The sequence below is a fragment of the Vicia villosa genome, linkage group LG3, assembly GCF_029867415.1.
Source record: "Vicia villosa cultivar HV-30 ecotype Madison, WI linkage group LG3, Vvil1.0, whole genome shotgun sequence".
Taxonomy (NCBI): domain Eukaryota; kingdom Viridiplantae; phylum Streptophyta; class Magnoliopsida; order Fabales; family Fabaceae; genus Vicia; species Vicia villosa.
In genome coordinates this window covers 197,545,066-197,617,154 of record NC_081182.1, presented here as the reverse complement: position 1 = coordinate 197,617,154, position 72,089 = coordinate 197,545,066, and the positions used below count along the sequence as shown (strand labels likewise).

General features: G+C 36.2%; 1 protein-coding gene across 1 annotated transcript; it reads right to left on the bottom strand.

The window, feature by feature from the left end:
- Positions 1-34,531: 34,531 nt before the first annotated feature.
- On the bottom strand, positions 34,532-51,650 carry LOC131659678 (uncharacterized; the record flags this gene model as incomplete). The annotated part of the gene is made up of 4 exons (XM_058928834.1): positions 51,558-51,650; positions 50,200-50,343; positions 50,051-50,122; positions 34,532-35,443 (listed from the first exon to the last, which is right to left on the bottom strand). Coding segments are annotated over exons 1-4 (1,221 nt in total), but the record flags the coding sequence as incomplete, so codon positions are not given.
- Between the last annotated feature and the right edge of the window lie 20,439 nt (positions 51,651-72,089).

Genomic DNA, 72,089 nt, shown 5'->3' with positions numbered 1-72,089 from the left:
AGAACCACACTCAGACGAGTTTTTCTTGAGAATATTGCTGGCTCATGAGTTTAATTGTGGAAAGCCGGTAATATCCGAAAGAAAAATGTAGACTCTGACGTATCAGTAGAACATGTTTTACAGGTGATTAACTAGAACTATCCCATATTTGGTTCTCTGACCTCATGCTCGTGACGCTGGACCTTTGAACCTGTGTGTACCATGTTTGTGTTACCATGTTTGTGTTGCCGTGTTTACAGTACCATGTTTGCGTTACCATGTTCGCTTTACCATGTTTGAATATGTGGCATCCATGCATCCATGCATTCATACATCCATAAAACATAAAAAAAATCTTTTTCCATAAAAACATGATTTTTTCCAAACAATTAGAGAATTTTCTTTGCAAACATTATAGGATTAGGTTATGGAGTGGGTAAAAAGGCATACCAAGAGGTACGGTTTCAAACAGCCTAATGTGGAAAGACTGAAAGAGTTAGCATCTTTTGTACAAGATCCTTCTGATTTTAGGAAAAGCCATGGAAAGCTTTTGCCTATCTTGAACACTCATGTTGATGAAGGACTTCTCAAAACTCTGGTTCAGTTTTATGATCCCGTCTACCGGTGTTTTACCTTTCCAGACTATCAGTTGGTACCAACCTTGGAAGAATATGCCAATCTTTTGGGTATTCCTGTGTCTGACAAAATACCTTTCAATGGTTTGGAAGCCATTCCTAAGTCACCAGTCATTGCAACAAGTACCCACTTGAAGAAATCTGAAATAGAGAGTAATTGGACTACCAAAGGAAACCTTCCAGGTTTGCCTTCACAGTTTCTAATAAAGAGAGCCTTTGATTTCATCGAGACTGGTAGCATGATAGCTTTTGAAGCTGTACTAGCCTTGCTCATCTATGGGTTGGTTCTGTTTCCCAATATCGACGACTTTGTTGATATCAATGCCATAAAGGTCTTCTTGAATGGAAATCCCGTTCCGACTCTGCTTGGTGACATGTATTTCTCTGTCCATCATAGGAATCACCAAGGTGGTGGAATTATTGTATGTTGTGCACCTCTGTTATTTAAATGGACTGTTTCACACTTACCTAAGTCTCCCATTTTCACGGAAAACCGGGAAGGTTTACGTTGGTCTCAAAGACTTATGTCTCTTACTAATAATGATATTCAGTGGTATACCTTGGCTCGCTGCGGTACAGAAACCATTGAAAGTTGTGGAGAATTCGCCAACGTACCCCTCATTGGTACACAAGGAGGAATTAACTACAATCCGGTCCTAGCCCGACGACAACTCGGGTATGCAAATTCAACTAAACCCATTGGCCCTACAGTGGAAAGCTACTTCTATCAGGAAGGAAATGATCCCCAAGGGTTGAAAACAAAAATGGTGAAAGCCTGGTACGACATCCGATGGAAAGAAAAAGGTGAGATAAAGAACTTTATTGCTACGAACGCCTATACCTGCTGGGTGAAGAAAAGAGCAAGGGAGTTTCAAATGCCTTATGATTATGAAAAACCCATGTTCGCTGTGGTACCTCAACGACCCAACATTCCCGCTATGGAGGAATACCAAGACACTTTGACCAAGATGAGGATAGAAAAAGACGCTTGGAAAGAAAAATTTCGAAAAACTGATGTGGAAAACAGAAAGTTGAAGAAACAAGTGAAAGAACATGAAGAAACTCTCTATTATCAGGATGGATGGCTCATGAACAAAGATGAGAAGATCCGTCGGAAAGATGCCGCAATCAGAAGATACATCAAAGAAAGCAAGAAAAAGCTTGAAGGCTCAACAAGCAACGCTCCAACTCCTGACAATTGGAAGAATGTGGTTGACAAGCTGAGAGCTGAAAAGGCCGAGTTGAAAGCTTACTATGGGAAAGAAATCATGAAGCTCAAGCTGCACAATGCATTTGGTTCCTCGTCTGATGAGGATGCTTAGGATTGTTTAGCTTTTTATTTATCATTTGCTTTTGTAAGGAGCTACGCTCCAATGTTGTAACATTTTCCCATTATTTCAATAAAAGAATTGTTTGTGTTCAAATGTTTGCAAGGAAATAATCTTTAAAATGTTTGGAAAAATCATAGAATTTCTCTTTGCATACATCATTCTGCATATCGAGTCTGTTGTATAGAGTCTCATCTTTTGGATCTTTCTCCAATAGATCGTCAAGCTGTCGCGTCTCAAAGTTTCTCGACCACGCTCGCAATCAGATCACAGATACAATACTCGTTCAAGCAGAAGAAGAGTAATGGAACACTCTGAACAAGAGAATATTGAGCTCCGTGGTACAGTGACCACTCTTCAGGAAAAGTTGGAAAGTCTCACTACTCTGGTTGACTCCTTAATGGCCGCACAGAATCAGCCGCCGCCACCCAACAGTCAAGCAACAGTAACATCTGAAGTCACTACTCCAGTTTCTACGGTTGCATTCAACATTCCATCTTTCTCCATGCCAGAAGGTTGGGGCCCGCCTTTCAGCTTTGGTACAGGATTCCGCCATAATTTCTCTGGGGTTCAAACAGCTACAACTGAAGCGCCTGCTGCACAAGGTTCGGCTTTTATTCCACATTCAGGGGTAACTTTTTCCCAAGTCACTATGGCACTTTCTCAACCCACTATGACAGTTCCGACCCCTACGGTTCACACTGTTCCTTATGATGGCAATGAGATCTATCATGATCAAGGTGATAGCACAAATCAGCGTAATCTTGTGGGAGATCTCCAAGAGCAGTTTAACAAGATTCAGCTGGAAGTTAAGGCTATTCGTGGCAAAGATCTGTTTGGAAAGAATGCCCAGGAGCTATGCTTGGTTCCCAGTGTACAAATACCAGCTAAATTCAAGGTCCCTGACTTTGAAAAATACAAAGGTAGTTCTTGTCCACAAAGCCATCTTGTGATGTATGCCAGAAAGATGTCTACTTATGCAGATAATCATCAGTTGCTTATCCATTACTTTCAAGACAGTTTGACTGGTGCCGCACTGAAGTGGTACACAGGCTTGGATAGCACTAATATTCGGACTTTCAATGACCTAGGCGAGGCCTTTGTCCGACAATACAAATACAACTCGGATATGGCTCCAGACAGAGATCAGCTTCGGTCCATGGCTCAGAAAGATCATGAAGCTTTCAAAGAGTATGCCCAACGATGGAGAGAAACTGCTGCTCAGATTAATCCACCGTTAAAAGAGAAAGAGATGACAAAGATCTTCTTGAATACTCTCAGTCCGTTTTATTATGAACGCATGATTGCTAGTGCTCCAAGTGATTTCACCGAAATGGTAAACATGGGGATGCGTCTAGAAGAAGGAGTCCGAACCGGACGTCTGACTAAAGAAGGTGGATCTTCAAGCGGAACCAAAAAGTTCGGAAGTGGTTTCCAAAAGAAGAAAGAACAAAGTGTTGACATGGTGTCCCAAGGGAAGCCAAGAGGAAACGTCAATCGTCAACGACAGGTTGCTGCTATCACACCAGTCGTTAATACAGCACCGAATCCGGGGTTTACTCCACAGTTTCAACAACAACAGCCTCGACAACAGGCTCAACAACTTAACAACAATCAGAATCGTGTGCAAAGAGCTCCACAGTTCGATCCGATTCCGATGACCTACACAGAATTGTACCCTGCACTGGTTGAAAAAGGTCTTGTTCAAACTAGAGCACCACCACCAGTACCTGAGAGACTCCCATGGTGGTACAAAGCTGAGGTCTCATGCCCTTATCACCAAGGAGCACCTGGCCATGATCTTGAGCATTGCATAGCTTTGAAATATGAAGTTCAGAGGTTGGTTAGATCTAATCTCCTCTCTTTCAGAAATTTGAATCCTAATGTGCAAGCAAATCCGCTGCCCAATCATGGAGGGCATGTTGTAAACATGGTGTATGGATGTCCTGGCCAATACCGAGTCTATAATATCAACTTCTCAAGAACAGATTTGGTACAAATGCACGCTACTCTTTGTCGGGGGCCGAATTTTCGCCAGCATCAATACGGTTCCTGTAGAATATGTTGTGTGGATCCTCACGGGTGTTCGATTGTGAGAAGAGATCTCCAAGTTTTGCTAGATAATGGTACTATTGAGATCTACAGAAATAGGGATGAAAATGAAGTTAACATGATAGGATGTTATCCGCATGAGCTTTTAGTCTCAGATATCAACTCGGAAATGCCTACAGTTAACGTCATCGTTCCTCATTTCAACATGCCTGAGCGCATGGAAGTTACCTACAACAAGCCGAAGGTTCCTGTTGCTCCTTTGATCATTTGTCTACCTGGACCTGTTCCTTATGACTCTGACAAGGCAGTTCCATACAACTACAATGCAACAATGATAAAGGATGGACAAGAAGTTCCTTTACCAACTCTTTCATCTGTCGAAAACATCGCTGATGTGAGTCGAGTAACAAGAAGTGGACGTGTGTATACTCCACTACCTTCAAAGCAGCCTAGTACTCCTGTAACTGGGCAAAATCCTGTTAATACACCAGTGGGGAATCCTGTGGAAACTCCTGTCAGTAATACAAACACTGATGTTGGTCAATCCAGTGGAACCAATGTCAATCCAGATTTTGACGAAATTTTGAAGCTTATCAAAAGAAGTGAATATAAAATTGTGGATCAGCTTATGCAGACTCCTTCAAAGATCTCAATACTTTCATTACTTTTAAACTCTGAAGCCCACAGGGAAGCCCTGATGAGAGCATTAGATCAAGCTTTTGTGGATCATGATGTGACTGTTGATCACTTTGATGGGATAATAGCTAACATAACAGCTTGCAACAATTTAAGCTTCTGTGATGAAGAACTCCCCGAGGAGGGTAAAAATCACAATCTTGCTTTGCACATTTCTATGAACTGTCAGTCAGACTCTTTGTCCAATGTATTGGTAGACACCGGATCTTCCTTGAATGTGATGCCAAAGACGACTCTTGCTCGCTTGTCTTACCAAGGAATGCCTATGAAGTTCAGTGGTGTAGTTGTCAAAGCATTTGATGGATCGCGAAAATCTGTTATCGGCGAAGTCAACCTTCCCATGACAATTGGTCCACATACATTTCAAATCACTTTCCAGGTCATGGACATTCAAGCTGCTTATAGCTGTCTGTTAGGACGACCATGGATCCATGAAGCAGGGGCAGTGACTTCTACGCTCCATCAAAAGTTAAAATTTGTAACAAATGGAAAATTGGTAACGATAAGTGGAGAACAAGCCTTGATGGTGAGCCATTTGTCCAATTTCTCTTTCATTAGTGCCGATGATGTGGAAGGAACTCAGTTCCAAGGTCTCTCTTTAGAAGACGAATCTTCCAAAAAGAAAGCATCAATCTCTTCTTACAAAGAGGCAGTAAAAGTAGTGAAAGATGGAACTACCACTGGCTGGGGGCAAGTTGTGATCCCGACCAAGAATAAAACTAGAGCAGGACTCGGATGTTCACCAACATTCTCAAACTGCACCAAGAAGGATGAAACCCTTCGACCGATCAAAGAAACATTCATCAGTGGAGGATTCCTTAACCCAATTCCTCAAGAGGTTAATGTCCTTATCGAAGAATGCATCGAAGAAGGTTTACCCGATCCTGAAGAAGAATGGAAATGTTATCTCAATGACTCGGGATATATATCTCAGGAAGAACCATATCCTCCTTCAGAAGAATCCAATGGCAAAGAAACTGAGCCTGTTCCTGCAGAAATCTGGGACACCTTGGGACAACCAAGTGGAAAATTTGATTACATGGTAAAATATACTGCACCTGAAAGTTCAAAGATTGCGATTGAAGACATCCAACCAACTGGATGGGGAGATTCCTTTGAATATGATAGCCAACCAGAAGAGGCTTATCAGCCCTGTCAATTTCCTCAGCAGCCTGAAACTACTGAAGATTTCGGATTCAATGCATCTGCCAAGATTCATAATCCTGAAGATGGTTATTATCACATAAATGCCATTTTTGAAGATGAAGGGGAAGATGGTCCCGCAACTGACTCGGAAAGTGTCGCTGACAATGAGTCTCTTCATCTTGAAGACTGGGAAATACATCCTAAAAATTCTGAAGATTGTGACTCGTCTTATGCTCTTCAAGAAGTAGAAAAAGACCGTTTCAACTCTACAAAGAACAAGGTTGACAAACCAGGACCTTCAAATCCTGCTCGACCAGCGGTCAATGTCAATACTGGAGATAATTCTGAGGAGAATTTTCCTGAATACATAATACACAGAGGAGTTCGTTGCTACTGGAAAGCTGTCGACGTTCCAAATGTTGTTCGCCGCTCAAAGTAATCACCTCGCTGTTATTTTGACCTCCTGCCTTGCCCAAAGCAGAGAGATGTTTTATAGGGCTTTGCTTTTAAATGTTCCGCCCAAATAACTTTGTGTATAGGGCTTTGTTTTAAAAGTTTCCCTCTTTGTCCTGCCCAAGACAAATGAGTTTGTGTTTAGGGCTTTGTTTCAAAAATGAATCATAAATAAAGCGTCATTTTGAATTCCCTACATTATGTGTTTTATTTTTTGCTTTTTTCTGGAAATGGTAATCCTAAAAAACCAAAATAAAAAAAACCTTTTCAAAAAAAATCTGCATACACTCTTGCATTCATAAATTTTCTGAAATAAATATAAATCACATGTGCAGATTAACTATTGATAAACCCATTGAATGCAATAACCTTATGCCCTCTCCCAACTTTGAGTTTCCTGTGTTCGAAGCCGAAGAAGAGGAAGAAGAGGAGATCCCGGACGAGATCTCTCGATTACTTAAGCACGAGGAAAGAGCCATTCTGCCTCACAAAGAGCCTTTAGAAAAGATCAACTTGGGTTCTGAAGAAGACAAAAAAGAAGTGACCATTGGATCGCTGCTTGGTGCTGATGTCAAGAGTAAGTTGATAGACCTTCTCAAAGAATATGTTGACGTGTTTGCCTGGTCCTACCAAGACATGCCTGGGTTGGATACCAATATTGTTCAGCATTACTTGCCATTGAAGCCAGAATGTCCGCCGGTTAAGCAGAAATTACGAAGGACTCACCCTGATATGGCTAACAAGATCAATGTAGAAGTTCAAAAACAGCTCGACGCTGTCATACCCCAATTTTTGACCCTAAGATCACACATCATTTGCATACCAATCATCAATCAAGAAATTTAAACCTAGATCTCTGCTTGCAATGTTGTGCTCAATTCATCTGCAAAGGAATCATCGAGCACCCATGTTTTAGTTTGTGTATATTGTTTTACTAACCAAAATACCAAAAATATTGCCTTGTGCTCTTGTATGTTTGTGTTTTGTAGGTACCAAGTCAAAATACCCATCAAAGGAGCATTTTTCAACATTTTCACTGTGCAAATCGATTTGCATAAGGTGTAAATCGATTTACACAACTGTTTCTGCACCAGATTTGCTTCTGCCATCAGTGCAAATCGATTTGCATAAGACAGCAATCGATTTGCATAACTGTTTTTGCCCCAGATTTTGCCTTTTTTCAGCCATGTAAATAGATTTGCATAATGTGCAAATCGATTGCACCAGCACGAATTTGGAAAAATGAAGGCAAATTTCAGCTTTTTGAAGTGTTGACATCATTTGCAAGCATGGGAAGCATGACTTGGTTCTTACATTTGATTTCCTACATCATCTAATCATGTACCCTCATGTGATTGCATCAAAACCATTGGATCTCATTTTTGGCTCCAAATCAATTTTCCAAGCCTAATTCTATTTTCCAATCCTAACTCCAAGCCACAAAATTTCCCAAGCCTAAGTGCTATAAATTGAGGCACTCCCCTCTTCATTTTTCAAGCTTTGATAGCCAAGAAACTTATTGCAAATTCTCTCCTCACCTCTTCCAAACCCATCACTCAAAGCTCTTTTTCTTCCACACAAATTAGTGAGTCACATCTTGAACCTCACTAATTTAGAGCTAAACCTCAACATAAACACTACTTTTCTTCATCAATTGTGATAGATCAAGGCTTGTGGTTGTGTGTTCTTGAAGAAGATTCAAAGTTTGTGAAAGATTTGGTAAAATTCTAGATCCAATCCATAATTCAAGATGTGATCCATTGTTGTTTATGCTTGATGCACCTTTGGTGCTACATTGATGAGATTTGCTTGCTTAATTGATACATTTTCGTGCACAAATTGATCCAAGATCACAAGGTGTTTGGTTTTATGTTTAAACAAGTTTTCTTCTCTTTATTTGCTGTTTTTTTGAAAACTGTGTTGTGCAAATCGATTTACATCTTGTGCAAATCGATTTACATAACTGAAAACTGCGCAGATTTTGAAAACAGAGTTATGCAAATCGATTTACACTCTGTGCAAATCGATTTACATCTGGGCAGAATGCTTATTTTTGTGGTTTTTGACTTGTTTTTGGTTCTAACTCATCTTCTACTCCATTCTTTTGATATTTTCTTTGAATCACAAGTTAGAGGCCTAATTTCTCTCTAATTTCAATGGACTTAGGGCGTTGATAGGATGAGAATCCAAATCCGCAATATTAAGTGATTGAAATTATGGATGAAAGGAGCTTTTAATGTGGTTCCATCTTTTACTTCTTTTTATTTTGGTCGATGAAAGTCTTAATGCCTTGAGAATTCTTATGGATTCTTGGTAAAGACTAGATCACTCACCTATTTTCTTTTCGTGCGGTATTGCTTTCGGAAGGCGATCTACATATCGTTCTTCTCGCATGCATTAGCACATAAAGTTTTGACCGGCCTCGTTGTAGGGTGATTTCTATATAAATCACTTGGCGATCTGCTTAACATAGCGCAATATTTCGTGTCCCGAATAAAAAAGATCAAATATGGAAGAGAATTGTATGCGGTTGATTTAAGACTTGTGGAGGTTTTTATCGTGTAGTCGCTATGATTTTATCAAGCTTCTGATAAGCCCCATTGACTTTAAATCCGAGTACATCATTCACTCACCATTGATCTCCTACTAACTTTGATAACATACTTGACAAGCTTCAAGATGGTTATCTTTAACATTTAACAACTAACTTTAATTTCTGCACCTTTACTATATCGTTCTTTATATTACCGCTCTTTATATTACCGCTCTTTATATTTCTCGCTTTATCGCTTTATTTTATCATTTCATCATATTTACTTTCCGTCATTTTCTCTTTGTCCATTTGGACGTTTATAATTCCGCTATTTTCTCTTTGTCCACTTGGACATATGTTTATGTTTCCGTTATTTTTCTTTTGTCCACTTGGACCATACTTTATCTTTTCTTGCTAAAACACTAATAAATAATCAAAAATCTAAAAAATACATAAGGTTCTCTTTGGACTATCAGTTACTATCCCTAGCAATTTGGAGATTCGGACTTATGGACCTAGTACCTTTGGACTCATTCTATTACTATCCTGTGATTGTTCTGTCTGTCTGGCATTGTTCTGTTGTATGTTTATGTGTGCAGGTATTTCCTTGAAAGCCCTTGATGGTTAATTCCAAGGCATTGAGATAAGGATTTTACCCAAAAACAGCCGTTACTCTGCCCAATTTTTGTCAGAATCTTAATGTGCTTAATGAAAAAATGGTGCTAAGATAAGAAGTTCATCTGGATCCCCAAGTGTTAATGTGTTGGTATTGATAAATCCAAAGGATGGGAAAATTACCTTGGCTCTTAATGTCAAGTGTTGGCTTCTTATTCGGTTAGACCGTTTCTTTCCTTAGCTTTTATTTTATGCATTAGGTTAGCCTCTTCATCTCCTCCCATTCTTAAATTTTCAAAATCTTCTCCCTTTTTCCAAAATATTCTTATGTTTGCAAATCTTTTCAAAACCTTTTTCTTAAAAATATCTTTCGCCCTTAGTGGCTTTTCTTCAAAAGTTTAGACACCGTTAATTGTCGAAACGAGTGGTTATACCCCACGATTTTGAAATTGATTGATAATAACGAGATCTTTTCCGCGTGAGAGAGCTAGTGGCATACTCGTTGATTTTATCCGAGTTGGCGCCCTTCTTTCATTTGCGATGCAAAGAACTTGTTTGTTCTCATGCTCAAGATCAATGGCTGAGTATTTCTCTCTAACGACACCAAAGTGTTTATTCGTTTTTAAAACGTTTTTCCCAAAAGCGGAACTACATTAGCTCTGACTTCTCCATTGCACCGAGGAGGTATGTAGGCCCAAAGCTTAACGCTTTGCCGAGCTTATTTTAAAAATAAAACAAACCGTTTTTTAGCACACACACGACACAGATTTTCAAAAAGGTTCCTGTGGAGTACCACAGATATGAGGGGTGCTTTAAACCTTCCCCTCATATAATCAACACCCGTACCTGAGATCTCTTTCTTGTTTTAAAAACAAAACTTTGGGTTTTACGTTCTTTTCCCTTTTCCTTTGAAAAAATAAAGCGCGGTGGCGATTTCAAAACGGAATATTGATTCGAGTCAATCCCATGGCTTCGATATCAGATTTTCCCCGCTACAGAAAAATGGCGACTCTGCTGGGGAACCAGTTTTAAGTGTGTTAAGCCTATTTTTGTTTATCTGTGTGTTTTGTATTTGTATATATTATTGTGTGCTTTGTTTGTTTATTTTCTTTTTTTTCTTTCTTTTTGGTGCTCGATGGTTCCTTTGTGATGAGATAAAGTTCTAACCGGACTTTGGTGAGTAACTTGAGATAGGAGGTGGTAAGACCAATAGTCGCATGTCAGGAGCAATCCTTACCATGAGCGTCATATGGTGGAACCCCAATCAGTGGAGGCCTCATGGAAGGTAGTAGAGGTTGTTACGAACCATCGTGATAACGCTATTACTTTCAATAGTGAGTGTCCGTAGAAGCTGAATGGCCTAGAACCCTTTTTAACCAATCTAAGCCTTTTTAGGATGTAGTGCAGAAACAAGATCAAGTACCAATTTGAGCTTGTTGTCATGCGATACTACGCTCAGACGAGGTCTTTTTAGGCATATTATTGGCGCCCATGAGCAATTGTGCGTGCCGGTAATATCCGATAGAAGATTGAAAACTCTGGGAACCTTTGTAGAACCCGATTGGCAGGTACAAACTTCCCTAGATCACTCCTTGTGGGATGGGTAGACCCATGGCTCCATGCTCGTGACGTCGAACCTTTGAACCTGGACTGTATGATTTTGTGTGATTTGATGTGATCTTGTGTGCTCTTGATTGTGATTGGTGCATAAACCATGCATTCATGCATTCATAAAAAATAACATTCACAAATGGTTTTCAAGGAACTTAGAGACATTTTTTGTAAACATAACAGGTACCATGGATCAAAAGAGAAGCATCAAGAAGTACACTTTCAGAAATTCAAGTGCAAAGGAATTGAAAGAGCTAGCAACTTTGGTTCCTAATCTTGACAACTTCAAAAGTCGTTATGGGAAATTGATTTCTATTTTGAAGACTAAAGTGGAAAAAGGGATTCTTGAGACTCTTGTGCAGTTTTATGACCCGGTTTATCATTGTTTCACCTTTCCTGATTATCAGCTTATGCCCACTTTGGAGGAGTATTCTTATTGGATTGGTTTACCGGTTACGGATGACATACCGTTTAGTGGTTTGGAGAAAGAGCCTCAGGTTGATGAGATAGCAGAACTCCTTCATTTAAAAATATCAGATGTAAAAGCAAACATGACCAAAAAAGGAGGAATTTGGGGGTTGACTTCTAAGTTCTTGATTGGAAAGGCTTCTATGTTGGCTAGTAAAGGAAGTATGATTGCTTTTGAGACATTTCTGGCCTTGCTCATCTATGGTTTGATACTCTTTCCCAACATTGACCATTTTGTCGATGTTAATGCTATTCGGATTTTCATGATTGGGAATCCTGTGCCTACTTTGCTTGGGGATACTTATCATTCCATTCACCATAGGAATGATAAGAAAGGTGGACTTATCAATTGTTGCACTCCTTTGCTCTATAAGTGGTTTATTTCTCACTTACCTCAAGCTAAGAGTTTCCTGAACAATCCTGATGGTCTCTCATGGTCTCAGAAAATCATGCCTCTTACTAATGGGAATATCCATTGGTACAATCCTGCTTATGACATTGGTGAGATTATTGATAGTTGTGGAGAATTCCCTAATGTACCTCTTCTTGGTATACAAGGAGGAATTACCTACAACCCCATTCTTGCAAGACGTCAATTTTGTTACCCCATGAAGGAGCGACCTGCTAGCATCCTTGTGTCAGGAATCTTCTATCTTAATCAAGATGGAAATTCGGATATGAGAAATCGGTTTGTGCGTGCTTGGCACCATGTTGATAGGAAGAGACATTTGGGAACGAAACAATGTGTTGCTCTCAAAGACTACACTGATTGGGTTCAAGCTAGAGCTCATACTTTTCAGATGCCTTATTTACTCGAAGAGCCTTCTCTACCCATTGCTCCACCATTGTCTCTCACTACTCCTGTTGAAAGTAGTGAAGAACATCTAGAGCTCGTGGCTAAGTTGAGAGCGGAAAGAGATGCTTTGGAGTCTGAGAACAAAGAGTTGAAGATACACTTGAAAGAAAAAGATGAAATGCTTGATATCCAAGATGGTTGGTTGATGGAAAAGGAAGATCAGATTCGTCATCAAGAAGAGTTGCTTCAACAACATGGTGAAAAGCGAAAGAGACCACAAGAAGATTCAGTTGCATGGAAAGAAGTTGCTGATAAGCTGCTGGTCGAGAATGCTCATTTGAAAGCCTTTTATGAAGATGAATTGGAGAAGCTCCGTAGGAAGCTGCAGAGAGGAGTTGGATCTTCGTCAGAAGTGTTCCCTTCTAGTTTTTAGCTTTTTCCTTTGTTTTGTAATTTTGGATCTCTGAATCCTTTTGTATGCTTTTCCATGATTAATGAAAGAATATTGTTATGTTTTATGATGTTTTTTACTAATGTTTACAATTAATGTCTTAAAAGTTCCTGGAAAACCAAAATAAAGATCATTTGCATTGCATTTCATGCATCATTCTGCATTTTGGTCCTGCTTCCGAAAGTATTCCCGAGGTCTTATTCAGTGTTCTTCATACAGAATCAAGCTGTTTCACCGGTATAATACTCGAGCTAACTGCAAGAAGAAGATGGAAGGTCTTGAACAAGAGAATCGTGAGCTACGTGAAGAGGTTGTTACTTTGAGATCTGGTGTGGATCGTCTCACTGCTCTGGTTGAGACATTGATGGCTGCTCAGAATCAAACTCAGAATCAGAATCAGGTTCCTCCTCCCAATGCCCAAGCTCAGGGTCAGACCACTGTGATTTCTGAAATTGCTGCTACAACCATTCCTGCTATTCCTGTTGGTGCTACTCAGCAACGAATGCCTAATGGATATCCCTGGGGCATGCCTGAAGGTTATTTGTCTGTTCCTGAGATGACTCGCCCGTTGACTCCTGTTATGGTCAACACCTCTCCTATTGTTCATACTGGTCCTTTTGTCCCAGAGCCCATTTATGATGCTGCTCCAAGTGAAATTCATGATAGAATGGATGGTTTCCAAGATCAGTTTGAAGAACTGCAAAAAGAGATGAAAGCCTTGCGTGGGAAAGAACTGTTTGGAAAGAATGTGCATGATCTTTGCCTTGTTCCTAATGTGAAAGTACCTGCTAAGTTCAAGCTTCCTGAATTTGAGAAGTACAAAGGAAACTCCTGTCCTCAGGCGCACCTGGTGATGTATATAAGGAAGATGTCCACTCATACTGATGATCAACGTCTGTTGATCCATTATTTCCAAGACAGTTTGATTGGAGCTGCTTCTAAGTGGTATATGGGCCTTGATAGCACCCATATTCGCACTTTCAATGACTTGGCTGAAGCGTTTGTGAAGCAATACAAATATAATGTGGACATGGCTCCTGATAGGGATCAATTGCGAGCTATGATGCAGAAAGAGAAAGAATCCTTCAAGGAATATGCTCAGAGATGGCGTGAGGTTGCCGCCCAAGTGATTCCTCCGATGGAAGAAAAAGAGATGACTAAGATTTTTCTGAAGACTCTTGGTCCGTTTTATTATGAGAAGATGATTGCTAGTGCTCCTGTAGACTTCACCGAAATGGTGGGTATGGGTGTCAGATTAGAAGAAGCTGTGCGAGAAGGTCGTTTGGTTCGAAATGACAATTCATCTGGTGGTGCGAAGAAGTACGGTTCTTCATTCCAAAAGAAGAAAGAGTCAGATGCCAATGCTGTTTCTCATGGGAGGAATAGTCGAGTCAGGAATCAATCTCAACAAGTGGCGTCAGTAACTCCTGTTGTGAATTCAGTGCCTGTAGCTCCTGTTAATCAACAACCAGCAAGGCGGAATCCGTATCCTCGAGTTAATGTTGATCCTATTCCTATGACATACACTGAACTGTATCCTGCTCTAATTCATAAGAAGCTGGTTCAACCAAGGTCACCACTTCCTGTTCCAGAGAAACTCCCTTGGTGGTACAAGGCTGATGCCACTTGTGCTTTTCATCAGAATGCTCCTGGGCATGATTTGGAAAACTGTTGGCCCCTGAAGAATGAAGTTCAGAGATTGGTCCGTTCTGGAATGCTTTCTTTCCGTGATATTGGTCCAAATGTGAAGAACAATCCATTGCCAACTCATGAAGCGTCTGCCGTGAACATGGTGTATGGATGTCTTGGGAAGACTCCTCCAGAAGTGAACGCTATTGTTGAAAACGAATCAGAGCCAGAAGTGCCAAACTTTGTGACCCATGGAAAGATGATTAAGAACTGGATCATCATTGACATTCCTGAGTGTACTCATGTCTCAAAGTAATTTGCTTTTATGTTTTTCAAAATCCTTTCATTCTGCCCAAGATGAAAGTGAAGTTGTTGGGGCTGTTTTCTGTTTGTTTTAAACATTAAAATCATCAATAAAAGTCATTTTGTTTCTGCATATAAATGCTTTTTATCTTTTTGCTTTTTCTGGAAAGTGGTAACACAAAAAACCTTAAAAAATGTTTTCATTCTCCATAATCTGCACGATTACATGTTGCACATATCTTTCCTTTTCCTGAAATAATAATCATTTGTGCAGATTAATCAATAAAACCGTTGAAAGTAATGACCCTGCGCCCTCTCCTAACTTCGAGTGTCCTGTGTATGAGGCGGAAGAAGAGAGTGATGAATGTATTCCTGATGAGATTTCCCGACTGCTTGAGCACGAGGAAGACACCATTCAGCCGTATAAAGAGCCATTGGAAGTCATCAACTTGGGTTCTGAAAAGGATAAAAAGGAAGTCAAGATTGGGGCGCTGCTTGGTCAAGATGTTAAGAAGAGGATGGTAGAGCTTCTTAAAGAGTATGTTGACATTTTTGCGTGGTCCTACCAAGATATGCCTGGGTTGGACACCGATATTGTGGAGCATCGTTTGCCGTTGAAACCAGAATGTCCTCCTGTCAAGCAAAAGTTAAGAAGGAGTCATCCTGATATGGCAGAAAAGATTAAGAAAGAGGTCTTGAAACAGATAGATGCAGGTTTCCTTGTCACTTCTGTATATCCTCAATGGATTGCCAATATTGTGCCTGTTCCGAAGAAAGACGGAAAAGTTCGCATGTGTGTGGATTACAGAGATTTGAATAAAGCCAGTCCGAAAGATGATTTTCCTCTACCTCACATTGATATGTTGGTAGATAGCACTGCAAAGTTTGAAGTTTTCTCCTTTATGGATGGTTTTTCAGGATATAACCAGATTAAGATGGCACCTGAAGACATGGAAAAAACAACTTTTATCACGCCATGGGGGACATTCTGTTACAAAGTGATGCCTTTTGGGTTGAAGAATGCTGGTGCGACATATCAGAGGGCCATGACTACTCTTTTTCATGATATGATGCACAAAGAAATTGAGGTTTATGTGGATGACATGATTGCCAAGTCCCAATCAGAGAAGGGGCACATGGAGGATCTTTTAAAGTTGTTTCAGCGTTTGAGAAAGTATCGTCTCCGCTTAAATCCAAACAAATGCACTTTTGGTGTCCGTTCTGGAAAGTTATTGGGTTTTGTTGTCAGTCAGAGAGGAATTGAAGTAGATCCTGATAAAGTCAAAGCAATTCAGGAAATGCCAGCACCAAAGACTGAAAAACAAGTGAGAGGTTTCCTCGGACGTCTGAATTATATCTCCAGGTTCATTTCCAATATGACTGCTACCTGTGAGCCGATCTTCAAGCTTTTAAAGAAAAATCAGGGATGTGTGTGGAATGAAGATTGTCAGAAAGCTTTTGACAACATCAAAGAATATCTGCTTGAACCTCCCATTTTGCTCCCTCCAGTTGAGGGAAGACCTCTAATAATGTACCTCACAGTGCTTGAAAACTCAATGGGATGTGTGTTGGGTCAGCATGACGAGTCTGGTCGAAAAGAGTATGCAATATACTACCTTAGCAAAAAGTTTACCGAGTGCGAAACAAGATACTCGCTGCTTGAGAAAACTTGCTGTGCTTTGGTGTGGGCTGCTCGCCGACTAAGACAGTATATGTTGAACCACACCACCCTATTGATCTCCAAAATGGATCCAATTAAGTATGTATTTGAGAAACCTGCATTAACTGGAAGGATTGCTCGCTGGCAAATGTTGCTATCAGAATATGATATTGAATACCGAGCTCAAAAAGCTGTGAAAGGAAGTGTGTTAGCAGAGTACCTCGCTCACCAACCAATTGATGAGCCTCAGTCTATCAAGATGGACTTCCCAGATGAAGATATAATGTATTTGAGATCTCAAGATTGGGATGAACCATTGCCAGAAGAAGGGCCGGATCCTGAATCCAAATGGGGTTTGATTTTTGATGGAGCTTCTAATATTCATGGCCATGGAATTGGCGCCATTATCATCACTCCACATGGATCACATGTTCCTTTTACTGCAAGGATATGTTTTGACTGTACAAACAATATTGCTGAGTATGAAGCTTGCATCATGGGACTTGAAGAGGCCATTAATCTGAGAATTAAGATTCTTGATGTTTATGGAGACTCTGCGCTTGTGATTAATCAGATTAAAGGAGAATGGGAAACTCGTCATCCTGGTTTAATTCCTTACAAAGATTACGCCAGAAGGCTATTGACATTCTTCAACAAAGTTGAATTCCACCACATCCCTCGAGATGAGAATCAGATGGCTGATGCATTAGCCACATTGTCTTCCATGTACAAAGTGAATTTCCATAATGAGGAACCTCAGATTACAATCAGGCGTCTTGATAGACCTGCTCATGTATTTGTAGTTGAGGAAGCAACAGATGAAAAGCCTTGGTATTTCGATATTAAGCACTTCCTTCAGACTCAAGAGTACCCACTTGGGGCATCAAATAAAGACAAGAAAACTTTGAGGAGATTGGCTGGCAGTTTCTTCATCAATGCTGATGTTTTGTATAAAAGAAATTATGACATGGTTTTGCTCAGATGCGTGGATAGACACGAAGCAGACATGTTGATGCATGAAATTCATGAAGGTTCTTTTGGTACCCATGCCAATGGACATTCGATGGCTAAAAAGATGCTTAGAGCAGGTTACTATTGGTTGACAATGGAATCTGATTGCTACAAATTTGTAAAGAAGTGTCACAAGTGTCAAGTGTATGCTGACAAGATTCATGTGCCTCCGACACTTCTCAATGTTATTTCCTCTCCATGGCCTTTCTCTATGTGGGGTATTGATATGATTGGCATGATTGAACCCAAGGCTTCGAATGGACATCGATTCATCCTGGTAGCAATCGATTACTTTACCAAGTGGGTAGAAGCTGCTTCATATGCTAATGTAACAAAGCAAGTTGTGGTCAGATTTATCAAAAACAACATCATCTGCAGATATGGTGTACCGAGCAAGATCATTACTGATAATGGCTCGAATCTGAACAATAGCATGATGAGAGAACTGTGTGAAAGTTTCAAGATTGAACATCACAACTCTTCGCCTTATAGGCCAAAGATGAATGGAGCTGTTGAAGCAGCAAATAAGAACATTAAGAAAATAGTGCAAAAGATGGTTGTCACGTACAAGGACTGGCATGAGATGCTCCCATTTGCTTTGCATGGGTACCGTACATCTGTCCGTACTTCAACAGGGGCAACTCCCTTTTCTTTGGTTTATGGTATGGAAGCAGTGCTCCCTGTAGAGGTTGAGATTCCATCGTTGAGAATTTTAATGGAAACCAAGTTATCTGAGGCTGAATGGTGTCAGAGCAGGTTTGATCAATTGAATTTGATAGAAGAAAAGAGAATGACGGCTTTATGCCATGGTCAGTTATACCAGAAAAGAATGAAGAAAGCATTTGATAAGAAGGTTCGACCTCGTGTATTCAGAGAAGGCGACCTCGTGCTCAAAAGGATCTTGTCTTTCACCTCCGATTCAAGGGGCAAGTGGACTCCTAATTTTGAAGGACCATATGTTGTTAAGAAAGCCTTCTCTGGCGGTGCATTAATTCTTGCAACTATGGATGGAGAAGAGCTCCCACGTCCCGTGAATGCTGATGTAGTCAAGAAATACTTCGCCTAAATAATAAAAGAACAGCTCGCTAAGTTGAAAACCCGAAAGGGCGGCTTAGGCAAAAAAGAGCGTCTCGGTGGATTGAAAACCCGAAAGGGCGGTCCAGGCAAAAATTAGAGACATAAACAGAATAAAATACCCGGTGGACTGAAAACCCGAAAGGGCGGTCCAGGCAAAAGTTAGGGATTCATGGCAAGTAACTACATCAGACAAGACTTGATCATCAGCAGTCATCTGTTTATCATGAAGAAGTCCAACACTTTTCAACGGAAGCCTTTGCTCAGGAATTCCCAGTTGAGAGAGAGGATGGGGTCATTACATTTCAATGTACCTTTTCCATAAAATTACCACTTTCCAAACTTTGTATTAATCCATGGGGTCTTGCCTTTTGCAGGCTACCATTCTATTAAGAAAGTTTGAGCCTTTACCTTTTCATTTGGCAATCTTATTTCTTCCATATCTCTCAAAATGTCATTTATTGTTGATAGTAATTTTTGAAACAAAGAGAAAATTGATTTCAACAAAATCCTTTTGAAAATTATAAAAGAATTTTTACTTTGATTCATGAGTGCATTACAAGGAATGGATATGTTGATGTATTCATATGCAGAAGAACGTATTACACTCAATATACCTTTGGCCTGGTTCGAGTTTGGTTTAGAACTCAACTACGGTGTTCTCTCAGCTTCAATGTTCCCTAGTGTTGGGTATCATATATTTTTGAAGCCATCAAAAGATTGATAGCAGTTTCTGCTCTGGTGTTCAGTTTGGGACATGCTTGATTATGTCATCTTTGTACACCATCTCTTTTATATCATCAGTGGTACGGTGGTATGCCTTCTTCACCTTCAGTGGAACGTGGGTATGTGTTATCGTTAGTGGTACGGCGATACATCTCTTTCTACCTCCAGTGGGACGTTGGTAGTTCACCTCCAGTGGAACGTTGGTGTATTTTGTTATCTTCATCGTCAGTGGTACGTCGATGTATATCTCTTTCTACCTCCAGTGGGACGTTGGTAGTTCACCTCCAGTGGAACGTTGGTGTATTTTGTTATCTTCATCGTCAGTGGTACGTCGATGTATATCTCTTTCTACCTCCAGTGGGACGTTGGTAGTTCACCTCCAGTGGAACGTTGGTGTATTTTGTTATCTTCATCGTCAGTGGTACGTCGATGTATATCTCTTTCTACCTCCAGTGGGACGTTGGTAGTTCACCTCCAGTGGAACGTTGGTGTATTTTGTTATCTTCATCGTCAGTGGTACGTCGATGTATATCTCTTTCTACCTCCAGTGGGACGTTGGTAGTTCACCTCCAGTGGAACGTTGGTGTATTTTGTTATCTTCATCGTCAGTGGTACGTCGATGTATATCTCTTTCTACCTCCAGTGGGACGTTGGTAGTTCACCTCCAGTGGAACGTTGGTGTATTTTGTTATCTTCATCGTCAGTGGTACGTCGATGTATATCTCTTTCTACCTCCAGTGGGACGTTGGTAGTTCACCTCCAGTGGAACGTTGGTGTATTTTGTTATCTTCATCGTCAGTGGTACGTCGATATACATCTCCTTCTACCTCCAGTGGGACGTTGGTAGTTCACCTCCAGTGGAACGTTGGTGTATTTTGTTATCTTCATCGTCAGTGGTACGTCGATGTATATCTCTTTCTACCTCCAGTGGGACGTTGGTAGTTCACCTTCAGTGGAACGTGGGTATGTGTTATCATCAGTGGTACGGTGGTATATCTCTTTTCATGACATCAGTGGTACGGTGGTATATCTCTTTTCATGACATCAGTGGTACGGTAGTGTATTTCTCTTCAATGCCTCCATTGGAACGTTGGTATGTGTTATCGTCAGTGGTACGGCGGTACATCTCTTTATCAGTGGTACGATGATCTGATTTCTGTTAACAGATGATGGGTATTCAGATGCATACTTTCTCATCCCCAGTGAAAGAGGATGACCCCTTTTCTCATCCCCAGTAAAAGAGGATGCTATAACCTCTCTGACGCGAAGTGTTTTCCTCAGAGAAGTTTCTTTCTCCACTAAAGTTCTGTCTCCAACAAAGTCTTGCTTTCCCCAGTGGAGTCTCTAAGACATTTGTTTCCCCAGCGGAGTTATAGCAAGACATTTGTTTTCCCCAGTGGATCACCAGTTACTCCCCAGTGTTGTCACGCTCTATTATCATTACATGCATTCATTAACATTGCATTGCATCTTAGGATCAAAAATTGTGTTTTATATATTTAAGTCTCTTCGATTTTTGTCAAAACGAAGATTTCCAATCATCGTATCTCCAAATCGAAGAAACTTAAATAGGGGCATCTGTCATACCCCAATTTTTGACCCTAAGATCACACATCATTTGCATACCAATCATCAATCAAGAAATTTAAACCTAGATCTCTGCTTGCAATGTTGTGCTCAATTCATCTGCAAAGGAATCATCGAGCACCCATGTTTTAGTTTGTGTATATTGTTTTACTAACCAAAATACCAAAAATATTGCCTTGTGCTCTTGTATGTTTGTGTTTTGTAGGTACCAAGTCAAAATACCCATCAAAGGAGCATTTTTCAACATTTTCACTGTGCAAATCGATTTGCATAAGGTGTAAATCGATTTACACAACTGTTTCTGCACCAGATTTGCTTCTGCCATCAGTGCAAATCGATTTGCATAAGACAGCAATCGATTTGCATAACTGTTTTTGCCCCAGATTTTGCCTTTTTTCAGCCATGTAAATAGATTTGCATAATGTGCAAATCGATTGCACCAGCACGAATTTGGAAAAATGAAGGCAAATTTCAGCTTTTTGAAGTGTTGACATCATTTGCAAGCATGGGAAGCATGACTTGGTTCTTACATTTGATTTCCTACATCATCTAATCATGTACCCTCATGTGATTGCATCAAGACCATTGGATCTCATTTTTGGCTCCAAATCAATTTTCCAAGCCTAATTCTATTTTCCAATCCTAACTCCAAGCCACAAAATTTCCCAAGCCTAAGTGCTATAAATTGAGGCACTCCCCTCTTCATTTTTCAAGCTTTGATAGCCAAGAAACTTATTGCAAATTCTCTCCTCACCTCTTCCAAACCCATCACTCAAAGCTCTTTTTCTTCCACACAAATTAGTGAGTCACATCTTGAACCTCACTAATTTAGAGCTAAACCTCAACATAAACACTACTTTTCTTCATCAATTGTGATAGATCAAGGCTTGTGGTTGTGTGTTCTTGAAGAAGATTCAAAGTTTGTGAAAGATTTGGTAAAATTCTAGATCCAATCCATAATTCAAGATGTGATCCATTGTTGTTTATGCTTGATGCACCTTTGGTGCTACATTGATGAGATTTGCTTGCTTAATTGATACATTTTCGTGCACAAATTGATCCAAGATCACAAGGTGTTTGGTTTTATGTTTAAACAAGTTTTCTTCTCTTTATTTGCTGTTTTTTTGAAAACTGTGTTGTGCAAATCGATTTACATCTTGTGCAAATCGATTTACATAACTGAAAACTGCGCAGATTTTGAAAACAGAGTTATGCAAATCGATTTACACTCTGTGCAAATCGATTTACATCTGGGCAGAATGCTTATTTTTGTGGTTTTTGACTTGTTTTTGGTTCTAACTCATCTTCTACTCCATTCTTTTGATATTTTCTTTGAATCACAAGTTAGAGGCCTAATTTCTCTCTAATTTCAATGGACTTAGGGCGTTGATAGGATGAGAATCCAAATCCGCAATATTAAGTGATTGAAATTATGGATGAAAGGAGCTTTTAATGTGGTTCCATCTTTTACTTCTTTTTATTTTGGTCGATGAAAGTCTTAATGCCTTGAGAATTCTTATGGATTCTTGGTAAAGACTAGATCACTCACCTATTTTCTTTTCGTGCGGTATTGCTTTCGGAAGGCGATCTACATATCGTTCTTCTCGCATGCATTAGCACATAAAGTTTTGACCGGCCTCGTTGTAGGGTGATTTCTATATAAATCACTTGGCGATCTGCTTAACATAGCGCAATATTTCGTGTCCCGAATAAAAAAGATCAAATATGGAAGAGAATTGTATGCGGTTGATTTAAGACTTGTGGAGGTTTTTATCGTGTAGTCGCTATGATTTTATCAAGCTTCTGATAAGCCCCATTGACTTTAAATCCGAGTACATCATTCACTCACCATTGATCTCCTACTAACTTTGATAACATACTTGACAAGCTTCAAGATGGTTATCTTTAACATTTAACAACTAACTTTAATTTCTGCACCTTTACTATATCGTTCTTTATATTACCGCTCTTTATATTACCGCTCTTTATATTTCTCGCTTTATCGCTTTATTTTATCATTTCATCATATTTACTTTCCGTCATTTTCTCTTTGTCCATTTGGACGTTTATAATTCCGCTATTTTCTCTTTGTCCACTTGGACATATGTTTATGTTTCCGTTATTTTTCTTTTGTCCACTTGGACCATACTTTATCTTTTCTTGCTAAAACACTAATAAATAATCAAAAATCTAAAAAATACATAAGGTTCTCTTTGGACTATCAGTTACTATCCCTAGCAATTTGGAGATTCGGACTTATGGACCTAGTACCTTTGGACTCATTCTATTACTATCCTGTGATTGTTCTGTCTGTCTGGCATTGTTCTGTTGTATGTTTATGTGTGCAGGTATTTCCTTGAAAGCCCTTGATGGTTAATTCCAAGGCATTGAGATAAGGATTTTACCCAAAAACAGCCGTTACTCTGCCCAATTTTTGTCAGAATCTTAATGTGCTTAATGAAAAAATGGTGCTAAGATAAGAAGTTCATCTGGATCCCCAAGTGTTAATGTGTTGGTATTGATAAATCCAAAGGATGGGAAAATTACCTTGGCTCTTAATGTCAAGTGTTGGCTTCTTATTCGGTTAGACCGTTTCTTTCCTTAGCTTTTATTTTATGCATTAGGTTAGCCTCTTCATCTCCTCCCATTCTTAAATTTTCAAAATCTTCTCCCTTTTTCCAAAATATTCTTATGTTTGCAAATCTTTTCAAAACCTTTTTCTTAAAAATATCTTTCGCCCTTAGTGGCTTTTCTTCAAAAGTTTAGACACCGTTAATTGTCGAAACGAGTGGTTATACCCCACGATTTTGAAATTGATTGATAATAACGAGATCTTTTCCGCGTGAGAGAGCTAGTGGCATACTCGTTGATTTTATCCGAGTTGGCGCCCTTCTTTCATTTGCGATGCAAAGAACTTGTTTGTTCTCATGCTCAAGATCAATGGCTGAGTATTTCTCTCTAACGACACCAAAGTGTTTATTCGTTTTTAAAACGTTTTTCCCAAAAGCGGAACTACATTAGCTCTGACTTCTCCATTGCACCGAGGAGGTATGTAGGCCCAAAGCTTAACGCTTTGCCGAGCTTATTTTAAAAATAAAACAAACCGTTTTTTAGCACACACACGACACAGATTTTCAAAAAGGTTCCTGTGGAGTACCACAGATATGAGGGGTGCTTTAAACCTTCCCCTCATATAATCAACACCCGTACCTGAGATCTCTTTCTTGTTTTAAAAACAAAACTTTGGGTTTTACGTTCTTTTCCCTTTTCCTTTGAAAAAATAAAGCGCGGTGGCGATTTCAAAACGGAATATTGATTCGAGTCAATCCCATGGCTTCGATATCAGATTTTCCCCGCTACAGACGCAGGTTTTCTTGTCACCTCTGAGTATCCTCAATGGTTGGCTAACATAGTGCCAGTTCCGAAAAAAGATGGCAAAGTCAGAATGTGTGTTGACTACCGTGACTTGAACAAGGCCAGTCCAAAAGATGATTTTTCATTACCACATATCGACATGCTGGTTGATAACACCGCTAAGTTCAACGTCTTTTCCTTCATGGACGGGTTCTCCGGTTATAATCAGATCAAGATGGCTCCCGAAGACATGGAGAAGACATCTTTCATCACCCCATGGGGTACCTTTTGCTACAAAGTGATGCCGTTTGGATTAAAGAATGCAGGCGCAACTTACCAAAGGGCAATGACTACTCTCTTTCATGACATGATGCATAAAGAAATCGAAGTTTATGTGGACGACATGATAGCCAAGTCCAGCACAGAAGAAGAACATATTGAATACCTTTTGAAGTTGTTTCAACGACTAAGGAAATATCAGCTTCGCTTGAATCCTAACAAATGTACTTTTGGGGTTAGATCTGGAAAACTCTTGGGTTTCATTGTCAGCCAAAGAGGTATTGAAGTAGATCCCGACAAAGTCAGAGCTATTCAAGAGATGCCTGCACCAAAAACTGAAAAGCAAGTAAGAGGATTTCTCGGACGATTGAACTATATCTCCAGATTTATCTCTCAAATGACTGCTACTTGTGGGCCAATTTTCAAGCTTCTCCGCAAAGATCAGGGGGTTGTATGGACTGAAGATTGCCAGAAAGCGTTCGACAGTATCAAAGAGTACCTGTTAGAACCACCAATATTGATTCCTCCAGTTGAAGGAAGACCACTAATCATGTATCTTACCGTGTTAGAAGAATCCATGGGTTGTATGCTTGGACAACAAGATGAAACCGGTAAGAAGGAGCATGCCATCTATTACTTGAGTAAGAAATTCACAGACTGTGAGTCTCGTTACTCCATGCTCGAAAAAAACATGTTGTGCTTTGGCTTGGGCTTCAAAACGTCTTCGCCAGTACATGATCAACAATACCACTTGGTTAATCTCCAAAATGGATCCGATCAAGTATGTCTTTGAAAAGCCTGCCTTAACAGGAAGGATTGCCCGATGGCAAATGCTGTTATCCGAATATGACATTGAATACCGTGCTCAAAAAGCGGTCAAAGGAAGCATTCTCGCCGATCACTTGGCGCATCAACCAATCAATGAATATCAATCTCTCAAGTTTGACTTTCCTGACGAAGATGTCTTATACTTGAAGATGAAAGATTGTGATGAACCATTACCTGAAGAAGGTCCTGAGCCTGGATCAAGATGGGGCCTAATTTTCGATGGAGCAGTAAACGCTTTTGGCAATGGAATTGGGGCAATCATCATCACTCCCAAGGGTACTCATATCCCGTTCTCCGCCAGATTGCTATTTGATTGTACCAACAACATCGCAGAATATGAAGCTTGTATCATGGGTCTCGAAGAAGCCATTGACTTAAGGATCAAGATCCTAGACATATATGGAGATTCAGCCCTCGTGATCAACCAAATCAAAGACAAATGGGAAACTTACCACCCTGGCTTGATTCCTTACAGAGATTATGCAAGACGTCTTTTGACTTTCTTCAACAAGGTTGAATTGCATCATATACCTCGAGATCAGAATCGAATGGCAGACGCCTTGGCTACTCTATCTTCCATGTTCAAAGTCAGTCATTGGAACGATGTGCCTAAAGTCAGAATTACGCGCCTTGAAAGGCCCGCCTATGTATTTGCAACTGAAGCAGTCATCGATGATAAACCGTGGTTCCATGACATCAAACGCTTCCTTCAAACTCAAGAGTACCCGCTTGGGGCATCAAACAAAGATAAGAAAACTCTAAGGAGGCTTTCTGGCAGTTTCTTCCTGAACGGAGATGTGCTATACAAAAGAAATTTCGACATGGTTTTGCTCAGATGCGTGGATAGACACGAAGCAGACATGTTAATGCATGAAGTGCATGAAGGGTCCTTTGGAACTCATTCAAACGGGCATGCAATGTCCAAAAAGATTTTAAGAGCAGGATACTATTGGTTGACAATGGAATCAGACTGTTACAAACACGTGAAGAGATGTCACAAGTGCCAGATCTACGCAGATAAGATCCATGTGCCACCGACTCTACTCAACGTTCTCTCATCTCCATGGCCTTTTTCCATGTGGGGTATCGACATGATTGGAATGATCGAACCGAAAGCTTCAAACGGTCATCGTTTCATCTTAGTAGCAATTGATTACTTCACCAAATGGGTCGAAGCAACATCTTACGCCAATGTTACAAGACAAGTGGTTGTGAGGTTTATCAAGAATAACATCATTTGTCGATATGGTATTCCCAGCAAGATCATTACTGACAATGGTTCAAACTTGAACAACAAAATGATGAAAGAATTATGTGAGGAATTCAAGATTGAGCATCATAACTCTTCTCCTTACAGACCAAAAATGAACGGCGTCGTCGAAGCCGCCAACAAGAACATTAAGAAGATCATCCAGAAAATGGTCGTCACTTACAAAGACTGGCATGAAATGCTGCCATTTGCTTTACATGGGTACCGTACTTCAGTGTGTACTTCAACAGGGGCAACTCCCTTTTCTCTAGTATACGGCATGGAAGCTGTGCTCCCCGTAGAAGTTGAAATCCCATCAATGAGAGTCCTCATGGAGACTAAGTTATCAGAGGCTGAATGGTGTCAAAGCAGATACGATCAGTTGAACTTAATCGAAGAAAAACGTATGACTGCTCTATGCCATGGACAGTTATACCAAGCAAGGATGAAACAAGCCTTCAACAAAAAGGTTCGACCTCGTGAATTTCAAGAAGGCGACCTCGTGCTTAAAAAGATCTTGTCTTTTCAACCAGATTCTAGGGGCAAATGGTCTCCTAATTATGAAGGCCCGTATGTTGTCAAAAGAACATTTTCTGGCGGCGCCATGATTCTTACAACCATGGATGGTGATGAACTCCCACATCCTGTAAATGCTGATGCAGTCAAGAAATACTTTGTCTAAAAAATACAAAAGAACAGCTCGGTAAGTTGAAAACCCGCAAAGGGCGACTTAGGCAAAAATGAGCGTCTCGGTGGACTGAAAACCCGAAAGGGCGGTCCAGGCAAAAATTAGAGACAATAAACAGAAAAAATTCATCCTGGTAGATTGAAAACCTGAAAGGGCAATCTAGGCAAAAATTAGGGATTTATGACAAAATAACTGCATCAGTCCGTACTTCGTCACCTGAGGAGTCTTTCTCATCAAAGGATCTTCAATCAAATCATTGTCAATCTGAAGCGACAAGCACAGTTGGAACTCAAAGTTGTTGGGGGGAATAGTGGTTATTGCTTTCAATGTAGCCTTTTCCGCATAATTACCATTTCCAACTTTTGTAAATACTCCATGGAATCACGCCTTTAGCTGATTGCCATCCTATTAAATAAATTTGAGCCTTGTGCCCATTTGTTTGCAATCTCTAATTTCTTTTAGCTTGCAAAATGACGCTTTAATTGTGTTATTCGTTTTTGAAAGAAAAAAAAAAGAAAAAAAAAGTTTTAAATGAATTTACTTTTCTTTTTCAAAATAAAAGCGAAATTTTCCTTTAAGTTGTGAGCAACAGAAGGAACATCAACAGCTATCTCCATAGGATGAATCAAAGATTATGATAGGAAAAGGTCCTTTATCCACAGTGAAGAAGCTCTTCTATCCCCAGTGAAGAAGGTCTTTTATCCCCAGTGAAGAAGATTTTCCATCTCCAGTGAAGAAGTTCTTCCATCTCAATAAGAAAAGATGCTCATCTTCCCCAGAGAAGTTGAAAGCATGCAGCATATTCATCACATGTGTTATCTACACTGTGTTGAAAAACATTTGCCAAGTATCTGGTTGTATTGCGACGTCGGTCCTTCTCCAGTATATACTCCTCTGTCTGTCAGTATCGTCAGCATGCATGCTACATTCATGACATTCATCATTCATACATATTTGCATCATTTATGCATTCTTGCATTTTTCAATGTTTGCCTCAAAATCACTTGTTTAGGATATATCTATCCCAAAAAAGAAAAAAAAAAGAAAAGAAAAAAAAAGAAGAAAAGAAAAAAAGAAGAAAATAAACAGTATGGGCGTGTCATCTCTCCAAATAGATTGTCACCCATAAGCAGAAAAAAAAACATTTTCTTTCTCCAGTTCCCCACTGAGATCATTCCTCGTGGAAGAAGGTTGCTTTAGTTTCTCCTCTCAAAACGAAAGAGAAAATCCCATTTGAGTTCATTCCTCATGGGAACAAAGTCTTGTTTGACTGTTTCTTTCCAATTCATTCATGGTTAGAACCTTGTCTTTACCAGAGATTCAAATTCCGATTCCTCAAATAGAGTCGTGAAAAAATAGACAATAAGCAATAGCCTCATCATCTGAGCAGCTTATGTCTCTTTCCAAAAAACTTTTCCTCTCAAGGAAATCAATCATGAAGACCATTTGACAATCAGGGCCTTATTACTGTTCACAAGGCTGAATAACCAGTAATTTCCCTAACAAAGTCTCCAGAATCATTTTATCACTTGGCTGATAATTGATCATGTCTTCAGAACCACTATCACGAGGCTGGTAGTCGGTAACCTTTTGTTCTGGTTATATTATTTAACATGTCTATCACAAGGCTGATAGTCGGTAATATTAACCGAACCTTTGAAACTCTTTTTACCTTGTCAAGTCTATCCCCGTGCTGATAGTCGGTAATACAGTTTCATACCTTTCACCTTCGCATTATTAAACAAGTCTATCCCCATGCTGATAGTCGATAATGTTGATAGGTAAGCTTTTCTTACAAAGCTATCATTCCCCGGTGAAGCATACACTTGCTTTCCCGAAAAGACAAAACGGATTCTCTTCCTAAAACGGATTGAGACATCCTTCCCGATCTCTTTTCCCCAGCGGAGTCAGTTTTGATATTCCCTCGGTAAAGATATCCTTGCATCATTCGCAATTTTGGTATCTTAGGTCCAAAATTCGCGTCTTCTGATATTTAAGTCTCTTCCACCCTATCAAAATGAAGATTTCCAATCTCTATATCTCAGGTTGAAGAAACTTAAATAGGGGCATCTGTCATACCCCAATTTTTGACCTAAGATACCACCTCATATCATTTGCATATGCCTCATTTGCATCTCTAACAAATTGCATAGCTTGTGTTTGCTACTTGTGACTCAGCAGGGTTTAATCTGGAAATCACTCATCAGTACAAGTAACAATCAATTAGGGTTTTGTTCTCCCTTCATCTCAAATGAATCATCTTCATCAATAATCAACATTTGGTCCTCAGAGATTCATTTCACCAAGCTCAACAGCTTTGAATCAACCGAATTAGGGTTTTGACTGAAGACAGCACACTCCTGACTTTTGCTCAGAATTTGACCTAATGGCTTGGGACATGATATCAAGACCTCAAGTGCATCATTTTGACCTAATCCATTGGCTCATAACATCTCCTACACAAAGATTGATCAGACAAATCCTCAGATCAGGGTTTTGAATTATCAGGGACCAAAATCAGGGATTACATTTGGGAAACCCTAAAAACCCCCAGGGAGTCTGTAACACCCCGATATCCGCTGCACGCATCAACCGTGTCGGCCAACCGAGCATGTTACCGGCTTAATCAATAATCCCCCCTAGGTCCGCTTATCGGCTGCCCAGGAAATATTGTTTTTGCCTCCCGCAGGAATCGAACCACGTACCTAGGGGTTAAGTACGCATTCATACCACTAGCTACAAACTAAAAAAAACTTCCAACATGAAAGTTGTAGATTTTGATCCAATAAACAACTTTGACACATATAATGTTTTTCCATAAGATCAACCATTTAAGAGATATGGAGCTTCAAAGTTGGCATCTTATGAAAATTTCACTTAAAACTTCATTTTCTTCAAAGTTCATGGATCTTTTTCACCCATTTCCTTAAAGGTCTTGAAGAAACTTTCAACTAAGCTTTTGAAGTGTGTAACATGAGCTTTCCAAAATGTCCAAGAGCATGAAAAAATATGGAGTGTAGCTATGGTTTTGAATTATGCATTTAGTGATCATTTTCACTTGAATTTTCACCATTTTTCACTAAGTTTCAAGACTACATTGCCTATAATCCAAGTAATGATGCAAGGAGGCAATAATTGAAGATATTTTCTCTGATTTGAGATCAGAATGGAAGAGGATAAGAAGCTTGAGTTTTAACCATGGTTTGGTCACTTTAACCATTTTGCATTAAATGTAAAAGATTCCTTTTTATCTCTTAAGCCAAATCATCAAACTTTGATCAAGTTGCAAAGCTCTGCATTCAGAACTCTTGGCCTATAAATAGAGGTCCAAACTTCATTGCAAATCACACCAAAACCTCACAATTATAGGTTTTCTCTCTTCTTTCTTGAATTACAAGTCATGTGTTTCAAAGTGAGGTAGAAAACTCAACCTCCAAACCTTGCAAGTTCTGAACAAAGTGATGCTTCCCACAACTTCTAAATGTCATATATGATGTGTCTGAATCACTCATACACCCCAAAACACCTGAGAACTCAGAATCACTACCTCACTTCTCAAATATGCATAACATGAGACTTATCATGCCAATTTTTGTTCAAGCTCAATTCTGTCCAAACTACCACTTCTAACATCATCCATATATCACATATGAACTATCCAATCCATCACATATAGCCAATAACCTCAGAATCATCAAATTCGATTCACTCTTGAAGCTTATGCAGATCGGGTACCATGGCCATGCCCAGATGAATTCAGATGGTTCCAAGCATCCAGACACCTTCCATAAGGTTCATTGAAGCTATCCAGATCATCAAACAACTTCTGTAACACCTCCAAGCAAGAATTCGATTCTCAGTTGTGCCGTTTTTAAGGTAAGTGCTCATGAACTTCAAATTCATACTTCCACGCATCATAAATGAAATGTGAGCATACCATCTTGTTTCTGCACCTATGAGGATCATTAACCCTCAATCAATTGCATCATAACTTGCACATACACGATTTCACATTGAATTTCAGTTCTAGGGTTCTTCATGTTCATGCGAAAATTGACCCCTTTAGAGCAAAAATAAATGAATTCTGAGATCACCATCATGTTCCTTGTGAAAAACCGAGTGAGATAGACCCTTTGCTTGATCAAAACAACACAGTTTTAGAGATTTTCAAATTTCAGTTGGAGGGTTGTTCTTGGCGCGTTTTTGGTTCAAAGGATTTCTGGAAATTGATTTAAAATATAATTAATTCAACGCGTGTATATTACAAGCCACAAGCGTGGCTCAGTTGGCTTTTGTTTTGAGTAGTGACCTCAGGGTCACGAGTTCAAGTCCCTATGGGACCAAACCCTTCTTTTTTATCACTATTTCTCTTCATTTTCTTCACAACTTCAACCATTAATTTAACCAATCAAATTAACTCTTTTTTTATTCATTTTTTACACACTTATTATTTTATATATGTATTTTATGAATATCAAAAAAAATCACAAAAATATATTTGTTTAATACATTTTTAATTAAGTTTAAAATAACATATTTTAAGTGTTTTTTAATACTTTTAAATATTGTTTTTCACTTGATTTCTCAAACTTAATCACTTGTAAATATTTTTTGAGCAAACCCTAATCATCTAAGTGTTAATTGAAGACAATCTTTTTGTTTATCTTGATTAAATTAACTTCTTTCAAAATTCAAATCGTTTTAAATAAGCGATCGCGATTCTTTTCAAAAACGATAAACCATTTTCTTTTGATTTTCAAAGAAAACTATTGATTAAATCTTTTTAATTGATCAATTGATCTTCAAAACGATGTGGGGCCTCTCGAATATTAGAGAGTATAAGACCCACTCCTTTTTCCTTTTATACAGTTTTTTCTTTGTACAGAAAACTCTTTCAAAACAATACTTTTCAAACTGTTTTCAAAACAACAAACGACGCGTCTGTAAATAAAACGATCAACCATGTTTTGTAAATATACCACGGGCCTCCATGTAGGTATAAGTCCCGAGCCCTTTCGTACATACCCATTCCAGTACATGAAATTAGGTATTTCATTGTACGTCTTTTTGTACATACACCTTTTTTGTACATACCTCGATCAGTTTGTTTTTTAACTTTGAAATACAAACCAAAAATGAAGGTTTCTTTAAATCTTCCCAAAAATACCATGGGCCTCCATGTAGGTATAAGTCCCAAGCCCTTTTTGTGAATACCTGTTTACATAGCTTTGAATAAACTCAAGTGGACTTCTCCCCGAGTATAAGTCCCGAGCCCCTGTGTATACAAATGGATCATGCTTACAGGTATATTTCCTTCATAAACTCCATTATATACGCACACTTTGTAACTGTTCATATTTGTTCATGTACTGGCGCATATTTGTTCGTACTTGTTCATGTTTGTGATTGTGTTATATATATTTGTTCAACTTAGTACAACACTAGGTTCCCCATAGCCTCCTATTGGGCTTCGTGCAAAGAATCTCCACTAGTTTAGGTTAGGACATAGAGTATGGTTTCCCGGTGAAATCGCTCTAAGAGCTCAAACCAACTATACCATGCCTCCCCTTGGGCTTTGTACAAACGAGTGACCCTCCCATAGCCTCCTCTTGGGCTTACAATGCAAGGACCCTGGATTGTCCCTCCCATAGCCTCCTCTTGGGCTTACAATGCAAGGACCCTCGGATAGCCTCCTCTTGGGCTTCGTACAAGGACCCACGGGCTTCTTATAAGCATCCCCAATATCCAAATCAAAATACCCTAGGAGATTAGACATTTTTCATCTCTATGATAGGAGTATCTCATCTATATCATCACAAACAATCAATCAATCAATCAATCAATCAATCAAACTTCTTTTTGCCACAAGGCTGGCTAATCAATCAAACTGTTTTACCACCGTACTGGATGATTAATCAAAGTTTTTGTCACAAGGCTGACTTCATTGAAACTTTTTCCACGAGGCTGGCTGATTAATCAAAACTTTTTGTCACAAGGCTGACTTCATTGAAAGTTTTTGCCACAAGGCTGGTTAAACAAACAAAAACATCTTTATCATTCTAAGCACCCTAAGTGGCATGGCCCCGGGCTTATAATGAAAAGATTTTCAAACAAAAAACAAACAGATGTATGTGATGATATAGATTAGATACATCTAGCATTTAGACGACATTTGTCTATTTTCCTTTGCTTCCACTAGCATAAGTGGGAACTACGATTGCTCTGACTTTCTCAACATCCCTTTGAGAATACGTAGGCACAAGGTCGATCCTTGGCGAGCAAAACAAAACAAAAAAAACCATTCAAACCTTAGCACCCGTAGACCCCGAGCTACAGATGCTCTGATTCCCTCTAAGGGATATGTATGCAGAGGATCGCGATGATCTTTGCGAGCATAATCAAACAAACACCTAGGGTCCCACCTATTTCACAAGAACCTCTCAATAACATGGAATGAAAAACAAAGCAAAGAAACCTATAGAGTACTATAGATACGTTGGGTGCTAATACCTTCCCTTCGTATAACCAACCCTCTTACCCAAGATCTCTCCCCACTTTTAGGTTATTGCAGCTTTTTTCCTTTTCCTCTTTTGGAAACAATAAAAAGTTTGGTCCGTACAAAAGAAAAATCATTTTTTGAGCACTCGAGCCCAAAGAAGGCATCAGGTGTCTCATCCCGAAAAAAGGACAACGATTTTTCCCCGCGACACTAGTCAACAACGTCAATGGCAAAGATAACTTAGAAAATCCCTCAATGAACTTCCTATAATAACCAGCCAAACCAAGAAAACTTCTAATCTCAGAAACAGACTTAGGAGCTTCCCATTGAGATATAGCTTCAATCTTTGACGGGTCAACAGAAATACCTCCACTAGAGATTACATGGCCAAGAAAACTCACTTCCTTTAACCAAAATTCGCACTTAGGAAGCTTCGCAAACAACTTCTTCTCTTTCAACACTGATAATACAATTCTCAAATGCTCAGCATAATCATCTTCATTCTTGGAATAGATCAAAATATCATCAATGAACACAACCACAAACTGATCCAGATAATCATGAAAAATCCTATTCATATACTCCATGAATACACCAGGTGCATTAGTCACACCAAACGGCATAACAGAATACTCATAATGACCATACCTTGTCCTAAAAGCAGTCTTCTGAATATCCTCCGCCTTCACACGAATCTGATGATACCCAGACCTCAAATCAATCTCGCTAAACACACAAGCTCCAACCAACTGGTCCATCAAATCATCAATCCTTGGAAGTGGATACTTGTTCTTAATCGTTACTTTGTTCAATTGCCTATAATCAACACAAAGTCTCATAGAACCTTCCTTCTTCTTAACCAACAAAACAGGTGCACCCCACGGTGATACACTAGGACGAATAAACTTCTTTTCCAACAAATCCTCAAGTTGACTCTTCAACTCTTTCAACTCAGAAGCAGACATCCTATATGGAGCCATCGATACAGGACTAGTTCCAGGAACTAAATCAATCGAAAACTCAACTTCACGTTCCGGCGGTAAATCGCTTACATCTTCAGGAAATACCTCCGCAAAATCACAAACTATTGGCAATTCATCAATGGTTCTCTTCTCATGCACATCTAAGGTTGCCAATAACATAAACAACTCAGCCCCATCTTGAACAGATTCACCAACTTGCTTCGTAGACAAAAACAAATCTTCCTTAACACTAATCTCATGAAAGATAACCGTCTTGTCAAAACAGTTGATATACACACGATTAAATTCTAACCAATTCATACCCAAAATCACATCAAGTTGCTCTAACGGAAGACAAACCAAATCAATCCCAAAATCCCTACCAAAAATACTCAAAGGACAATTCAAGCACACAAAAGAAGTAGAAACAGAACCCATAGAAGGTGTATCAATAACCATACTTCTACGCATATCAGATAACACAAGATTCAATCTCTTAGCACAATCCAAAGAAATGAAAGAATGTGTCGCACCGGTATCAATAATAGCAATCAAAGGTGTACCATTAATGAAGCACGTACCTTGGATTAGCCTATCATCGGTAGAAGCCTCCGCTCCAGACAATGCAAACACTTTCCCTTTCGCTTGTTCCTTCTTGGGCTTATCACATTTGGTGCTAATGTGACCTTGCTCCCCACAATTGTAACAAGTCACACTCGAACCAAGTCCACACTTGTTTGCCTTGTGACCAATCTTGCCACACTTGAAGCATGTCACAGAATCCTTACCACAATCAACAGCACGATGACCTTCACTACCACATTTGAAGCACTTAAGAGGAGTAGAAGTTCCTCCCCCACTTGACTTCTTGCCAAAACCAAATTGATTCTTCTTATCATCATACGGTTTCCCACGAAATTGACCTTTCTTCTCATTCATAGTCTTGTAGTGAGAAGCACTCTCCCTACTATCCTCATCATAGATACGACTCTTGTTAACCAACTCCGTAAAACGAGTAATTTGTTGGTAACCAATCGCTTTCTTAATATCATGCCTCAAACCATTCACAAACTTCAAACACTTAGATCTCCCAGCATTCATAGTATTGTAGTGAGGACAATACTTGATAAGCTCTTGAAATCTAGCAGCATATACAGCAACAGTACCATTTCCTTGCTTCAACTCAAGGAATTCCACTTCTTTCTTTCCACGGCAATCTTCTGGAAAATAGTTTTCCAAAAATGCATCGCGGAAAAGATCCCAAGTAATTTGAGTACCCTCCTCATCAAATCTCTGAGCCATATTGCCCCACCAATCTTCAGCTTCCTTTTCCAGCATGTGAGTACCAAACTGCACTCTCTGAGCATCGGTGCAATTCATGACCCGAAAAATCTTCTCAATCGCCTTCAACCAAGCTTGAGCTTTATCCGGTTCATGTTCACCCTCAAATGTAGGAGGATTGTTCCTCTGGAACTTCCCCAAAGCACGATACTCATCATCATCACCATTCCGATTTCCAGCATTAGCTTGAGGAATCTGACCAAGAGATCCAGCCAACATCCTAAATGCTTCAGCAATGGCATCATCATTCCTTCCAGCAACCATCGTCCTACAACGACCAACAACCCAAAACAAACAAAACAGTATCGATCGTGTCAGATACACAAATCTAATACAACGGAATTAAAGACATTAACGACTTTGACCAACTGGTCGACCATGCTCTGATACCACTAATGTAACACCCCTTTTCTAACCCCAAATATATCGTTCAATCACACAGAGTAATCATGCATAAAGGAAAAAGGGCGTCACATGTTATTTTCATCACAATGAAAACCTAAAATAAAACATCCAATACTCTTAATATGCAAAGATCATATTTGTAACACAATGTAAATCTCATACTTTCATACATTATGCATAAACGCTTGCGGAAAAACAATTGAATTGCTATTAAAATTTCAATGAATATATCCCATACTATATTCATCTACCAAATTCAAATTAACATTTAAATCCACAATCTTGGCTACATAGCCTTAAACAACATATCCGAGATCTCAAACAAATACATCCGAATATCCAACAAAACATAGAGAATAACAATATCCAAACATAAGCATAAGTCTAAATAAAATTCCCCCCAAGTGTTACATGATCAGAGCATATGACTCGCTACCTAATCCAATAACAAACTCAGGAGCTCCTCGGCTAAATCCTCGGACAAGCTACTACTCGTCGGAACCTGCACGTTACCAACGAAGGATAACATTCAAACAGAAGGGTGAGAATTCAACTTCTTATAGAAAACATAATAATGGGAAATGTAAACATAAACAAGCGTACATTTCACTATTCATCACACTTCTCAAGTAGGCAATTCACATATCACATACCAATCATCATTCCAAAACAAATCACATGTATACAAAGCAATCACATAACACATAATGTGACTCGAAATGCAACAAATGTGACTCAATGCATGTGGTACCCAATGTGAATCCAATGTTTCACCGCTTTCCGATTCAATGTTTAGAATCCAAGCCACGCTTCCGATCCGGACAAGATCAAAGCCAATACGCCTATCTCCAATTAAGGATCACGTCTTCTACGCCTATTTCCAATTAAGGATCAACGTCTCTTACCATGTGAACCCAAGTTTCACCGCTTCCACAATAAAGCCGACCATGCTATGAATGTATGTACAAATACCAACAAATTATGCAATTAAGATTATCTCATCAATCTTAACTCACCGCATAACACCATAATCCAACTCTATGAATTATCCACCAATTGTACACAACATTCACAACACAATTAACAAATTCAACAAGGCATAACAACCATCATATATCCAATCACACACATCATGATTACATCTACACAAAGTGTTCCAACAATGGATATACATCACATACTACCATAATGCACATAAGATAATTACACATCATTCCATATAATAATGTCACAATTTATCAATCAAGTGCAATTAGATCCTATACTATCATATAGAATATCACGATAGCTTTCTAACGCTTCGAACGGCACATAAAACGGAGTTTCGGATCAAAAGTTATAGCCTTTCAAAGTTTAGAAAAAGTGCCGTAAAACAGGGTTCGCGGTGCCAAAAGTAGTTCGCGGCGCGAACTGAGTGAATCAAATGTTCCTTGGTTCTGCCAAGCCTTTCGCGGCGCGCACAGGGGATCGCGGCGCGAACTGAGCAAGTTCAAAAATCCCAAACTTTCTGCCAAGCAGTTCGCGGCGCGCACAGGGGATCGCGGCGCGAACTGTGCAGATCAAGTTTTTCCCAAGTTTCTGCCAAGAGGTTCGCGGCGCCAACAGTGGTTCGCGGCGCGAACTGGCGATTTTCAGAAAACCCCAAAACCCAAAAACAGCATACGAAACTCACTCAAAATTCCCCAAACTTAACCCAATCAAGTTGGAAAACATTACACATTACGAACAACCATAGAATACATGATATAAACACAAAGACAACATATATTATGGGTCTTATAACATCATACCAACACCAAACATCAACTAATGCACATTTCAATCCATCAATTTATGCATTTGTTCATAAAAACCTAACCTTTCTATGTTTTCCATGAAATTGCAAAGATGAAGAGAAATTTACAATCAAACACATTACCCAATCATATAACCTATAAGAACTTGTATTCAAACCCTTACCTCTTGAATTTCTCCTTCTAACTTCAAGAATCTACAATCCTCTTCTCTTCTCTCTTCTACTCTTTTGCCTCTTTTCTCTTCTCTACTTTCCTTTCTATCTTTCTATCTAACTTAGGTTAACTCATAACATTATCTTCTAACTCTCATTATCTCATTTGGGCTTAACCCACCTAATACTCTTTCTCACTCAACTAGGCCCATTTAGCTAATTCCAAATAAAATTCTACCACTTATTAATTAGGTAATAACACATTACCACAAAATCAAATAATTATTATTCAAACAATAATTAAATAAACACATAAACAATGCCAATTATCAAATAATCCTAATTAATTAAAATATGATAAAAAATAGGATGTTACAGTTGGGGGGTGTATCAGTTGCAAAGCCCTTTTCTAAAATAAAGTTATATTTTCATAAAATATAAAAGAGGGAGATATTGTGAAAAGAGAACCAAAAAAGGAGAAGAGAAGATTGAACGTGAAATTGGGAGAAGAGCAACTGCGAAGAGCAAGAGCATCCAAGAATTCGACATCGAGGTAAGGGGGGATTCTTCTCATTAGCCTCTATTATGGGTATTATGAATGATTCGATTGAATTCGTATGTTAGGATTCTGAATCGGATTATATGTTGGTGTTTGGGGTTTGTAGAACTTTAGGTTCAAATTATGATGTATGATGCAATTAAGTTGTTGTGAATGATGTTTGATGTTGATTACTGATGTTAATACCTGTTAGAAGTATATATAAATGTGCATTTTTGTGCTGTGATAAGATTTTGGACGTGTTGAGATGATTGGGTTCGCACTTGGGATGAAAACAGTGCTGCAGAAAAGTGATTTTTCTGCTATATCAGTAATGTAACCGGTTACATGAGGGAAGTAACCGATTACATGGTCTCAAACAGGCGAAGAACTGCATTTCGCGATGATGTAACCGGTTACATTATTTAGCTAACCGGTTACCACTGGGCGAAATTGAAAAATAAAAGTTACTGTCAGTGATGTAACCGGTTACATCATTTAGGTAACCGGTTACCACTGAAGCTTTTTAAAAAAAATACTTATTTTAAATATCCGTAACTTTTAGACCGTTAATCCTTTTTGTACGCCGTTTCGAGCACCTGGTAGATGAATTAATTCCCTATTTTATGATGTATATTAGGGGATTATAATTTAAAAATCATTTTTTTGGTTTTGTGGATTGTGTTTAGTGATAGTTTAAGTAATGGTACGAACATGCCATGCGGTGTTTCTAGCTATTACGATTGATGAGATGATAATATATTTGTGGTGTTAAATGTATTATGTTGTGGTGAACATCAAATGGTTGTGATACTATTATGCTTGTATGTTGTGACATGAAATGATTATGAATTGTTGGTGGATGTTAATGATGAGCATGTCGTGGTTGATGCATGCATTTCATAATCATGTTGTGGGTTGTATCCCTTATGGTGGTGGGACAGCGGTAGCTAATTCCCATTGTGTGGAATTAGTGAGAGAAGTAGCCGAATATTTATGGTGGTGGATCGGTGAGATGGGTTATCCCATGATTGGTACCACATGCATTTAGTTGCATTGCATTAGGTTGTTGTGTATAATTGTAACATGAATGGAAGTTGTCCAATGTTGCAATTTGTGTATATTTTGGTATGAATGACTGTATTTGATAAATGTTGCTATGCTATCTGAGTATAATGGATTTGGGTGAATAATGTATGGATGAAGTTGTATTGTTTATATTCCTATAACATTTGTTAATGCGAATGAAACTCACCCTTACTGTTGTTATTTTTTAGATTGAGGAGTAGCTTGTGTACTTGGTGAGGATTAGCTCGTCAAGTAGTTCGTTAGAGTCAGTCGGGTCTGTGTCATGCTCTGGTCGTGTAACACCGGGAACGTTATTTTAGAATTGGCTGATAAACTTCTGTTTTGTTTATGGTTTATGGTTGAATTATGAGTCTCTGACTCCGGTTGCTTGATTATTCAGTTGTTAAGAATATTCCGCTGTGTTAACATGCTACCTGAATAATTTTGGTTTATCGTTCCTTATATGGCATGACATGAATGTTTATTTATTTTATTGGAGTTGTAATGCCCTTTTTCATGTTTTACTCTGATTTTTTGTTAAATTTTCCGCAGGGTTTAGAAGGGTGTTACAGATGTTGTTTGCAAATTTAGAAATATCGTGAGCCTGCTAAGAGGACTATGTAGCGGTGAAATTGGTGAGATTAGAGTCATTGGAAGACTTAGCTCATTTTTAAACAGAGTCACCACCGCGCTTTATTTTTCCAAAAGGAATGGGTGAAAGAACGAATAAAACCTACAAAAAATTTTAAAATCAAAACTAATAAACTTATCAGAGTTCTGGATACGAAGGGTTTGTTATACAAGGGGAAGGATTTAAGCACCCCTCATATCCATGGTACTCGATCGGAACCTCTTTGTTTTTATGTTATTGTTTTTTGTTTATACATACCTTTTTTGAAAATCCTATGTGAAAAACTTGTTTGAAATAGAGGGTGGGGATGGGAAGAGAAGTTTTTGAAAGTGAGCTCGATAAGACATCGCGAGTTAGACCTACATACCCCTTTAACAATAGGGAAGTCAGAGCTTATGTAATTCCTCTTAAAGGAAAAAAAAGGCCAAAGTGACCAAAATCTTTTTGGTCGTGAGCTTTAAAATACTCACAAAATTTTAAAAGAGGGTTAAGCTTTAAAATACTTAACAAGTTAAAAAGGGATTAGACTTTAACATACCTAATAAGTTTAAAAGGGTTGAGCTTTAAAATACTTAACAAATTTTGAAAGGTTAAGCTTTAAAATACTTAACAATTTCGAAAACAAACAAGAGACCAAGTTTTAAAATACAAGGTCAATTGGTTAGGAGAAGTTTCATCGGGAATAATTCTTCTCTTAACACCAAGGTTTCGAAACAAAAGACCTAGCTTTAACAATACAAAAGTCAATGGACTAAGAATAGTTGCACTGGGAATAATTCAACTCTTAGTACCAATTTAAAAACAAAAGGGGTTTGGTTAAGCTTTAACAATACTAAACCATAAATCAGGGAAAAACTTTAAAATATTTAACACAAAAGTAAAAGATATTGGAAAAGAGTTTGAGTACCTTTGACAACATAGTCAATATCATTCTCATCCTTTTGGACAAAACAACAAACTTAAGCAATTAACAATGAAAGCCTCTAGTGTGTATGTGATATCATGTGGCACAAGAACAAACAAGTGGATATGATAATCAATAAATAAGAGAGATGGATGTATCTAAATCTTTGGATTCAAAATCATGTATGAATGATGAATGATTGATATGATAAATAACATGGGGTTAGATAATCATAACATAAAAGAAATTAACAAGATAATAATTAAAATAACAATTGAGTACAAGACAAGGATTAAATCAACAAGTATGTACCAGATAAAAAACTTAATCAATCATGGATAAACAAAGATCAACATGTTTTTGGGTTAGGGTTTTAAACCTAGGGTTTTTCAAATTAGGGTTTTAAAATAGGGTTAAACATAAACACCTAAATCTAATTAATTTTAATTGTTAAATACCAATTTCTTTAAGAGAAATGGTCTAAGGGTACATGGATAAATTTAAAGACATCCTATTCTAACCCTAAACAAATATTTACAAAACATTCACAAAGTTATATGAAAGAAACAATCAAGACAAAATGATTTTTAATTGATTTTCAAACATAAAAAGACATGTTTTTGATTAATTTTAAAATGATGATAAAATAAATGTTTTTGGGATTTTTTAACATGGTATTAAAATACATGAAATAAATAAATCAACAAAAAAGAAGGGATTAAAAAAGTTAATTTTACTATTTTTATGATTTTTGAAGTTAGATAAAAAACTTAACAAAACAAGTGATAAAAAGAAAGGGAATGTGGTAGCCATGGCTTGAACCCACGCCCTCAAGGTTGCAAGTCAAAAACTTAACCACAAGGCCAGCTGCTTGCTTTTGATCATAAGGCGCACCCAACTTATAATATATGAAGACAAACCCTTAATGAAAAAGAATGCAAAATAATTCACAAAAGTCTAGGGCAAAGGGGATTCAAACCCTATACTATAGGCATGGGAGAACTAAGTGCGCGCTGGTAACCAATACTGCTATTATGATGTAGTCAACAAATAACACATACCATTGAAAATATAACAAACTTATTTAAGAAAATTTTAGTTTCCCTCAACCAACTTCATCTTCTTTGTTGTTACAGTAACCATAACAATTTTTAAAAAAAATATATAAAAATGCAACTTTCTTGTTTCTCAACCAAATCAAACATGTGAATATATCATTTTGTTCAAAATTTCGCACGAATTTCAAAAATGTAGCCCTGGTTAATTTATTTAAACTCTAACTCACAAATTTTGCTAAAATCTGTATGAACCCTAAACACAATTTTTAAAATTAAATTCTTAATACCAACAATCAATCCCTAAAACCTTAGGGCTTTAATTCCTCACATTTTTCAGAGTAAAATGGTATCAAGAAACACAACAATATGTACTTAAATGAGTGATTTTAGTTTTGAGTTCTTACCTCTTGATTCTTGAAATCGAAATCCTTGTTGGAGATGTTACAAAACTTGTTTGATGATTTTAATAGCTTCCCTAACCTCCAAGGATGCTAACTAAATGCTTTGTTTGCTTTGAAACCCTCTAGAACCTCCAACTCGAGTTCAAGTTGCAGCCATGGTGTACGTGAAGGTGGATAAAAACACAAGAAAGGCGAGATTGAATTGTGTTCTTTATCAATTAAAATTCCCTTTCTTTTTCTTTAACGTCTTTTATTTCACTTAATCATCTATTGGATTATGCTTAGATGATGCGGAAGCATGAAGATGTAGAACTACATAACCAATAAGATGTTCATTTTAACTTCTAAAGGATATCAGAACTTCTGACTTGCTCAGTATAGTTCTAAAGAACTTTTGTGTCAACTAGCAGAAGACCCGTGCGTCCGCACGGGTAAATTAATTCATATCTTAAGTCATTCGATAAGGGTTTGGTTGTTACTGATATATAATTTTAGGGTCATTCAAACATGTGCTCTAAAAACATATGTTAAGGATATTATAATTAAAAAAAGTTAAATGTAATTAAATGTAGTAAAGTCATATTTAAAGTTTCAATATATTAAATGCACGTGGTCCAAGAAAATATTTTTATAAATAGCTTACTAACTTGTGTCTTTGGGGACATATGTTAGCTTTTTCCATAATTTTATTATAAAATTACTAATAATTAAAAATATTTAAAAATAAATATTTAGTAAAATGATATATAGTTTTATTATAAAATTACCAATAATTAAAAATATTTAAAAATAAATATTAAACAAATTACCAACATGATAAATTCAATGTCTAATAACTACAAATATTTACAAATATCACTAATAACTATAAACATTTATAAATATCTTATTGAATAAAATTATTTATAAAAAAATATTATAATGGTAGTGGCCCGTAAAATAGTGAGTTTAAGTGATAGAATTCACATAAGGATAAAGATCTAGACCTAAATCTTTGATTCGTCCAACACAAAAATACACAATGTTCAACGAACCAAGTCCGTTTTGCAAACAAAATAATAATATATTTAATAAATACATTAATACTGATTTTTTAATAATTTACTTTATCTATGATAAAAGGAGTTTTAGAGAAAAAGATCTTATAATACTATTCGTATCATTTCTAGGATAAGATATCGTTGTTAGAATTTTATTCAACAAAAATTCCATATAACAATAAGTATATAAAGAAAAAGTCAAAATCACAAATTTTTTGTTTTCATTACGCAAACACATGGTGTTTGTCTTTTAGAAATAAAATATTCAATAGTTTTTCTTTTTATTATAATTACAATAAATGAATTTCTAAATTTTTGTAATGAAGAAAATTAATTTATGCAAAAAACTTGAAACTTGATTTTTCTAAGTCTTTTCTTATGAAGAAAATCATTTAATGGTGAAACTTGAAACTTATTTGTATCATGTAGGATTTTAGGAAGTTTGTCATGGTTGCTTCGCTTATGTCCCAGTCGTTGTTTTGTATAAGTCGCTGCCATTATTTTGCTTATGTCGCCGTCGTTGCTTAAGTCGCTGTCATTACTCTAATTTTGTAGTTGCCATTGCAGGTCTGTTGATTTTTTGATTTTTTGTTATGAAGAAATTTGTTTTATGGAGAAACTTAACCTGTTTGTATCATGCAGGAACTTGAAACTTCTGATGTAGCTTGTGATGTCAATCGTGATGCATGACAATAGATATAGTTGATACAAACCTTGAAACTTGCGACATAGCTTGTGAAGTCAATTTTGATGCACGAAAATATATATAGTTGATGTAGGTCACTTGTGATACTATCAAAATAGTAAAGGACCCGTGCGCCCGCACGGGTCACGTAAAGTCGGTATAAAAATTAAATAAATATAATATGGTTATGGTTAAAGAATTATATTGAAATATATATTAATTAAGCGAAATAATTTTTTCAATAATGATTATCATATCAATATTAATTTAATTTATCAATTTGTAGTTGTTTTCAATGATGATATTTATGTTGGATAAAAATTAAAATAATATTAGAGATAATTAAGTATTATTGTTGATTACAATTTTACCTCTGAAAAAATATAATTCTCGATAAAAAGTAAAAAAATAAATAAAAATTGAGATAATGTAGTTATTATGTACTATCATTATCAACAATTTTTATGGGCTCCCACCCCTAGTATGTCTACCCGCCTTTTTTTCCGCAGACGCACATTATCAACAATTTTTATGGGCTCCTACCCCTAGTATGTCTACCCGCCTTTTTATGAGCATGATTCAAATTGCAAATTTAAATTATCAAAATAAAAAATTGCAAAAAAAATTATAACATCTATAAGTTAAGAAACAAAAAATAATGAAATGACATATTATAGTTCAATGCAACACATTTAAAATTGGGACTGTTAACTCAATATAATAATTTAAAAATATTATTATTTCTATGATTAATAATTTGGGACGGTTAACTCAACATAATATTTTTATTAGGTTGATTAATGTCCTGCAGTCAAATTTTTTACTCTTTGTCACTGACAAAAATACATTAATAAATAAAAGGCAAGTAAACCAAACGCAGAGGTTGGTGTGAATCATAAATCTACTATAAATCGAAACAAAAATTTGATTAATGAATAGAGTGAGAATTCAAAAGGTTAATTTTTTGTTTCCATTATGTTAATTTCTTTAACCGAGAAAAAATGTTGGAAGTATAATAGGGTTTGGGAAAAGACTTTAGTTCAAATATGATTATATATGATTAATATTTAAAGTAATAATGCTTGTTAGTTACAATTAACATTGAGAATCAAAATAATTAAATTGGAAAAAGAAAGGAAGCATGCTTGAATTATTTGAAACATAAATATTTGGCACGTAAAGAGTCACATAATAAAAATGGTAATAATTTAATTGAAAGCTTATACAGTATGCTTGTCTAATTTATAGTACATAGTTTATTCCTTATCATTTGGAACTGTAATTAATGATGGTTAAGAAAAATTAAAGATGAATTAATTTAGATTGAAATAAATAAATTGAAAAATCATATTTAATTTATGAATTAAATCAAATACTAATCCTTTTTTAACTCATATATTTAATTTATTGGAATTTAAGATGGTCCTCCGAACCATGAAGACACTTTATTTTTGGTGAAATTTTTATATGAGAGACTCGTAGTTAAACTCTCCCGTGAAATCTTATCCTTCCTTTTGAAATTTTACGTGAGAAAATTGCAATCCCAATTTTAAACTCTCCCGTGAAATTCATGTACCCATTTTTTTTCAATTAAATATATTAAAAGTTTTTTTTAAAGAATTAAATATGAGGATGTACACTACTTATATATATAATATTTTTATAAATAGTAAATAAATATATAATAGTTGATATCTTGGCCTTTCGTTTTAGATATAAAAAAGAAATAAATTTGTGTCTTTCATAAAAAAAATTGTTTATTCATCAATCATAATTTTCTCATGTTTTTTAATAAAAACAAATATATGTATCAACTTTTAGAATAAATGTTAACATCTTATCATAAATAAATGCTAACATTTTTTCATGTCAATTTTATTTTTATTTTTATCATCTAATAATAATATATATCATTTTTTATCAGGTATATGATATTTTTGTTTAAAAAATTTATAAAAGAAATCATACATAATTGATTGAAACAATTTTTATAGAAGCAAATTATTGTTGCCAATAAAATTGACACTCTAAATCAAAAACAAATTTGAAAATCAAAATAAAATTGAATAATATTATTCCTGTTAAATTTTTGTATTAATTTAAAAGTTATATTCTATAGTAATTCAGAAGTCATTAAACATATGATCTTTAATATTTATTCAACTTAGGTAAATATTTTGTCAGTCCGTCAGAAAAATAGATCCGTCCCATCGAGCATGCTTATAATTTAAATTTTAAAGGATCCACACACCATAAAATCTCCACTTTATTTTTTAAATCTCTTCTTTTAAGTTTGAATGTTTAAATATATTTCATTAATAATAATAATATGTAAGAATAGTTATTTTATAGATAAAATTATATTATCTCATTCACTAAAATAAATAAAAAATTACATATTAATGTGGGAGTGGATTACCCTTTAAAATAACGTGAATCTTTGTTTTTAATATAATATTTTCTTGCGATTATGTATTAACGTGTTTATATATATATTTTTATATATATATATATATATATATATATATATATATATATATATATATATATATATATATATATATGGGATAGGATCAAATGACACCAAATCTCAACCGTTAAAAGAATTGATCTAACTGTGATACTAAATAGCCTATTTTTTAGGGGAAAAATATGCTATGTATTTTTTATTATTATTTTATTTCATTTAGTATCACCGTTAGATTAATTCTTTTAACGGTTAAGATTTGGTGTCAAATTAAAATTTGACACCTTGGTGTCATTTGATCCTATCCATATATATATATATATATATATATATATATATATATATATATATATATATATATATATATATATATATATATATATATATATATATATATAACGGATATAAAAATTATAGTAAGCAAATAAATACCATTTCTAATAAGTCTATTTTCTTTTCTTTCTTTTTTTTTGTTGCTAAATATCTATATCAATTGAGATCTTCATAGAAAATAAATAAGATAATAGATTAAAAATATTAATGCATTATACTTGAAATGAAGAAAAAAATATTTAAAAAATTATAATAACAATTATATTATTTTAGAAATATTAGATATTCATAGAAAATAAATTATACATTAATCCTGTCATAAATTTCACACAAACACCAGTGATATGTAATGTTAAATCGTACTAATGTTTATTTAACATTAACTTGGATCAAAACATAAAAAATAACCCATTTTCAATAAAATAAGGGTAAGGAAAGACAATTAAAGTGGCCTATTTCTTCACTTCGGAAAAATACCTATTTTTTACATTGAAAACATATATGAAATGATTACAATTATTTAATATTGCATTGAAAAGATGCTGAAAATGAATTAATTAAATCTGTATCATTAATAATAAAATTTGAAAAAAATAAATTTAAAAATTATAGAAATATTTAGGCTTCACCATGAAATCTTTTATTCAAGTATAAATCATAAAAATTTATATAGGAGACATCGTAGAAAATTCAAATTCTTTTATTGGTATACACTCTTACACAGTATATTATACTCTATGTATATTTCATACAAATTGTTACCACCATTTATTTGTTTAGGGTTTAGCTTGTCTTCCCCTTTAGAGACTTTGGAGTCTATAGAGCCGTTGCATCCCAACTCATGAGAAATAAAAAAAATAAAAAATCTCATATTTGTTTTTTTTGAAATAAATATAAATAGTAAAAAAAATTAAAAAAAAAAAATATAAGAACGATTTTCCCATTTATTTATTTGAAAAGATATGGGGAAGTAGAATAGGATTTTAAGAAATATAAAATCGAGAATTAATTAGCCCGATCTTAATAATGAGTACGTATTACAATAGAACACATTCCAATAATAAATGACTGTTATAAAATTATTGCAAGCTAATGAAAAGTTATTTTTTTTTTAAATTGATAGGGTATACATGCCTAATAAATACTACCTATTTTATTCGTTTTGGAAAAAACATATAAAAATATTTCAAAGATTCAAATCAATTATTTAAGACTATCATTAATGATGGTTAAAGAAAATATTAAAATATTCTAAAGATTCAAATCAATTTGAATTAAGAAAATTAATATTGCCATAATTACATAATTTTGCAATAATAATTATTATTAATATATATTAATTACATGAAATTACATTTTTATTATAAAAATAAACACAAAAAATATAAGAATAAACAATATCACATATTTTCATTGATACAATACACACTCTAAAACAAATAAAAAATAGTTAAAAAATAACCAATACCTACAATACAATTCAATTTGAGACGTCCAATAAAATATCATTCGTTTAATTACACGTTTAGAGGCATGAAAACCTCTCTTAAAATTGTTTTTATTAGGGTAATAAAGTATTTTTTGTGGTAGTTAATTTTTATATATTAAAATAGAAGTAATATTTAACCAATTTTTGAAACACTATATATTTTAAAATTTTTGTATATCTAATTTATTTTTAAAATAAATAAATCAGAATTAAGTAATTTATCTATAATATGGTTGAATATTTTATTTTTCCTGAATCATTGCCGAAAAATAATTTCCTAAAATATATGTAAATTTTGAATAAAATATATTTCGGGTTTTTTTAGCCATTTACTATTTTTCTCTTTCAAATAAATTGTGATCTAAATATTAATTATTATTAATTATGATATGCCATGTAACCAAGAATATTATTATTTGTAATAAATAAATATAATTAGATAATTTTGTATCTATTAATTTGAAATTAAAATGAATCATGCAAATTCTTACTCCAAGAAGTTAAGTATTTTTTTCTTTTATTATGTCATGCGATATAATTGTTTCATCAAGTTTATCACATTGTTTTAAATAAATACTATTTCATAAAAAGGATAATAACCAATTTAATGAATCAACTTTTATAGTACCAAACTTATATTGTCAAAAGTGGATAAAAAATAATCTGAGAAACAATGAGAAGTGATATATAACTTAGAATTAATAAATTAATATGCATACAGTCAACAAATAATAACTATAACTATTTTTCTTAGAATGCATAGAGATAGTGGGTTATTGATTCAAATTATAGACATTAAGTAATTTATTTAAAAGTAAAGATATTCAATGATTTATATATAATTAATGAATAATTATATAAAACAAAATTAAAAACAAACAATATAATATACGAATAAATCCTGAATCGAAATTATTTTCTTAAATAAACATAACTTATTTATATATTAAGAGTTAAATTGAAAATAAATAGTGAAATTAAATAAATAATTTTTTTAATGCATAGACCATACATTTTAACTCTGTTATTGGAAATCCTAAACCCTAAATTTGCAGTGTAAGGAACGAAACTATTGAAAACAGTGAATTCAAAGATGGAGTAACATATGGACATTTATATTTTCAGTGTACAATAACAAAATGAATGAAAACAGTTCCGTTGTTGATTATGTAAGTACCAATCAAAACTTGTATCCTATCGCCCTGATGATAAAAAAAACATATCAGAACAAAAATATATACTTTCATATGAAACGATTTCAAATAATAATAAATATTACCGATGTGTCCATTTTAACCATCTCCAAATGCTTCAAACCCTTGCTGTTGATAAGGCTCCAAAAACCAACGATTCGATCGGCCAATCTCCATGTTCTATTTGTGTCGTTAATGTCCTTAACAGAGTTAAATTTTCGAATCATTATCTGGTTAAGAACAACATAGAAGAATAAATTAAAGCATCAAGAAAATGATATCAAATATTAAGGGAAGATAGATGAAACACATATTCTGCCAGCAAAAGAAAGAAGAAAAATTAAATTGAAAAAGCTGCAAAAAAACGATGGGAAGGAAGACGAACAATGGGAAGGAAGGAAGATGGGAAGAGAATGAATTTATAGATGTAGGAAAGGAATTAGAAGGGACTTTGGTTCAAATTCCTGAAGTTTCCAATGCTTGGAAAAACTAAAATTAAGCGTGTTATAAAAGACAACACTTATAATGGGATACATATTCCAATAAAGAGATTTTAATTAATTAGGGTTAAAGGAAATTGAATAGGTTTAGTAGTGTAATTATGTTTAGGGGTATGAAAAACTATCTTAAGTGTATAGAACGTAGTGCAGGTTTTTTCATATTCCAATACAGAAGTTTTGCATTAAATAAACTGTTGGAATGTAATCATGATTAGATGTAAAATGACGCTCAGGGGTATGCAAAACCATGTTTAATTATTTGTGATTAGGATAATTAAGGCAATTTGGTGGTAATTCATTTTTATATATTAAAATAGATTAGACACAATCAAATCTATCATGGAATTTTAGAAAACATGAAAATCTATCATAATTTGTTGGAACTTAGACTATGTACAATGGTTACATTATTCAACACCCTGCTTTTTCACTTTTTATCTTCCACATCATCTTCTCTCTCTTCCACCTAATAATTCAACACCTATTCATTTTTTTTTCACTACAATGGTTTTGTTTAATAAAATTCAACACCCTACCCCACATCATATTCTTATTTTCTTTTAAAGTTTTGTTTTTATGATTATATATTAATATCTATTATCAATTAAAATTAAATTAAAATAATTAATATTTAAACTTTTTTTTTAAATTTAATAATTTATTTATTTTTTCTAATTTTCTATTCTTAATTTTTTTTCTTGCAAGTAATAAATAAGAGATGTAAAAATAGTTATTTTTTAAAAAAATAAAATTATAAAAAAACTTAAAAATGCAATAAATACACTAAACACACAACACACTAAAAAAGAAACACACAAAAAATGAAACACACATAATTTAATTAGTACAATAGACTCGGCTCACAAACAATTTATTTAATCATGAAATATTCCGAACTTTTCCCATATGTGTTTGACTAGATCTGCTTGCAATTCGTGATGTACATTTGAATCACGCATCACAGATCTAGCACGCACGTGATTCGCAAATGCAGGTAGCACCTCGGTCGAGAATGACTCCGGGGTGGTGCTGGTCATGAATTGGAAAACTGTTATGCTTTGAAGGCTATAATTCAAGAGTTGTTGAGATCAAAGATGCTATCTTTCAGGGATATGGGTCCTAATGTTGTCACTAATCCTTTTCCAGATCAGAGTGGCTGAAGACAAGTCAAAGCCCGATTTTCCTAAAGCTAAGTGTTTCAGACGAGATAGCTAATCTTTGTTGCTGATTAGTCACTAGGCCTTGTTTTTGTACTGTTCGTATTTTCTTTATTATGCTGTTTACTTTTAGACTTTGTTTATTTCTGAATGGTGATTTTAATGAAATGAGCATTGCATATTTTGAATTCATTCTTATCCACTGTGTTTATGTTTATACCTTCTTTTACAAAACTTTTTCTTCCATTTTCTTACTCTATCAAACTTGTGTTTTATGCAAAGATTGGAGGGAGGATGATGACAACGAAATACCCAAGTTGTTGAACTGTATGCTTTCAAAAAAAACTCTGCTGATGATGTACAGGCATTGTTTCAATTCCGAAACACTGGAGAAATAAGGAAGTTAATCCCTTGTTAACCCCTCTGAGCCTTCGAAGTTGATGTTTCTTTCTGTACGAAAAAACCCGCATTTTTAACCTGGGGCAGGGTAGTTCTCAGTTAATTTGGCCGTGCATTCTATTTTAAGAGAATCATTCAGTACACCTTTCAACAAAGGTTTCAATTACAAGCGTTCCTCCACATACATCAAAGAAATGTTGGAGATGTCAATCAAAAGCCAATGATGGTTCATCAATCATTAAGCAAGGCAGTCACTATCTTTAAAAAAAAAGTGTATCAAAAAAATATATAATCAAAGAAAAGCCTGCTAAGCCAAAACCAAAAATGACTTAGGCAAAAACAAGGGCATCCCGCTGACTGTAAGTTCAAAAATAAACAGTTCAGGCAAAAGTTAGGGATATCAAAAGAAAAAAAGATGAAAAAAGAGAAGTCAATAAATTCCTGAACAACACAATGTTGTGACTACCAAAAGGAAGAAGTGACTGCCATCTCTGTAACGCCCCAGACTGCTTTCGGGATGATCGACTAACCCCACAAACCAACACGGGTCTTTTCAGCATGCTTTGACCTCACTCGCACGCTTTCCGGGAAACTTCCCAGAAGGTCACCCATCCCAATACTACTCCAAGTCAAGCACGCTTAACTGTGGAGTTCTTACGGAACGGGCTCCCGAAAAGAAGATGCATCTTGTTGGTATAGGTAGTACCCATCAATCCTTATAAGCTTTCCTTCAACCATGCAGTCTCATACCTGCACGGCCTTAGGATCCCTCTCATTCCGATGTGGCGACCACCCTTGCCATCTCAGGCCTCAGGTGTTACATGCGGTGCAACCACCCCTCGCCTTATTCGGTCTCGGGTGTTACATGCCCACCAGCTTCCGCATGGTTCGTCCTCGAACCACATCGTACTGGGAGAGGTCTGGCTCTGATACCATTTGTAACGCCCCAGACTGCTTTCGGGATGATCGACTAACCCCACAAACCAACACGGGTCTTTTCAGCATGCTTTGACCTCACTCGCACGCTTTCCGGGAAACTTCCCAGAAGGTCACCCATCCCAATACTACTCCAAGTCAAGCACGCTTAACTGTGGAGTTCTTACGGAACGGGCTCCCGAAAACAAGATGCATCTTCTTTTCGGGAGCCCGTTCCGTAAGAACTCCACAGTTAAGCGTGCTTGACTTGGAGTAGTATTGGGATGGGTGACCTTCTGGGAAGTTTCCCGGAAAGCGTGCGAGTGAGGTCAAAGCATGCTGAAAAGACCCGTGTTGGTTTGTGGGGTCAGTCGATCATCCCGAAAGCAGTCTGGAGTGTTACAAACTCAAAAGTTCTCTTTACTTATGAACTATCATCATCATTAAAGGTGCAATTCCAGAAGCCTCTTGGAACTTGAATGCATAAGTTGAATTAACTGTGTTTTAGGACTGGAGATCATCACGAAGATGGGGTGGGTACAATTAAATTTTGAGTCTTATATCTTTTGTTTCTGAAACCGTGAACCAGGCCACGTTATAACCTTTAAAAGACCTAATTGAAGCAAGGTTTGTTTGAAAGCATACTACAACAAGGTTATGTAAGCTGACTCCCCTGAGATTCGCCAATCATTTGTTTTGATATCATATATTTGCTTTATCTTTCACTTTGAATGTCTTAACCTTTATGTTTTGACCAGTAATATCTTTTGTTGTACATATATAACATCATTCCAATAATGACTTTGATTTCAAAAATATTCTTTGAGCATTGCATTAAAATTACCATTCTTGAATGAACATTTTATTTGCAAGTAAGCACTCATCTTTTAGGAAGTTCAAACAGTCGAGAAACTTGATCAGTGGTCCTATCAGGGGCACATTATTTCAAGATCCTATTATTCAGAGGTTCAGTCAAGATTTGTTGATGAGAATATCCTTTCAAGACTTATATTGGGGCAAGCTTTTCCAACATTCATTTAAGAACTGAGGCCATGATCAGTTCATCCCCTAGTACAGTTCAACTGAAGCCATGATCAGTTAACTTGCAACAAATGGTCAATCAAGGGAAATCTTCTTCAGTAATCCCCAAGCGATTCATTAGTCCTTCTCAGAGGATCACCAGTCTGATACAGTTACCAATGTGACAAGAAGTGTGTCCAAGCATCTTCTTCATAAGCAGAGTTGGCAGAGCTCCCATGTTGAGGAATCAGAGTTCCTATCGTGCCTCACAAAAGAGTCTACCTCAAATCGTCACAAATTATCGCATTTCATTAACCATTCATCATGCATAAAAAAACAAATTCATACTCATTTACATTCTTCTGAGGTCTTGTTGTTATCAACATCTTACCTTGATATCAAAGTCCAACTCACTTGGCACCTACCAAAAATAGATACTTGTTTGTCTTCTCCATCTAGTTTTATTCCTAGATGTCCCTTTCTACTTTCAGCGCCATTCCTGAAAGATGTTTCTCACTTTATCTGGTGCCATTCCTGGATATCATTTTCTCACTTCATTCAATGCTATTCTCGGATGTTGTGATCTTCACTTTATTCAATGCTATTCTTGAATATCATGATCCTTTATACAGTGCCATTCCTAGATATCATTTTCTCACTTCATTCAATGCTATTCTCGGATGTTGTGATCTTCACTTTATTCACTGCTATTCTTGAATATCGTGATCCTTTCATCTAGTGCCATTCTTGGATATCATTTTCTCACTTCATTCAATGCTATTCTCAGATGTCGTGATCTTCACTTTATTCACTGCTATTCTTGAATATCGTGATCCTTTCTATTCAGTGCAATTCCTGGATATCATTTTCTAACTTCATTCAATACTATTCTCGGATGTTGTGATCTTCACTTTATTCATTGCTATTCTTGAATATCGTGATCCTTTTATCTAGTGCCATTCTTGGATATCATTTTCTCACTTCATTCAATGCTATTCTTGGATGTCGTGATCTTCACTTTATTCACTGATATTCTTGAATATCACGATCCTTTCTATCCAGTGCCATTCCTGGATGTCCTTTCAAAATTCCCTTCATGTTTTACTCTTGGGAGCTTCTGTTTACTGTCTCTTTCTCCCGTGAAGTCCAAGTTTCATTCCTGGATGACACATAACTTTTCCCCAGTGGAGTCCTTTCTTATCTCCCCAGTGGTGTTATATTTCTCTCTATTCCATAATCATACTTGACGCATCCATTAGCATCACATTATCCCTTAGGTTCAAAAATTGTGTGTTTTATATTTAAGTCTCTTTAATCACGTCGAGCTGAGGATTTTAACCCTCACATCTCCGGATAGAAGAAACTTAAATAGGGGCATCTGTCATACCCCAATTTTGACCCTAAGATCATACATCATTTGCATTTCAATCATCAATCAAGATCACAATCATGAGGTATCATTTTGTCTTTGAGGGGAATCATCAAGCATTTATAGCTTTTTATTTGTTTGATACTAACCAAAATCCTAAAATATGTATTTTGTCTCTTTTGTTTATATTTTACAGGTAAAAGATCGGGCAAAAATCAAAACAGTGCAAGAAAACAATTTTTGAAAATTTGAAGGTGGAAATCGATTTCCTCATATGGAAAATTGATTTCCTGGGGAAAAAATTCAAAAAATAAAGAGGGAAGCATAACATCATTTTGGTGTAACACCCTGGATTTCCGCTTACCCCGCAGGGCTTCCGGCCTACCAAGCATGTCACCAGCTTAATCAATAATCCCCCCTAGGTCCGCTTATCGGCTGCCCAGGAAATATTGTTTTTGCCTCCCGCAGGAATCGAACCATGTACCTAGGGGTTAAGTACATATTCATAGCAATTCCTACTACCAATTGACCTAGTAGCTCAATTGGTAGTAGGAATTGCTATGAATATGTACTTAACCCCTAGGTACATGGTTCGATTCCTGCGGGAGGCAAAAACAATATTTCCTGGGCAGCCGATAAGCGGACCTAGGGGGGATTATTGATTAAGCTGGTGACATGCTTGGTAGGCCGGAAGCCCTGCGGGGTAAGCGGAAATCCAGGGTGTTACATTAAAGTCGATCATCCCGAAAGCAGTCTGGAGTGTTACAAATGGTATCAGAGCCAGACCTCTCCCAGTACGATGTGGTTCGAGGACGAACCATGCGGAAGCTGGTGGGCATGTAACACCCGAGGCCAAAGAAGGCGAGGGGTGGTTGCACCGCATGGAACACCTGGGGCCAATTGGGGCTAGGGTGGTCGCCACATCGGAATGAGAGGGATCCTAAGGCCGTGCAGGTATGAGACTGCATGGTTGAAGGAAAGCTTATAAGGATTGATGGGTACTACCTATACCAACAAGATGCATCTTCTTTTCGGGAGCCCGTTCCGTAAGAACTCCACAGTTAAGCGTGCTTGACTTGGAGTAGTATTGGGATGGGTGACCTTCTGGGAAGTTTCCCGGAAAGCGTGCGAGTGAGGTCAAAGCATGCTGAAAAGACCCGTGTTGGTTTGTGGGGTTAGTCGATCATCCCGAAAGCAGTCTGGGGCTTTTTAATGTAACACCCTGGATTTCCGCTTACCCCGCAGGGCTTCCGGCCTACCAAGCATGTCACCAGCTTAATCAATAATCCCCCCTAGGTCCGCTTACCGGCTGCCTAGGAAATATTGTTTTTGCCTCCCGCAGGAATCGAACCATGTACCTAGGGGTTAAGTACATATTCATAGCAATTCCTGCTACCACTTGACCATATGGTCAATTGGTAGCAGGAATTGCTATGAATATGTACTTAACCCCTAGGTACATGGTTCGATTCCTGCGGGAGGCAAAAACAATATTTCCTAGGCAGCCGGTAAGCGGACCTAGGGGGGATTGGTAGTAGGAATTGCTATGAATATGTACTTAACCCCTAGGTACATGGTTCGATTCCTGCGGGAGGCAAAAACAATATTTCCTGGGCAGCCGATAAGCGGACCTAGGGGGGATTATTGATTAAGCTGGTGACATGCTTGGTAGGCCGGAAGCCCTGCGGGGTAAGCGGAAATCCAGGGTGTTACATTTGGCACCAATTTTCTTGGATCATTTTGGTCATTTTACCAATTTTCCACCTCATCAAAATTAATTCTCTTCATTAAACCTTTTTTAACCCCATATTACCATTTTTTCCATTTAAACACCAATTAAGCACAAATTAATTACCAAATGAAAAATGACCAAATTACCACTACTCTTGCTCCCATCCTATAAATAGAGGTCTCTACTCTCTCATTTCTCAAGCTTGGAAAGCCAACAAAACCCTTACAATTTGTCTCTTCATCCCTACCAAATTCACCAAAGCTCTTATTATTTCATAAAGTTTGTGAGTCACATCTTGAACCTCACAAACTTTGAGCTAAACCACCATCCATTTCACACTATTTTCTTCAATTGTTGAGATATCAAGATTTATGTTGGTGATTCTTGAAGTAGATCTAAGTTTTGTTCAAGATTTGGTAATTTTCTTCATCCTTTTTCATCTATCATAATGTGATTATTTGTGCTTGTGTGTGATGCATATTTGATGCTAAATTGGTCCTATTTGATGGTAAATTGATGAAAAATTTGTGCTCCAATTGATATGTGATCATAAGGTGTTTGTATGTTTGCTTAAGTCAAGTTTTATGCTTCCTAATGCTTATTTTTTGAAAGATGCATGCAGGAAATCGATTTCCCTCTATATGAAATCGATTTCCACCTTGTTTTTATGCCAAATTTGAACTTTGCACTAGAGAAATCGATTTCCTACAGAGGTAAATCGATTTCCAGTGAGGCAGGATGCTTTTTTTTGCCTTTTTATGCGTGTTTTGCCTTCCTTCTTCCTCCACTTCATTAATATCATTGTATCTAGGATGTTGATAGGTTTGAAATGACCAAATACATAATATTAGATGAATGATATTAATGATAGTGTGAGTTGATTTTACTTTATGCATTTTTATTCTTCTTCTTCTCTTTTTTATTTTGATAGATGAAAGTCTTAATACCTTGAGAATTCTTATGGATTCTTGGTAAAGACTAGATCGCTACCTATTTTCTTTTTGTGCGGTATTGCTTTCAGAGAGTGATCTACATATCACTTCTCTCGCATGCATTAGCATATAAAGTTTTGACCGGCCTCTTTGTAGGGTTATTTCTACATAAATCACTTGGCGATCTGCTTAACATAGCGCAATATTTTGTGTCCCGAATCAAAAAAAGATCAAACATGGAAGAGAATTGTATGCGGTTGATTTAAGACTTATGGAGGTTTATCGTGTAGTCGCTATGATTTTATCAAGCTTTTGATAAATTTCTATTAAATTTAAATCCGAGAACATCCTTCACTCTCCATCGATCTTCATTACTAACTTTGATAACATACTTGACATGTTTCAAGATGCTTATCTTTAACATCTAACAAATGACTTTAATTTTCGCAATTTATTATATTGCTCTTTATATTTTTCTTTATGCTTTATTTTATCATTTCATCACGTTTATATTCCGCTATTTTTTCTTTGTCCATTTGGACGCTATGTTTATGTTTCCGCTATTTTCTTTTTGTCAGCTTGGACCATACTTTACTTTTATGCTAAAATACTAATAAACAAAAAAAATCTAAAAAACACTTAAGGCTCTCTTTTGGACTATTGGTTACTATCCCGAGCATTTTGGAGATTTGGACTTATGGACTTAGTACCTTTGGACCCTTATTCTGTTGTTACTTTGTGGCTATTTTGTCTGTCTGGCATTGGATTGTTGTCTGTTTATGTGTGCATGTATTTCCTTGAAAGCCCTTGATGGTCAATTCCAAGGCATTGTGATAAGGATTTTACCCGAAAACAGCCGTTACTCTGCCCAATTTTCGTCAAAATTTTAATGTGCTTAATGCGAAGTGGTGCTAAGATAATAAGTTCATCTGGATCCCCAAGTGGTAATGTGTTGGTTTGGTATTGATAAGTCCAAAGGATGAGAAATTTACCTTGACTCCTAATGTCAAGTGTTGGCTTCTTATTTCGGTTAGACCGTTTCTTTCCTTATCTATTATTTTACACATTAGGATAGCCCCTTCATCTCCTCCCCTTCTTAGATTTTCAAAATCTTCTCCCCTTTTCCAAAATCTTCTTATGTTTGCAACCTTTTCAAAACCTTTTCATTAAAAATATCTTTTGCCCTTAGTGGCGTTTCTTCAAAAGTTTAGACACGACTAATTTTTGAAACGAGTGGCAATACCCCCACGATTTGGAAATTGATTGATATAATGAGATCTTTTCCGCGTGAGAGAGCTAGTGGCATACTCGTTGATTTCTATCCGAGTTGGAGCCCTTCTTTCATTTGCTATGCAAAGAAATCACTTGTGTAATTGCAAGCTTCTCAAGCATAGTTGGTTTTGATGAAAACAATATGGACATCAGGCTTTCATAAAGAATATGCAAAAAGTATTTCAAGTTTTAAGCAAAAACACATCATTTCAAAGTCTTGAAGAAATTGTGAAGATTCAAGAATCGAGCTAAAGCATCAAAGGTATAAACAATACTCACTTTGACATATAATTGTTCACAAATATATTTTCATGCATATCATAAACATCTACAAGTTTCATATATTAAAAAGTTCATTTAAAACCTTTTTTCATATGTAAAATCCAAAATAAAGGTTTTAGGAACCGGGTTGTCCCTATGGGGGAATCGGTTCCCAGCTTTCTCAGTTTCATCGCCTCTGTGTTTTACTACTAGGAACCGGGTTGTCCCTAGGTGGGAACCGGTTCCTCAGTTCAAATTTCAAATATTTCTGCTGTAACGTTTAGTAGGAACCGGGTTGTCCCAGGCAGGAACCGGTTCCTACTGAACCAGTGTGTTTTTCCATTGCATGATTTCATTCAACCGAAATTATTTTCTTACCACTTAATGGTTGCATTGCTTCATGGAAAAATAACCATTCATAGAGGTGTTTAACACATTATAAAAACTACATCTTTCATAATCATTAATCACCTTCTTCATTAACAATTCATAAACTATATATTCTTCATCTTTCAATATTTCCAAGTGTTCATCAAATACTCTTTTTCTAGTGAAACTTTCTATACACATTTTCATTGAAAATTCATTCAAAGTTTCATGCATACATTGTGAACACTTATATTAATTTTGAGAATTGTTTATTTGAAGAAGAAGATCAATCCAAGATTGATATTGCTCTACAAACTTCATACAAAAACTCTTGTAAAAAATTCAAAGAATATTGTTTCCTTACTATCCAGGATTGTTGGAAGTAAGTGATGTGTTTGAAGAGGATTATTCTTCATCCACATTAGTGTTGATTGATCTTAAAGGTTTTAAGAACCTTTGATCACCCTATAGGTTAGATAGTAGGCATAGGCTTGTACAATCATTCTAACTATAGTGAAATCTCTTTCGTGTTTGAAAGGGGACTGGAGTACTCTCGGATTGTGAGGGGAACCAGTATATATCGTTGTGTTCTTTATCTTTCCGCTTTTACCGCTTTCATTACCATTACCAAGAAAAAGATAAAAACCATCAAAAGCCTTCAAACACTTAATCAAAAATTAGTAAAGACATTCTCATAAAACCGATTAATTTTTGAAAACCTAATTCACCCCCCTCTTAGGCATATCTGATACTTACAACTTGTTTTCATGCTCAAGATCAATGGCTGAGTATTTCTCTCCGACGATGATAAAGTGTTTATTCGCTTTTTTAAAACCGTTTTCCCTTTTAAGCGGAACTACATTAGCTCTGACTTCTCCATTGCACCGAGGAGGTATGTAGGCACAAGGCTTAATGCTTTGCCGAGCTTATTTTAAAAATTAAACAAACCGTTTCTTTTCGCACACAACATCTTTTAATAAACACAGATTTTCAAAAAGGTTCCTGTGGAGTACCACAGATATAAGGGGTTCTTAAAACCTTCCCTTTGTATAATCAACACCCGAACCTGAGTTCTCTTTGTTTTAAAAAACAAACTTTGGGTTTTAAGTTTTTTTCCCTTTTCCTTTGGAAACAATAAAGCGCGGTGGCGATTTCAAACGAAATATTGAGTCGAGTCAATCTAATGGCTTCAATCTCAGATTTTCCCCGCTACAGCTTCTAACGTTCCTTTTGTCAGTCAGCGTAGCCTGTTATATTATACTTGCTTCTGATCTGATCTTTGTAGATACAACGTTTGAATATCAGAGTCATTCAGCTTGGTGCGGAGCATCTTCTTGTCTTCTGACCTTGAAGTGCTTCTAGCGTGATACCATGAGAACTTCAGTGCTTCTGCTTCTGATCTCGAGTTCTTTTGATGCTTCATAGACCATGTTCTGAATCTGCTTGACCATCTTCTGATGTCTTGCGAGAGCATGTTCTGATGTTGCATACTTGAACCTTCTGAGTCAGTGCTTCTTGCGCTGATTTATGCATACTCTTTATATATTTCCTGAAATGGAAAATGCATAGGATTAGAGTACCACGTTGTCTTATACAAAATTCATATATCATGTTATCATCAAAACTAAGAATATTGATCAGAACAATTCTTGTTCTAACATAATCTTAGGCTTTAAACAAGAAGTATAAAATCAATCTTTAAAAGTCAAAACCCTTGGTAAGGGTCGGCCTCCAACTAGTCTTTCTTTTTTAACAAAATCTTCTGGAAAGGGTTAGCTCCTACAAAATTAATCTTCCAAGTCAAAATCCCTAGAAAGGGTTAGCTTCCAAAATCATTCCTTTAAATCCAAATCCCCTGGAAAGGGTTAGCCTCTAAAATCATTCCTTCATAATCTAAAGTTCCCTGGAAAGGGTTAGCTTCCAAAAACACTCCTTCATAATCCAAAGTTCCCTAGAAAGGGTTAACTTCCAAATAATCTTTCTTTCAAACCTTCAAAACCCCCTAGTAGAGTCAACCCTGGGTCAGTCTCAAACACTCAAACAAATTTCTCAGTAAGGTCAACCTTCAACTCTGGACTTTCATTCATCAATCCCTGCTTAATAATAGCATAATCCCCAGTGTAGCAACCTGTAACACCCTTTTTTATACCCCATAATATTTAACATATAATCAGAGAATAACATGCATATAATTTCAAAGGGCGTCACATCGATGCTTTTAGAAGAACTAAAAACCAAAAAAAACTGACAACATTTAGCTACACTGCACAATACTCCTGGTCATTTTTAATAACACTCAATATCAGATCACAATTTAACCTGGATATGCATTCACAGCGGAAATATATGATACTCATGTGATTTATAATGATTCATGTCCCATACCATGATCATACATTGACTAGTAGTCTCAATTCAACATAAAACATAATCAAAAGGTTTGGCTTGTAAGCCTCTCAAAAGACATGTAACCAATAAATAAGGTCACAAGTCATAGCATAATACATACGCAAATATAACATGAGTTCAATACACCTAGTCTACCCAGTGTTACATGACCAGAGCATCGACTCACTACCTAATCTCCAATAACCAAGGAAGAACCTCCGGCTAGGTCACACGCGGCTACTAAACTCCAAAACCTGCATGTCGCCAAACAAGGGCAACATTAAAACAGAAGGGTGAGAATACGAACCATTATGAAGAAAGTATAACGGAATATAATGGTTACATCAACACTTCAAGTAATTAGTCATACTATGTAAAACATAATAGATAATAGTAATCAACACATATTTCACATGTTATCGAGTATACAACAAGCTTAAATAGTATAATATTTCAATTCTACTATTATATTCTCAATTAAGTACACAATCATAATTCTCACATATTCACACATCTAATCAAATATGTATTCAAACTTCACTCGTTTCAATTATCAAACTCATGCACATATCACAATTACATCAACTTCACATACTCAATTATCGCATAATTTTAATGTGACTCAATGCAAGATATGTGACGCTATGCACGTGGTACCGAATTGTGAACCCAAAGTTTCACCGCTTTCCGATTCAATATCTAGAATCCAAGCCACACTTCCGATCCGGACAAGACCAAAGCCCATCACAACGTAAACATATAGTTTACCGCTTCCGATTCACTTTAGAATCCAAGCCTCGCTTTTGTTTCAAAGCAAACCACATTTGTTTCAAGGCATCCATGATATGAATGTATGTACAATGTCAATCAAACATATGCAATTAAGATCATCTCTACCATCTTAATATTTAGCATATCACAATAATTCACTCAATGAATTATCCACAATATTGTACACAACATTCTCATCACATAAGCATTATTCACATATAATAATCAACACACAAAATACAATCCACCATTTCAATTAACACTAATAATTAACACTATCCTATGCTAACTCACAATTTGTCAATTTTATGTGATTTACTCACTTCCTATTAACTAACATATCATTAGGTTTTATTTTGCCATTTAGCTATTCATGAGATTTATTTTTAACCATAATATAAGCACATTCCTATATTATATCTATTAGAAATATACTGTTTTTAGCATAGAACCAATTGCATCCAACTATGTCCATTTACTAATTTCATCCAACATAAAACCATTTTCATTCCTATATTATATTGTATTTGGTACCACACTATCATGTAGTGTCAAATTCAAGGTAAGTAGTAGTATTTCTATATAAAAGGAAATGTAATGTGGTGGTCTCACGTGAGATGTTTAGTAGCTAGCATCATCAATCTAATAATTAAATAAAGAAACATTTAATGAAATAAGTATATTTCCCTTGAACCAATGAACAACAATATTGGTGCGTGAATTAAAGGGCATGAGGAGAAAGGAGATACTAGTTTATTCTTTAATTAACTCACGCTACAACAAGAGGTCACAACAACCACATATGCAATTAGTATTCGCTACAGTATGTAGCTCATATACCTATTTCTAACAAGGCTAAAGCGCTACAGTGAAGGGAGTATTACAAGTGGGATGTTCATTTAGTAAAAGTTAATGTGGACCATGTTTTTATCTAATTAGCCAAGGGAGTTACCAGCACATTATTTATACAATTAAAGGGTTGTTGATACACTTTTGGCATTTAGTGATATACCTCCTCAGCCAAGTAACAAAATAAAAAGAAAACAATGAATTAACAGGCACATTTTAATTGGCCAAAGGAATGGCTACTGTAGCGGCTCTATCTTCACGTGAAAAGGAAATTCACGTTTTCAAATTTTAATTGGCCAAGGTACATTATTAATGGCCTATTCATCAAAAGCATGTGGGGCTCAGTTTCGGTTTCTTCAATTGGGACAGGGTGAAACAGTAGCCGTATTGCATTAATTAGCAGGTAGTGATTTAAGTCATCATGTGACTCTAGCTAGGGGACTGTAGAGAGTCCATCAATGAAGTATTGTTGGTGACTCATGTTTGTAATGGTACAATTATCTAGTAGCAGTATTCATGACATGGGGTTTCACGTTTTCCCCTTTTCCAAAATAATTCTACAGCAGTATTTCTATTCAATAAGAAAAATATAATGTAGCTCACATTACTAATTGGCAAGAGGAATCATTAGCAGCCAAGTAACAAAATAATAAAAAAAAAGACAATGGAAGGAAACAGGGCATGTACCGAAAATATATAAATATATTGTTTCCAAGTAGTACCACACATGGCTGCCATTTTTAATTGTTTGAAAAGAAGATAACCTAATAGGAACATGAAATTTTTCGTTGGTTCAAAATTAATAGCAATAGCAGCGTTCTGCCGCCCCCATTAACAATACATTTCCATTCATTTTCACTTCTATTTATTTTATGAACCCAGTATTCATTTTCCAGCATAGATCTTAAATCTTAAATTTCCAATACCTCTACAGGTTCCATTTGCACTAAACAGAAATTAAAACACATATTTTCTAAGATCCAGCTATGAACAAATATAAATATGTTAAGCTACCAATTACCCCATTATACTAGCCCACAATGATTAGGGATTCTCCCCCTTACCTCTTGTTTTCTCCTCCAAAACCCTAGCTTCCTCTTCTTGTTCCTCTCATCCACTTCTATTCTTGAAAACCAGCAAAATGATAAAATGATGTTTCTACCCCTTATTTCCTCTCTTACTATCTTTATTTATTATATTGGGCTTTAAAAAAATAATAGCACCCCCTAATTGCTTATCACTCCAATAAATAGGCCCAATCATAAAATAGAGTAGTCAAATAAATAATTATGTTCTAACAAATAATATTATTACCCTTAATATTATTTTCCAATTATTCCAATTAAATCCGACTTTATCTCAAATAAGTAAAATCCAATAATAATATTATTTCTAATATTATTTCTCTACATACTCCACTTTATAAATTCTTCGATTAACTGAATAAATTCTAACTTCACTTAATAATTTTGAACACGTTTCTCAATAACACCGACGATCCAATTAATTATCAAACTTCGTCCAAATTAAGTAAATAAATCCTTATTTAATTTAATTAGCCAAATAATAAAATTCGGGCTGTTACAACTCTCCCCCACTTAAATATATTCGTCCTCGAAAATTCAGTCGACATAGCCATTTCAACACCCAGACCACATCCGCTCTCTCTATCGATTCATATCAATACAAAACATTCTACACTTACGACCATACAAAGCTTCAAAAGATGTCATTTCCACATCCGAAGGAAATACCATGCAACACCCAATCCTTTCTATGCACACTTAGCAAGTCTCTTCATCGAAGAATTCATCTTCATCGGAATGAAACAAGCACATTTCGTCAACTATCCATGCTGACCCAACTCACTTCACAATTACTCGATGCCTCGGCAATCTCGAAACAAAATCCATAGAGTTACTATCTCACTTCCACTCGAAATTAGATAACTGTTGTGCCAACGAAGCCGTTCCTGACAAATCCAACTCAAATACACAATTCCGGTATATCACTCTTCACACTTTACCACTAAACATTTCCTCAAATTTCGATACATCATTAATACCATGATTAATACTCAATTCATTACGATGTTCCTCATCCACAAATTCTCTTTGTCCGAATTCAAACCATCAGGAATACAAACTTGATCACAACATCTCATGACACCATTCTCGACAATCTAAAAGTTATCACTTTTCCCTTGATTACTCAATATCATCTTGTCAACCAATTGCAAATCCGATTTCTAACTTTCTCTAATCTTGTCAAAATATCACAAGTAGGCTTCAACATACCAACTTAACGTACGAAGACGTCGCTTCACAACCAAACCCAATCCTCTAAATTGTTCCAACGATTTCTAATTCTTGAATCCTCAATATAACTTATAAAATTATTTCCTACTCAATGCATCGGCCACAACCTTCACTTTTCCAGGATGGTAATTCAAACCAAAGATTAAAATCCTTCGAAATTACAAGCCTCCTTGGTCGCTTTACACGTTACCAAGTTAGTAAGACACGTCTATCTCGTTCAATACGATATCGTCTCCTATCAACAATAGATTAAGGGTGATCAAGTCCTCAATTTGTCAATAGACAATTGACAATCATAATGAAACATAAACTACCGTTACTAACTATAATAGTGTTCCTTCAGAACTCATACTCGAAATCACTTAAACACCAAGATTCAAAATCCCCCTTAAAGTTATAATTACTTGATTCAACTCCAACCAGTTCATACCTAAATTCATCAACTTGGTCTAACGGAAAACAAATTACATCAATTCTCAAAATCTCTACCAAAGATGATCAACGAATAATTCAAACACGTAAAAGAAATAGAAACAAAGCCACAACAGTTGTATCAATAACTACCCTTCCATGCATAACAGATAAACATGATCCAATCTTATAGAACAATCCAAAGAATAAAATAATGCGTTGCACCATTATCAGTAATAAAGCACGTACCTCAGATTAACTTATCCTTAGTATTAGTCTCAGCACCAGACAACGCAGACACTTTTCCTTTCGCTTGCTCCTTCTTTGGCTTATCGCACATGGCACAATTGTGTCCTTGCTCACCACAACAGTAGCAAATCCTACTCGAGCCAACTCCACAATCAACAGTTTTGTGACCCGTCTCGCCACACCTGTAGCACTTAATCGGAGTAGAAGCTCCTCCCCCACTTGGCTTCTTGCCAAGACCAGATTGTTCCCTCATGTCATCATACGATTTCCCACGGAACTGTTCTCCTCCTCGTTTCAACTGTAGAAACCTCACTTCTTTCTTTCTACACACATCTTCTGGAAAATAGTTTCCCAAAAATGCATCACGGAAAAGAGTCCAAGTAACTTTAATACATTCTATTTCAAATCTCCGTACAGTATTACTCCACCAAACGTTAGCTTCTTTTGTCAGCATGTGAGTACCAAACCGTACCTTCTGTACATCAGTACAACTCACGACTTGAAAGATCTTCTCAATTTCTCTCATCCATGCGTGCGCTTTGTTCGGTCCATACCCTCCTTCAAAGGTCGGCGGGTTGCACTTTTGAAAGTATTCAAAAGCACGGAACTCATCCTCTCCTCCATAACCACCATTCTCTTGCGGCGCTTGTCCAATCGCACCAGTCCACCTCATCATTGCCTCAACATTAATGTCAACATTCCTTCTTGCAACCATCGTCCTAAACAACCAAACAACCAGACAAAACAGTATCGATCGTGTCAGATACACGAATCAGATACAACAGGATAAAAGACATTAATAACCTTGACCAACTGGTCGACCATGCTCTGATACCACTAATGTAACACCCCTTTTTATACCCCATAATATTTAACATATAATCAGAGAATAACATGCATATAATTTCAAAGGGCGTCACATCGATGCTTTTAGAAGAACTAAAAACCAAAAAAAACTGACAGCATTTAGCTACACTGCACAATACTCCTGGTCATTTTTAATAACACTCAATATCAGATCACAATTTAACCGGGATATGCATTCACAGCGGAAATATATGATACTCATGTGATTTATAATGATTCATGTCCCATACCATGATCATACATTGACTAGTAGTCTCAATTCAACATAAAACATAATCAAAAGGTTTGGCTTGTAAGCCTCTCAAAAGACATGTAACCAATAAATAAGTTCACAAGTCATAGCATAATACATACGCAAATATAACATGAGTTCAATACACCTAGTCTACCCAGTGTTACATGACCAGAGCATCGACTCACTACCTAATCTCCAATAACCAAGGAAGAACCTCCGGCTAGGTCACACACGGCTACTAAACTCCAGAACCTGCATGTCGCCAAACAAGGGCAACATTAAAACAGAAGGGTGAGAATACGAACCATTATGAAGAAAGTATAACGGAATATAATGGTTACATCAACACTTCAAGTAATTAGTCATACTATGTAAAACATAATAGATAATAGTAATCAACACATATTTCACATGTTATCGAGTATACAACAAGCTTAAATAGTATAATATTTCAATTCTACTATTATATTCTCAATTAAGTACACAATCATAATTCTCACATACTCACACATCTAATCAAATATGTATTCAAACTTCACTCGTTTCAATTATCAAACTCATGCACATATCACAATTACATCAACTTCACATACTCAATTATCGCATAATTTTAATGTGACTCAATGCAAGATATGTGACGCTATGCATGTGGTACCGAACTGTGAACCCAAAGTTTCACCGCTTTCCGATACAATATCTAGAATCCAAGCCACACTTCCGATCCGGACAAGACCAAAGCCCATCACAACGTAAACATATAGTTTACCGCTTCCGATTCACTTTAGAATCCAAGCCTCGCTTTTGTTTCAAAGCAAACCACCTTTGTTTCAAGGCATCCATGATATGAATGTATGTACAATGTCAATCAAACATATGCAATTAAGATCATCTCTACCATCTTAATATTTAGCATATCACAATAATTCACTCAATGAATTATCCACAATATTGTACACAACATTCTCATCACATAAGCATTATTCACATATAATAATCAACACACAAAATACAATCCACCATTTCAATTAACACTATTAATTAACACTATCCTATGCTAACTCACAATTTGTCAATTTTATGTGATTTACTCACTTCCTATTAACTAACATATCATTAGGTTTTATTTTGCCATTTAGCTATTCATGAGATTTATTTTTAACCATGATATAAGCACATTCCTATATTATATCTATTAGAAATATATTGTTTTTAGCGTAGAACCAATTGCATCCAACTATGTCCATTTACTAATTTCATCCAACATAGAACCATTTTCATTCCTATATTATATTGTATTTGGTACCACACTATCATGTAGTGTCAAATTCAAGGTAAGTAGTATTATTTCTATATAAAAGGAAATGTAATGTGGTGGTCTCACGTGAGATGTTTAGTAGCTAGCATCATCAATCTAATAATTAAATAAAGAAACATTTAATGAAATAAGTATATTTCCCTTGAACCAATGAACAACAATATTGGTGCGTGAATTAAAGGGCATGAGGAGAAAGGAGATACTAGTTTATTCTTTAATTAACTCACGCTACAACAAGAGGTCACAACAACCACATATGCAATTAGTATTCGCTACAGTATGTAGCTCATATACCTATTTCTAACAAGGCTAAAGCGCTACAGTGAAGGGAGTATTACAAGTGGGGTGTTCATTTAGTAAAAGTTAATGTGGACCACGTTTTTATCTAATTAGCCAAGGGAGTTACCAGCACATTATTTATACAATTAAAGGGGTGTTGATACACTTTTGGCATTTAGTGATATACCTCCTCAGCCAAGTAACAAAATAAAAAGAAAACAATGAATTAACAGGCACATTTTAATTGGCCAAAGGAATGGCTACTGTAGCGGCTCTATCTTCACGTGAAAAGGAAATTCACGTTTTCAAATTTTAATTGGCCAAGGGACATTACTAATGGCCTATTCATCAAAAGCATGTGGTGCTCAGTTTTGGTTTCTTCAATTGGGACAGGGTGAAACAGTAGCCGTATTGCATTAATTAGCAGGTAGTGATTTAAGTCATCATGTGACTCTAGCTAGGGGACTGTAGCGAGTCCATCAATGAAGTATTGTTGGTGACTCATGTTTGTAATGGTACAATTATCTAGTAGCAGTATTCATGACATGGGGTTTCACGTTTTCCCCTTTTCCAAAATAATTCTACAACAGTATTTCTATTCAATAAGAAAAATATAATGTAGCTCACATTACTAATTGGCAAGAGGAATCATTAGCAGCCAAGTAACAAAATAATAAAAAAAAAGACAATGGAAGGAAACAGGGCATGTACCGAAAATATATAAATATATTGTTTCCAAGTAGTACCACACATGGCTGCCATTTTTAATTGTTTGAAAAGAAGATAACCTAATAGGAACATGAAATTTTTCGTTGGTTCAAAATTAATAGCAATAGCAGCGTTCCGCCGCCCCCATTAACAATACATTTCCATTCATTTTCACTTCTATTTATTTTATGAACCCAGTATTCATTTTCCAGCATAGATCTTAAATCTTAAATTTCCAATACCTCTACAGGTTCCATTTGCACTAAACAGAAATTAAAACACATATTTTCTAAGATCCAGCTATGAACAAATATAAATATGTTAAGCTACCAATTACCCCATTATACTAGCCCACAATGATTAGGGTTTCTCCCCCTTACCTCTTGTTTTCTCCTCCAAAACCCTAGCTTCCTCTTCTTGTTCCTCTCATCCACTTCTATTCTTGAAAACCAGCAAAATGATAAAATGATGTTTCTACCCCTTATTTCCTCTCTTACTATCTTTATTTATTATATTGGACTTTAAAAAAAATAATAGCACCCCCTAATTGCTTATCACTCCAATAAATAGGCCCAATCATAAAATAGAGTAGTCAAATAAATAATTATGTTCTAACAAATAATATTATTACCCTTAATATTATTTTCCAATTATTCCAATTAAATCCGACTTTATCTCAAATAAGTAAAATCCAATAATAATATTATTTCTAATATTATTTCTCTACATACTCCACTTTATAAATTCTTCGATTAACCGAATAAATTCTAACTTCACTTAATAATTTTGAACACGTTTCTCAATAACACCGACGATCCAATTAATTATCAAACTTCGTCCAAATTAAGTAAATAAATCCTTATTTAATTTAATTATCCAAATAATAAAATTCGGGCTGTTACAACTCTCCCCCACTTAAATATATTCGTCCTCGAAAATTCAGTCGACATAGCCATTTCAACACCCAGACCACATCCGCTCTCTCTATCGATTCATATCAATACAAAACATTCTACACTTACGACCATACAAAGCTTCAAAAGATGTCATTTCCACATCCGAAGGAAATACCATGCAACACCCAATCCTTTCTATGCACACTTAGCAAGTCTCTTCATCGAAGAATTCATCTTCATCGGAATGAAACAAGCACATTTCGTCAACTATCCATGCTGACCCAACTCACTTCACAATTACTCGATGCCTCGGCAATCTCGAAACAAAATCCATAGAGTTACTATCTCACTTCCACTCGGAATTAGATAACTGTTGTGCCAACGAAGCCGTTCCTGACAAATCCAACTCAAATACACAATTCCGGTATATCACTCTTCACAATTTACCACTAAACATTTCCTCAAATTTCGATACATCATTAATACCATGATTAATACTCAATTCATTACGATGTTCCTCATCCACAAATTCTCTTTGTCCGAATTCAAACCATCAGGAATACAAACTTGATCACAACATCTCATGACACCATTCTCGACAATCTAAAAGTTATCACTTTTCCCTTGATTACTCAATATCATCTTGTCAACCAATTGCAAATCCAATTTCTAACTTTCTCTAATCTTGTCAAAATATCACAAGTAGGCTTCAACATACCAACTTAACGCACGTAGACGTCGCTTCACAACCAAACCCAATCCTC